Here is a 72089-nt window from a genome sequence, read left to right on the forward strand (position 1 = left end):
TACCACCGACAGAGAATTTATGTATTGATACATGATTATCATTGTAGAATTTGGCAACTACATGCACAAACTATTCGTGCATGTCGTATGATGCAACCAATAGAAATCTCAGTAATTGCTTGGGGCTTATTCCAACTTTCACGAACTTAAATAGACATATCTGCGTAGAATAAGGGAAATGTTTCTTAATTTTTCACTCCACTAATTTCTCCACCTAATGCTCTCCATGTGTTATTCCTACAAATCTAAGTGAGGCAATTCGTTAGGGGTGCTATTTGTCCACCGGCCTTCAACCGCACTAAAAGGGATAAGGATATTGAGATTATTCTTTTTTGTTTTTTTATAACACTTTCTATTTTGTAATAATCCCTCCATGCCATTTTACGTGAAGATATTTGATGGGCATCAAGTTTTAAAATGAAAAATATTTTGAACACTTGAAAGGATTGAAATACCCCGAAAAACAATTTAGGAACAAGCAAAAAATTCAACCAAGGTTATATAGAAGAAATTTATCAAACTAGGGAGAGAACGTAATATGAGGCTTTTCAGAACGCATAAAATCTTGAATTCTCTACATCGTAGTTACCTCTCTACAATAGAAAATATGTAGTAGCACCCCTATTTATAATACTACAATCCAAAATTGACTAGACTAACAAAACTTATTCCAATATGAACTTGGTAAATAAAACCTAATTATACATGAATTAAATAAACTAGTAAATATCAAATCCTAGACAACTTAGGAATACTAATTAATCTTGGTTTAATTTCCAACAAACTTTTGTTCCAGCGCAAGTCATATACATTTTTATTGACATTAGGCTTAAAAATCATATCACGAGGGATAAATATAAAGTTTAAAGTTAAATATTTCTAAATATAAAGTTATCTCATTCTTTTTTGCAAAAGATTAAAAAGGAAAGTCATGTACCACATAAAATGGAATAGATGGAGCACTTCAATACTATTAAACGGATCAAACTTCTCTCCATTTTCCCTTGTCTAGATTTTCCCAAGTTCTTATTTGGATGGATGACATGTGTCATATATTAGTATTAATTGAATGTTATCCTTATCATATAGTACCCTCACTTCCCAATTATTGCTTTATTGATAGGATTTTAGTTAGCAATAGGGATAATTTAGTAAAATCTACTATTAATAAAATCAACTATTAATAAGTGATGATTTCTTAAGAGGAATGTATAGTCAATAATGAACTAATAAAAGAGAACGGATTGAGTATATACTAAGTCGAATGAACATATTAAAACCCACATCTGATTCAAACACATTAAACGGAGTAGTTAGAAGCCAACTACACGTAATCGTTTATGCCATAAGTTGGTAACTTAGGTAACATTCTATAATGTTAAACTGGTCAAGAAAATTAGGTCTGTTAATAACGGTTCATGGAGCCCATTATTGAGTGGCAACTTGGAACTCTTCTCTCAACAATGGGGAAACTGAATGTCCAATTTGGGATTCAAAATTTATAGGGATGGCAGTGGGGCGGGGCGGGTTTGACAAAACCCACAAAAAATTCAACTCGCCCCGCTCTGTCTAGCTATTTTTTCAGTTTTCAACCTATCCGTCCCGCCCCACTTAAGGTTTTTTCCTTTTTCCTTTTATTTTTTTCTTAAACAAACTAGTTTGACATTTTATTATATTATAAAATGGAGAGTTTAATATTATTCAAGCAATTATATTTTTCTCTTTGTCGTAGTGCAAAATTACATACTTATACCAATTAATCTCATTTGTAGTAAAGTTCTCTAATTTTTTGGGTAATTGTTTTCTCTAATATAGTTGGTCTATTTCGGATTTCTTTATATGTCGCATCTCTAAGGTGGTATTATTTTTTCAAATGCACACTCTAATTATTTTTCTTCTTTCTATTTAGCCTCTACGATATATGTTTTTAACTAGTCCTTAATACATATACACTGATTTTCTTAATAACAATTTGTTTCATCTCTTTATTCTCTCTTTTCCGTATCTCTACTACTTTATTTCATTCAAAACACATTATCATTCAAAAATTATGTTTCTCCAAACAGTTAAAGAAAATTTAAAAGGAATAGCTAAAGCAGGAAAATACTCTCCGCGTACGATTAGAGCTTTTCTGCTAACGTGCACCTGAGATACCATCTTCCATGTTAGAATATCAAATATTGTACTTTAAGTGATTGCTTTGTTTCAGAAAAGATAAAATTCAAAGCTACCCCGCCTTAAACCCGCCCTCCCCATTGCCATCCCTAAAAATTTACCAACCAATAAGGGTTCCTTCCTAGCATGTGAGGCATATGCAAACATCGTAACAGGTGGCCCTTATACCTTACCTTGGCCAAGCCCCAACATGACATGGTTTTATTTTTATTTTTTGACCTCATGGTTCATTTTCATGGCCATACCACAGAATGCAACAGGAGTTATAGCGGATCGGAAGTTATTGATGCAAGGTTCTTTTATGATAAATAGGACTATAGAAGAGTTTGTTGCTCAACTTCTTTAAAAGGCATTCCAGCATTCATTTGACTCCCTTGCGCCTAGTTGAATACTTCGAATTCAATTCAAAAGCAAAATAAAGTCACTGAAAGTTTATCACACATTTTAAAGTGAACCCACTATTCTTGGTAATTGAAAGACACTGCACACTACCTGAGAGCCAAATCTCACTCTCCTAGGGGGATCTAATGATTCATTTACTAACAATAATTAAATCATACAGTACAAAATAATCTACTCTCACCAACCCAGAGGCGTATAAAATAATTAAACCGAGCCACTAACCGGCAGCCATAGTATTAACCACTCAGGGAAGGAAGGGAACTCTCTTTTTGAAGTTTGATTTGAGTTGTAGATTTGTTAGCCATGTTTATCAGGCTATCAAAAGTTGCAGTTAAAAACTGATTAAGCAAGCAAGAATAGCAAATGAAGGGTAATTTTTCATTACTTGCTACACTTGAGAACCCCACCAATCTTACTGTACAAGAGGAAAACTTCTGAGCATTAAACCCACCTTAGAGTTAGAAATAAACCCGACCCCAAAAAGACCCAAATTTTTTAAAAAAGGAACAAAAGCTAGCACAATTCATCATAGAACTAGAGAATCAAAGTAGAGAAAACACTCCTATTTTAAGAACATTGCGAATCAGATGCTGAGTAAGTCAGGTGGAGGTGATTGAGGTGTTGGCTGATGGTGGTCTTTTGTGTCCCCGGGAGCTGAGGTTGGAGACTCCAACGCAGAGGCTGATGGTGAGGGCGATTCAGTGACGGTTGAGTCACCTGATTTTGAACCTGGTGGCTTGGGAAGCTCGGTTAGTATTTGAACTACCTCTCGCATGGTGGGGCGTTCCACAGCCTGCTCTTCTACACACAGCATTGCAACATAGAACACATGCATCACCTCATTAAGAGGAACTGTTGAGAGTCTTGGGTCAAGGATCTTGAGAACTCCATCCTTTTTCCCGTCAGTCATTTTCCTAACCCATTGGACTATGTCAACACCGTCACCAAACTCTCCAACTGGCTTTTTGCCACTTACCAATTCTAATAGCACCACACCAAAGCTATATACATCACTCTTCTCATCAACCTTCAGCGTGTAAGCATATTCTGCAAAAATGAAAATAAGATGCTAATGAGAAGTATACGAATGAGTAGAACATATAATTGCTAGCAATCAGTAAGTTAGTAAGATAACTAAACAAGAAACCGGAGTTTCACATCTCCTTACCTGTTCTAAAAGTGTAAATAGTTCATCAAGTACCAGTACCACTTATTTCATGTTACTTTGCTTCAGGGGCATGCTACATTTGATTTACTTACCAAATTACACAAGTACTCATAAATTCCAACCTAACAAATACCGAAGTAGTTAGAGATCCTTCTCAAAGTAAGAAGATCTTATCCTCTAGTTTACTACCAGTCATGGACCGCCACTATCCATGTTCTCAGTAGTAAGAGAAAAGGAGACTGATCTTGTTATCATGTTGGAAAGGCAAGACTACAAACTAGAGCACACTCTATGATGTTTAGAAGACCTAATCCTGTTTGAACAAACTGGTAACTAGTCTCAGCTGCTTAATTTTATAACAGATTTGTGATTTCAGTACTGAACTAGTCTTGCATTAAGTAACAAGAGAAAATAAATTTGAACACACGTTAGAAACCAAGAATGTCATATGAAGGCTTATATAAATACCTGGAGCAATGTAACCATAAGAACCAGCAATGGCAGACATGCATTCTGATGTCCCTGAATCTTGCAAGAACTTAGCAAGTCCAAAATCAGCAACATGAGCTTCAAAGTTGGAGTCCAGCAGAATATTGTTTGATTTCACATCACGATGGAGGATCAAAGGAGAGCAATCGTGATGGAGATAGCAAAGACCCTTCGCGGCCTCCACTGCTATCTTATACCTGGTATCCCAATGTAAATGACCGCCTTTCTTGCCATGAAGCATTTCCCCAAGGCTCCCATTAGGCATGTACTCATAAACCAATAGATTTGTCTCATGATTCGAGCAAAATCCTAATAACCTAACAATGTGCCTGTGTCTGATCCTCCCAAGAGTCTGTATCTCTGCATTGAAACCATGATCGTGAGAGGAACCCCTGCTCATAGCAGGCAACCTTTTAACGGCAACATGTTCCCCACTCGGCATTACCCCCTTGTAGACTATACCAGCACCTCCTTTTCCAATAATGTTATCCTCCTTCAAGCTATCCAAAACATCATCACAAGTAAAATCTAAGCGCTGGAAAGCAGTGAGCTTCCAGGCACGAGCCTCGCTTGCCTTCTTTAAAGATCGGGCCTTTATAATAGCAGCAACAGCAAACACAATAGAGCAGACAAGCAAACCAATAACAAGTAAAAGCTTCATGGAAGGTGATAACGCTCCACGTTGGTGAGGTTGACTAACCCCATCAACAACACCCTCTTTGCAAGGCCCCAAATAGGGTCCGCAAAGATCTGGATTTCCCAGAAATGAGGTGTAATTGAAATAACTAAACTGTCCAGTTCCAGGAACTAAACCAGAAAAGTTGTTATATGAAAAATCAACAGAAGTTAAACTCTGCATACTGGAGATAGGGGTAGGAATACTCCCAACTAAGTGGTTCCTTGATAAGTTCAAGTAGTTGAGTATCCTCATACCTGTGATCTCAGTAGGAATCTCACCCGAAAGCTGGTTCCTGCTGAGATCAACATAAGTCAGCAACTTGCACTTGCTAATCTCCGGTGCAATGGGTCCAGAAAAATCGTTGTGACTGAAATCAATTTTGGATAGCTGTTGAAGCTTCCCTATTTCAACTGGAATTCGCCCCGAAAATTTGTTCCCATCGAGAAGCAATTTTTGAACTCCAGCAAAGTTTCCAATGCTCGTTGGCAAAGGCCCAGTTAGGTGATTATTGGAAAGGCTAATCTGTCCAAGACTTGTAGATATTGATTTAGTCTCAGGAAATGTTCCAGTGAGAAGATTATTCTGAAGTTCAACTTGTGAGAGCTGTGGCAAGCTTAAGAGCCCCTTTGGGATTGACCCATTCAGATAATTCTCCCCCATTCTAATCCGACTAAGTGATTCACATTGGCCCAAAGATTCAGGAATTGGACCAAACAAGAAGTTCCCAAGAGTGATTATTGTTTGCAGATTTTTACCGGCGCACATGTTTGGGGGTAAACTTCCAGTCAATTTATTGGAACTCAGATCAAGATTTTTGAGCTTACTGTTTGTGCCCAACCCATGTGGAATGCTCCCAGTAAAGTTGTTTTCCCAGAGTTGCAACACCTCTAGCTCAGGCAAGTCCCCAATGAACTCCGGTATTGACCCATGAAGCTTATTCCGGAAAAGATTCAAAAGAGTGAGATTCTTAAGATCCGCAAATGTCGGAGGCACTTCGCCGGAGAGCATGTTATTTGATAGATCTAAAGATTTTAAACTCTTAAGAGTACCTATTTCCGGAGTTAAAGACCCAGATAGAGAATTCACTTGTAAGAAAAGAGTATCCAGGTTCTGAAGCTTCTCTATCTCAGCCGGAATCTCCCCGGAAAGTCCACAGTTTGCAGCATCAAACCTTACGAGCTGCGATAAGTTCCCTATTTCAGGCGGGATTCCGCCGGAGAAGGTGTTGTAGTACCCTACGTACAACTCGTGAAGCGTGGTGATGTTTCCTATCTCCGGTGGTATTACTCCGACGAGCTCGTTGCCGGAAACGGCGAGGTATTCTAGGAACTGGAATCTTCCATACTCCGGCGGAATGCGGCCACCGAAAAAGTTCCCGCCGAGGTGGAGGTGTCTTAAGTTAGTCATCTGATACACGTCAACGGGAAGGTCACCAGTCATGTTGTTGTTGTAAAGGTCGAGGACTTTAAGGTTACGGAGACGGGTTAACTGAGGAGGGAATCCTAAGCTGAAGATGTTATTGGAGAGATTAAGGTAATGAAGATTCGGAATAAACGAGATTTCAACGGGAATGGGGCCGGAAAACTGGTTAAGGGCAACGGAGAGATTTTGTAAGAAACGAAAATTTCCAACTTCCGGCGGAAGAGTGCCGGTAACATTGAAGCCTGAGATGTCAAGAGAGGTCACGTGACGATATCTGTCGCACGTGACACCCTTCCACGTGCAGTGACTAGTGGAGTTGTTCCATGAGGCAAGTGCTAACTGTGGGTCGTCGATAATGGCAGTTTTCAGAGCAAGCAAAGCCTGGTATTCCGGTATACGGGGATGTTTACCGGCGGTAAAGTGAGTGAAATGCATAAGAACAAGAAAAAGGAGCAGAAGAAGACGCATTTTCAACTCAGTCTATTGCCCACCAACTGTTTGGTGTGTGGTTTCACTCAGTGAGAGTGAGAGAGCAATAAGGAGGAAGAAAAGGCTGGTGAGCTGTGAGGAGGGATTTGGTTTGGGGGTTGGGTTTGGTTTGGTGTATTCTTCTTGCTATGATTTTCTTCGTTTTGTTTTGAGTAAATAAATAAAGGAGGAGATATAAAGAACATTTTTTTTTGAATTATGAGATAAGTACTGAATACTGATGTCTGATTCAGCTGCAGACCAGAGGCCCCAACTCTTTCTGTAACGTGGGGAACAAACTTTTTTGTTCCTTAAAATTAAAAAGTTCCAAGCATTTACACTATTATCTTTTCATGGATAAAAGGTACAAAAGCAAGTTAGTAAAACAAGTTTTGGTCTTGCTTTTCTCGTGTTAACTAGTTGTCCTTAATAGAGGCTTCATAATTAGCAACAAAGCCAAAAAGAGAATTGAGAGGCTTTTGAATTCTTAAGATTCCCTTCAATTCGTTTGTCACATTATACAAAAGCAGTCACAGTCATGTCCCTATTAACCCCTTTAATTTAGGGTGTTAAAACATTTTTATTACTTCTTGTAGTTTTCTCTTCTTCAGATTAGTTCTCTAGTTGATAAAAAGGTGGTCCTAAAGGTAATCCCTTTCGTCCTTTTTGTAAATTTTTAAAATAGTAGGGTGGGCCTTGTATATATGGATATACGAAGAAGAGAACAGAGCTGGAATTTGAATCATGCACTTAAGTGATACATAATGACATTATTATCATTTAGTGCAATTCTAATTCCTCTTAAGAAAATCTTTTTCCCCTCAATTTTTGAAATGAATGGAATTTTGTTCACTGTTATCTACCTAGTGCAATTTTTGAAATGAATGGAATTTTGTTCACTGTTAAGTTTCTCTCATTATAGTGTGTTTTTCTTTAAGTAGCGCAGATGCGTCCTAGAGAGAAGTTTGATTTGGACGCAAATGGCTATTAATATTGTTGTCTATTTAATCAAGTAATTTAATCTTGAAAATCAAAACTTAGGTGACATTAAATATTAATCCTTATTTCTCAATTTATGTGGTATATTATTCTTTTTCATTTATCCCGAAAGTCATATTTTTATATTTAAAAATAATTTAACTTTAAAATTTATTTTATCTTTAATGAGATAATTTAAAGTCATACAAATGTCTAAAATTTGTTCTAGACCATAAATTTCAAAAAAAAAAACTTTTCTTTTTTAAATTTGATGTCCAAGCGCCATATAAATTGAGACGCATGAGTACTAATCAGAGCTATTAGGTGATAAATTATTATTTAAAATATAAATTATATTTATTGATTTGATACGAATATTCTTCATTTATAAGTTTTTCTCATGCAAGAATCATCACCTAAATGCTCCTTTACTCTTTTTTCTTCTTCTACAATATCTTTTTTCATAATTAGCAAACAAGTGGAAAAGAACAACTACAAATAACCATTATAATCAACTTCATGGCATTGTAGTTTGAAATGTGAGTTTTTAATAATTTGCTGTTTGCTTGGAACTTTCATTTTCCCTTTGGGGGTTTACTTATTTTTCAAATTAACGAATATTAAGGGTAAAGCAAACTCAAATGAAAACAAGAAGAAAAGGGATAGGAAAGTGGTACACTGTTTTTGTTTTATCGTGCTAATAATTCTGCTTGGTTGGACGTCTGTAATATATAATTATAAAGTTATGGAAGAACCTAAGAAGTGTCGTTCTCAGTCCCACTCTCCTCCTCACTATTCAAGTGCACAACTTCACGTTACGAAATTACCCCTCTGCTTAACCTAAATTTACAACAAGACAGCAAGTCGTATGACCAAAACGAGGAGATTCAAAAGTGCTTTGGAAAGTGATAGATAGGAAAAACCATACTTATATTTTATGCTCCTTTTACCCACTCCAAGGAATTTGTGGATATTGAGAGTTGTAGAGTTTTTTTGGTTTCTAGTTAGATATTCAGTATTTATATTGGGCTCGACTAAATCAGGAGTCTCACATTAAGATTAAAATACTCTTTAACAAAAGCGAATTCATACTCAGATGCTTGCACCCGAGACCTCTGATTAAAAATAAAGGAGTATTTACCACTCTATCGTAAAGTTTATCCTAAGAGATTACTTACATCAATGCATGGTGCATACATAGTAGTGCACTATTACTCCCTCCGTCACTTGCAGTTGTTAATTTTTAAATTCCCTTTCCCTTTAAGAAAAAATAAATAAAGTATATATTTATCATAATAATAATAGCATTTTCAGAAATCTTGAAAAATGATCTCAAGAATAAGTAGTTAATACTAAGTACTAAGGGTAAAACTGAAAAAAATTAATTTTCTCTTAATTTATAGTAGACAAGTAAAAATAAAAATATATTTTTAGTATTGTGGACAGGTAAAATTGAATGAAAAGAGTAATTTTTGATAACGAACTAGACTCAAAACTAAATATTTTTTAGGGATTAGATAATCTTTTAGTCTTGTAAAAAAATTATATACCAATAAAAAATGAAGAGAACTTTAGTGTTTTACAATATTGAACCTGAGACACACTAAAAAGAATATATGAACAGTAAAAATCCTTATAGTTTAAGTAATTTTAACTTAGAGATTGAAGCGTAATTATTGGCTAAGTTCCCAGGTTATTGTGGTCATTTCAAGATCTGGTTCCAGCTGTCTGTTACTTTCCTAACTTGGACTATTTTGAGTATTTTCAGTTGGGTGCGATAATTTATACTATCAACTAAAACTGGCATTGGGCTCAGTTAAATGCTACTTAGCCCGACGCTCTCTCCAACCCACAAAATACGTACTGTAATTTCAATCTCCTGCTTCTCCCTTGTCTTATTACCAAGTTTTTATAAGCTCTCGAAATTTGTTCACTTTGTCCCCTAGTCATTTGGCTTTGGACACATAAACATAAACAAAGGATTTTCACTTTGTTTTTTATACTATTATTTAAATTGGATCTTTATTATCTTAGGTTAATCATAATTAATGAACTAGGGGAAAGTAATTGTGTGATCTACACTTTGTTAGGTAGGTCATTATCATTAGATGTATCCTAAACTGTATCCTAAATTTTAGAAGCCGCAAATGCGTGCAATCTGTCATTAGCATCTGTCGTCCGAACCATTCTAGGTTAATCATCCTGTAATATAGTTTTATTAGTCAATTTTATGAAATAATGTACCATATAATAAGGTGATCGATACACCAAAAAAATATCATACTCAATTTTTTCTCAAAAGCCTAATAATATCTCATGATTAAGTGATAAATTGATGTGTTCTGTCTGCCAATGCACATCACAAATGCTCGGCTTGGGTAAAATTTTAAAAAACTTTGAAGAAGTGTTTAGTAGGCTGTCTATATAAATTTTCTTAAGTGCTTTAAAGTGAAGTATTTTTAAAAATAAATATTATTTATGGTTTAAGTAATTTGCTATGGAAAAAAAATATAAAACAAACAGCTTTGCATGGTCAAAGGCCCCTTAAAATTTTTCATAGAGGAGAATCTAGTTTATGTTAAAACTGCAGAACAGCACGCGGGTCTCTAGAAAGAGAACGTGTAAGAGAGACAGATAATTATACCTAATTAATTATGATGATTACTTTTATCTTTATCCTGTGGACCGACGAAATATTATGGAGGGGCAAACATCAAACTTTCTGGCATACACTGCCCTACATTTTCTTTTCCTTGGTCCTTCCCATGGTCCACGCAAATACAAACCAAAACTCAAAATTTAGTGTATTCCTACCTTAGATGGACTTGTTTATCTACATAAAATATTTAATTCAATTATATCGCTGGATCTCAAATTATTACTAACCACTCCAACGTTATAAACTTCAAAATACCTCTTGTCACTTTGAAAATTTTGATGGCCTTTCTTTAGTAGTCTGATTGTCACACTATCTTCCTCAATGCTAATATAAAAGTTTTTAGTGCAATAACTAATAAATTCAGTATAATCCACAAATAAAATCTGAAATAAATAGTATATACGCAAATCTTATCCCTAATAATTAAAAAAAATAAAAAAGAGGTTGAATCATTTGCTACAATCTTATGGAAAAGGGTCTAACGTGAATTGGAATAATTTAACATAAGTTGTGAAATCTCATAGAAGGATGCTAGTGAATTCATGGATGTATGTATCATGTACTATATGAAATAACTTGTGTCCTTGAATAAATAGTTTCTAAGAAGCAAGTAAATAATATTTTCATCCATGCCAAGTTGAAACCATTTCTAATGACTTGGGAAAATATTTACAAATTTTAGTTTGGATAAATTCACAAACTTGATTCTCAATTCACGTTTATTTTGTCAGTGTTCGTCCTTTCTCCATCTGCAATTCTGTTAAAGATGAAAACTGAATTTCAAAGGAAGAAGAAAGGTATAATAAAATTTCAAAGAAATCCAAAGTGGTCCTCCTACTGTAGTGGGGCAAGAAAACCATGTTCGTTTTTTCAGCTTAATGGTTATGGGCTTTGCATATCTTGTCTCTCCCAATCCAGAAAGTCTGACCAAAGGGCCCAACGTCCATTGGACAGCATTAGATGTTTGAAAGTAACAGTTGGTGTATATGGGCACATCAGGCAGCAGATTTCAAGTAAAGAGTCAGAAGTCTTGGGGGCGGGTGTAGAGGGTGCCCTTGTCTATATGCTCATTTTCTTTCATTTATTATAGAGAGGTTCCTACAGATATATAACATGCATGCTGGAATTCTCTTTGTAGTTCCTTTAATTCAAACCTTTTCCCACAAGTGAAGGTAACCGTCTATGTAAGACAACAAGCAAGACATTGTTTTAACAGATTGGTGTTTTACCTTAGCTGCTCTAGTCCTTTTCAATCTCTCTGTCACATTTTTTTTTATAATAGTGGGGACTGATCCTTGTGATTGCACCATCATTTCTATCTACAAAAAGTACATCTTACTAGCAATATGCAACTCTCGTAACACACTTTTGTTTGAATATCTAATTAACTTGGTTGAATAACAATGTACACCCGAAGTTCATGTTATTCGTGAATCTAGGAACAATCTATCATATACTACACTAATTTTCTTGAAAATCAACATTTGATACAAAGGAAACATAAAAGAGAATTCAGAAACAATGAGTAGCACTTGCCCTTGCCACTTGTTGCTTACTCAAACAGACAGTAAATCATGAAATGCAGATTCTTGGTTTAAGATACAATAAGATGCTAAAAACAATATCTCAATGGATCCGAGGATGTATAAGAATGCAAATAAATAAATAAATAAATAAGATGCTGCAAACATCATATGAATCATTTGATGTAACTATTTGTCACAGCTAAAAGAACCAAGTTACTATGACGTTTGAGGCTTATGGTTGTGAAGCTGCAATAAAGATGGAACTGGCTCCAGAACCACCATGAGAGTGCTCAATAATCACATTGTCTGAGAGTTCATTGCCGAGCATCTCCCACACACTGCTATGGAGATAGTTCCTGAAAACGCGATAATGCTCGTAGACACCACCTTCTACTGTAATAATGCTAATCCTATTAGAAAGTCTTCCCAGTTTCTTTACAATCCCCACGATGCCAGCTCCAACTAATCGAGCTCCACGTTCTGCTACAACATCACAGACCTCTGCAACTAGTTCTCTTGCCATGGTTGTAGAGTTAGTTATCTGCAATCAGCAGACTGCTAATTAACACGTACGCAGCAGAGAAAAAAACTTGTCCATATAATCTATGCACATTGAAACCACCTATAGATAGAAAAACACTTTAACTAGAGAAATCACATATTCAACCCTCTCCCTTACCACAAAAATGAAAAACTAGTAATGGAGAAACTGTAAAAACATTTCTCAGGAAGTTACTTAAATTTGACAATTCTGATGTAAAAGCCCTACCCCAAAAATTTCTGTCAGTTTCTCATCAATTACTTCATAGTCCTCCGATGTGTCTTGATGCATAGCAGCCATATCTGGGGACCTGCCATTAACTATAGTCAATAATACAAAAGATAATGTGACAGTAATTATGAAATATGGAGCTCCAAAATGGCAATTGTTTCAAGCTGATTTTACTGCCAATGCCTTATGACATTTACTAATTACTATACACTACCAAAAAAACATACGTAAATGATATCTGTCACAATTAAAATGGAGATGGAGAAATAGTTTCATATCCTGGCTACTCGGGTGGTAGGGCAATTTCCACACGGAAGGTGGACAAGTGCAACTTCTTAGTGCAGTTGATGGGGAGAATTAATTTCATTTTGAAAGAAAGAAAGAAAGAAAAGCTACTATTGAGTTGTTAATGAAAAGGAAAACTGTAAGATCCAATCAACCTGTATATCTGATTAGAAATAATCTACAATTTACCTCAACGAGTATGTAATTGCTAGCTTAGGTGGTACTCTATCTCCAAATAAAGATGATTCCTGAGCCATCTTTAGTAAGACTCTTCTAACAGTTTCTCCTAAATATGTACCCGAAATAAGCTTCTCAAATATCTGAAGACAAAATGAGATTAAGGAGTTAATGGAGATCACAGGGAACTTGAGGGGGGCAGAAAAGTTAAGTGTCCACCTGGCTACCAGGATATGAACTTTCGGCATCTAACGATGTATCAAATTCGGTAATTGGAAGATGGGAGGAACTAAAATTCCCCCACTTGATATTAATTGCCTGCACAAACAAGCACTATAGTGAAACATTGTAACATTTTATAAGTTGGTATACTTAGAACTGTTGTCACCAGAATTTACTATTTCTTCTGGTTTTGGAGCCTGATCAGGCCACTTTTCGACCGATTTTGCTGATTCTACATAAACAGCGTTAGTGCCCATCCCCAGAGTGACTGCAGCCACACTCTCTTTACTATAGTACCTTCCTCCAGCCAAAACTCCTATGGTGTCATCAACCTGCAGAATTGCAATTTGAATCACCTTCTATGCAAATAATTGTACCTTTTCTGCTATACGAGAAAGGGAAGATCCCTGAATTTTTACCAGGGCAAAAACTTGCTTATCAACACCATGCTTCTCCAAGGCGAGATTGATTTCATTCAACAACTTGTTCCCTTCCTGAGATTACGATGTAGTAACGTATTCATGTTCTATCTATATTCATGTAAAAACTGTGAATCAATAATTATTGCTCAAGCTTGGAAGGGAAAGTACAAAGACTTAATCATCAAACGAGCCATTTTGCTTGATAACCTCAATTTCCTTTCATGGAGCTGAATCTTTGAAAGATATTGTCAATTAAATCTGATTGTTTTTAATTAAGTCCAAAACGCATAGGAAACATATATATATTTGCTTCAGAGAATCTTTGTCCCTTAGAGATTTAAATCTAGTTAGGTATAGAAAGACTCAACTGCGTCTCCAAATAATGAATCCTTCCATTTAATGGCTGTTTCTTTGGAGGCAGCTACTTCTGCAATTGTAGGTGATACAGTAAATCCCACATTTTTCTCTCCTCCTTGCAGACCTTCACTATGCATGGAGATGAATTTTCCGAGCTCCACCGTTATCCAATCAAATAATTCCTGAAACAGGTTCAAAAGGAAGATATTTCATGAAACACTAAACCTGATAGTTTGACACTAATTGATGACTCGTGATATATACTACTAGTCAGAAGCTGCTTCGCACGACTTTATGTCACCTTAACAAAGCTTCAGCAGTAAAATTGTCTAACAAATTTCAATACAAAACTTCTTATACCTTTGAAGACCTTGATGAAATTAAAAGAACATATAAGAAACAGAGAAAGAGATACGTGACTACATTAAGCATTTAGGGACCTTAAGTGACTAAAGTGAAATGAAAATGATGTAATATAATAATTGCAATCTTAAATGCTTTACAAACTTTGGCTAGTACCATGCTTATTAGTTGTAGTTTCAACACATATCGAAAGATTTAAATACATAAAAGACATCAAAATCTTGTATTCAGTTTTCAGAATTCATCATTCTACTCCTAGCCTAAACAAAAAGAAAAAAAAATTGAAACAAGGAAAAGTTAATAATTCAACAAAATAAAACCAGTCATGGACAAATTTTGAATGAAATTATCATGTTTAACATGTTCCATGTTTCTTTTATCTGAAGGCAACCTATTCTATTGAAGGAACAGGTTGTTAGACGTTTCAACATTCTTCGTGGCTCTTCATTTAGACTGTAAGTTCTAAAATCTATGCAATGTGGTATACCCTGCTTTCCTTAGAAGCTTCTATAATGACTGGTAAAGAGTTAATCAAAGACCTTTAATAGAATCTGCGATCTATTCACATGAACTCAGATTATTACGCATGCAATCAATGAAATTGAGGAAGATCATAGAGAGAGAAAGTAGAGAGAAGGAAGAGGAATTCTTATTACCGTGTTAACTGATTCTAAGAATACACAATACTAACTAATATAAGCACTTCCAGTATTAGTTAGTGGAGGAGCAGTGTGAAATTACTAAACTATCCCTCACTGAGTACACTAAACTATACGCCTCACTCAATACCCCTCAAGTTGGTGGGTGAAAGACATCGAACACACCAAGCTTGCATAAGAGAAGTTGATGATGAGCAACAGGTAATCCCTTGGTTAATAAGTCTGCAAGCTGTTGAGAGGAGGAAACATGGTGAGAAAGAATAAGCCCAAACTTAATTTTTTTCTTGCACAAAATGATAATCAAGCTCAATGTGCTTGGTGCGCTCATGAAAAATGGGATTGCTAGCAATTTGGATAGCTGCCTTGTTGTCACAGAACAGGGACACATAATGAGAGATAGTGAGTCCTAACTCCTGTAACAAACCAACTACCCAAGTAACTTCAGCTACTGCTGCTGCCATGCTCCTGTATTTAGTCTCTGCAGAGCTTCTACTTACAGTGTGCTACTTCTTAGACTTCCATGAAATGAGAGCTTCCCCTAGTCTGACAACATATCCTGTGACTGACCTCATTGTGTTAGGGTAGGAGGCCAAGTCTGAGTCACAATAAGCAGACAAATTGGTGATAGGACCAACGTGCAGTAACACCCCTAAACCAGGAGACCCTTTGAGGTATTTTACCACTCTGAAGGCTGCCTCCAAGTGTGATTGTTTAGGCCTCTGCATGAACTGGCTTAAACTCTGAACTGCAAAGCTAATGTTTGGCTGGTGAGGTACAAGAGCTTCACAATCAATTGCTGGTAGGTTGTGACATCTTCAAGCTCTAAATCATCAGTCTTTCTTACATGAACATTATAATCAACAGTGGTCAATTTTTGATTGAGTTCCAAAGGTGTCTTAGCAGGTTTACATCCACTCAAGCCAACTTGTGAAATAAGCTCCAGAGCATACTTTCTCTGGTTAAGCAATGTCCCCCATTTTGATCTCAGCACTTCAATTCCAAGAAAGTATCTCAACTCACCAAGGTCTTTAACTTTAAATCGATTGTGCAGGGTCATTTTGGCATCTTCTATTAGAGTTGGATGACTGCCAGTAATCAGCAATTATCCACATAGATGAGGATGACAACTAAACCATCTTCTTGTCTTTTGGTAAATAAAGAGTGATCAAAAGCACTTTGATTATATCCACTCTCTGTCAAAGCTTCAGTAAGCTTGATATTCCATTGTTTGGAGGCTTGTTTAAGCCCATATAAGGACTTTAGAAGCCTACACACTTTGTTCTCCCCCTATTTGGTAAAGCCTTGGGGCAAATTCATGTAAACTTCTTCATATAAATCACTTGTAGAAATGCATTATTGACGTCCATTTGATACAAAGGCCAACCTTTGGAAGTGGCTATACTGATAACAAGTCTCACTGTGACCATCTTGGCCACAAGTGAAAGTATATTGATAATCAAAGTCTTCCTTTTGATTGTATCCTTTGGCAACTAAACGAGCCTTGAATCTTTCTACTTCTCCATTTTCTTTGTAGACCCACTTAGATCCAATGGCTTGCTTTCATATAGGTAAACCAACTAGTTCCCAAGTACCATTGTCTTCAAGTGCTTGTATCTCCTGATGCATGGCTTCAACCCATCTGTTATTCTGAACTGCCTCTTTGAAAGAGCTAGGTTCAATGCAAGCTGAAAAAGCCTTCAAATAGGACTGGTACCTTGTCGTCAGATTCCTATAGTATAATCCTTTGGACAAAGGATATAAGCATTGACCAACAATACTCTTTGTTGTCACATAATCTTTTAACCAAATGGGAGGTTTGGAGATTCTTCCTCCTTTTCTGATTTCATGGTTTATCTCCTGAACTTGTAGCCATTGAGTGAAAGGTTCTGGTGGTTGTGGTGACATTGTTATGTCACTCAAATTATCTTGTGGAGTGTTTGCTGCCGGTGTCAATGTTTCTGTTGAAACAACGTCAGTTGATATAGTAGTTTGATTCTCATGAGCTTCTAGCAAGCTTTTAGGATGTGACATTTGTTGCTGAGTATCATCATCATCATCATCTAGCTGAGATGTTGATTCACCTTGAATATTAAGCTGAGCTGGTTATGGTGGAACCAATTCCACCAACTCTGATTGTATGGGAAATAATTCAATAGAATCCAATTCAACATTCTTGAATAGGAACACATCCTCCCTAAACATCCCTTCGGACTAGAAAGATCTTTCTTTCTAGATCATAAAATTTGTACCCCTTCTGAGTTGTTGAGTACCCCACCAATACACTCATGTTTGCTCTTAGACTAAACTTATCTCATTTTGGGAGGTTACTAGCATAACATAGACAACCAAATACTCTAAGGTGATCTATGTCAGGTGGTTTATTGTATAGGAGTTCATGAGGTGAGTTCCATTTCAAGACAGAAGTGGGCCATTTGTTAAGCAAATACACAACAGTCTTTATACATTCTCCCCAAAACCTGTTAGAAATTAAACTTTGAAACTTCAATGCTCTAGCTACTTCCAGAACATATTTGTGCTTCCTCTCTACTACCCTATTATGTTGAGGTGTGTAGGGACAACTACTCTGGTGAATAATTCCTAATGAAGAAAACAGTTCATTGCAGCTAGAATTAAAGAACTCAGTGCCATTATCAGACCTCAATGTTTTAACAGTCACACCAAATTGATTTTAAACCATTGAAAAGAAATTCTTCAATATAATTATTACTTCACTCTTTGATTGCAACAAGTATACCCAAGTGAACCTACTGTAATCATCCACCACTGTAATGAAGTAGTGTTTCCTGTCATATGTAAGTATTCTATGAGGTCCCCATACATCTACATGAATAAGCTGAAAAATGCAAACATCATTATAACTACTAGATGGAAACTTCAGCCTGCTCTGCTTAGCCAAGGGGCATACATCACAGGTATGTTGTACTCTACTGTCCATTGAGTTTCTCAACTAGTGGATATGTTGCATTGATTTTATTGAAGGGTGCCCTAGTCTCATGTGCCAAACAATTGAGTTATTTGAACTATTGCTGACCATTGCTGTTGCAGGTGTCGATCTCCTCTATAGAAGGTACAATCCACACGATTTCTTACCAATCCCTATCACCTTCCCATTATAAAGACCCTGCAGCACACAGAAATCGGGGAATAACATTGCACAACAGCTCAGTTTCTTGATTAGTTTTGAAACAGACAATAAGTGGAACTTAAAGTCAGGAACATATAAAACATCCTTCAAAACTTGATTGTCCAATATAGAGACACTTCATGTATGGATTATGTTGCATTTATTCCCTGTTGGTACTTCCACTCCACTATTATTATGTAAGCTAAAATCCTTAATGCCATGCATGATCTCCTTATGAGAAGTAATGTGATGTGAAGCACCTGAGTCTAATATCCATTCAAAATCAAAGGCATTTGATAACAATGTAGTTATACCTACCATAAGAGAGTGATAGTCACAAGTGCCTTGTTTGTTCAGAAGACTTAACAACTGCTTGTATTGATCTTCTATGAAGAAATTCCCCTGTGTGAGTTAGGTGTCTGATGAATTCCCTGTCTCAGTGATGGTACGGTAGAAATACAAATACGAGTTTTTGGCTACTTTGTACCTTTTATTCGCTACACTTTAATTGTATTTGAACTAAAATATGGATAATTTATACTCATTACATGTTTTCTAATGTGTAGGTTGTGATTCCAAGTTAAGGTGTATTTTTGGAGCTAAAATAATTATTAAAGGACTTTGAAGTCTGAGTAAAAGTTCTAGGGTTAATTTTGGATTGTGTTCGGAGGTCGAAAACTGAGTATGTACAAGGAAAATGAAAGAAAATAAAGTTACATAGAGATGAAATAGTGTTGCCACGCTGGGCAGGTCAATGTAAGTCACCTGGTGACTATGCAATTCAATGTTGTAGCAGAAGGCAACAAAACCAAAGCCTTTGATAATGAGGCTTAATATCACATGCCTAATGACGTGAATGACTAGGAGTTGGACAAAATTCCATCAGGCAATAACTTTGCCAATGTTTCTAAAAACTCCTACTAACGCGACGCACTGTGCGATGCTCACCGCCACACGTCTGTACAAATTATGCATGCATCTTCAAGTGTTGAGTTCTCTGGAAATCTCCACTGCTTCCTCGCATGACGCGTCTCCCCATGCGGCGCGCCTGTGCATTTTTTACAAAGCCACTTCCTATTTTCGCTAAAAAAGGTATTTTCGTCTGGGATTTATTAGGGTTGGCTTAAATACACGGGAACACCATTTTTGGCACTTTTGACAGATTTTCGGCCTAAGGAGGCTAAGAAGGAGTTGGAAGAACACAAGCACAATGATTTCATCATTCCTTTCTCACTTAAGTTCCGGGTTTGGATTGAATTTATATTTTTCTATATTTTAGTAATATTTGTGACGAACTTCTCCATCTCTATGGAGTAGTTCATTTTGGGTTTTGATGTATTTGGTGTATTGATGATTGTTTGTGGATTATAACTCTATTTTTATGTATCTGAATCGTTTTGGAAGATTTAATTGTTGAATCTATATTCACTAGTTCATGTAATCGAGAGAGGCATAACTTTTGATATTTTTGCATTATATTGCCGGTTGAGTTCATAGATATTTCTAAGTGATCGAAAAAGGCTAGTTGAATTATTGATTAAACCTAGTTAGGAAAATAATTGAAAGAGATTTTTCTAAAGACTGATCCACTACGCATTCTTGCATATCTTCACAGTGCTTAAATTGGTTCATCTTATAAGGTTAAGACTTAATCGAGAGAGGAGTTTTTGCTAAATGTTTGAACAAATAATATAGTGAATTCGAGAGACTCTCTTGAACATTGGAAGTGAATTATATAGAGTTAGATCCTGAACAATTATCTTACACTTATTCCGTCAAACCCCTATCCTTTCCCATCGATAACCTTAATTGCTTATTCCTTGTTTCGATAGTCACTAGTCAATAGTTGTAGATTTTAGATTCTTAGTCATATAAATCTTAACTATTGATCCTCCTGGATAGCAATCAAGCTAGAAACTATGAGAATACTATTTAAATTCAATCCCCGTGGACACGATATTATACTATACTATAATATCTTTGATTAGCGAGCACAATTTAAGTATGTATTTTGCGCTCGTCAAATTTTAGCGTCATTATCGGGGATTGGCAATCAATAGTGTTTGAAATAGTTGTAGTGCTAATTCAAGAATTTATTTATTTGTTTATTTATTTATTACTTTTATTTTGTTCTTCACGGGTTTCTTCTCCGTGTGCAGGCAACAAGTTAAGTCCGTGGTGTATGACACGATCTTCTTGTAAAGAAGTAATACCCTACAAACTAGAATCGGAAAAGCACCTAAGGCAACTGAGGAAGGAGAAAGAGTTCACCGTAAGTTTCTTTTGGCAACCTTCAACCCAAGAACACATGGCTAATAACAATGACAATAAGGTAGAGGCAGCTGCAAGGATAGCTGCTTAGGAAAATATCGAAGACAATATGGGTCGAAGATTCAATATAAATCGACCCTTGATTGAAGATCAGTTCGGGAATGCGCTACCAAGGCATGGTAGAGCATTGGGTGACTATGCCAGACCAGTTTACAATCAAGGATTGTCAAGTGTTAGACCACCTCCAATTACAGCCAATAATTTTGAGTTAAAGCAAGGTTTGCTTCAAACCATTCAAAACAACTGCGTCTTCAGAGGAAAGATATACGAAGATCCAACCACGCATCTGATGGACTTCGAAGAGATTATGAACACCTTTCAATATAATAAGGTGTCACAAGATGCAGTGTATTTAAGGGCATTTCCCTTTTTCACTTAAAGATGATGCGAAGTAGTGGCTTCGAAACTTACCAAATAGATCAATTAGAACATGGGAGGAAATGACCAGAAAATTTCTTGATAAATATTTTTCCTCAGCTACGACGTGCAAGTTTAGAAGAGAAATCCATAACTTCTGCCAGAAAGAGAATGAAACGGTTTTTGAAGCATGGGAGAGGTTTAAGGAGATAGTTAGAAGGTGTCAACATAGCGGAATTGAACTATTGATGCAACTCCAAGATTTTTAGGATGGATTGACACCGACCTCGCGTAGAACATTAAGCAATGCAGTTGGAGAAACTTTTATGAAGAAGACTCCAAAGGAAATAGTTACAATTCTTGATGAGTTATTCGAAGATGCTAATCAGTGGCCCTCTGAGAGTGTGGAAAGAAGAAAATCAACTGGTGTTCACCAATTTGATGCTACTACATCTGTGCAAGTATAGCTGATGCTATGGATAAAGAAATACAAAAGCTGAATGTAGCTTCAATGCAAAATGTACACAACACAGTATGTGATATATGTGGAAGGGGACACCCTACTCGTGAGTGTCAAGCCTCAACTGAGGAAGTGATGCTGTAGGAAACTATAATGCAATGGGTCAGAGGCATCCCGACTTTTCAAGGATTTCACCTAGGGGTACTGCAAATGCATGGCAACAAAACAGCCCCAGATTCCAGGAACAAGGAGCTATAAGTTTTCAAAATCAGCAAAGGCAGCAGTATCATTGTCCACAGTCGAATCAATCCAGCATGGAAGATCTCATGAAGAACTTCATTATCAAGACATATAAGAGGCATGATGCCCATGATGCAGCTATCAAAGAATTGGGTAAATCTTTTCGAAGACTAGAAAAATAGGGCACTTAGCTACTCTAATGTCTGAGAGAGCCCCAAGAACACTTCCGGTTGATACAGAAAGAAATCTTAAAGATACAGTAAATATTGTAACTTTGAGAAGTAAGAAAGAGTTGAAAGATCTCACCCCAATCCAAAAAGATACGAGACATGAAAAAGAAAGCGGGGAGCAGCTGAAGAATGATGTCGAAAAGAAGAAAGAAGGAAATTCGAGAAGGGAGGATCCTCAGGCGAGCAAGCATATCCATGTGCTGCCTTTTCCCCAAAAGCTGGACAAGCAGTTCGAGAGATTTCTAGATGTGCTGAAATAGGTTCATGTAAACCTACCATTTAAAAAAGTGCTCTTACAAATGCCGGCTTATGCCAAGTTCTTGAAGGAGATCCTGTCAAAGAAGAGGAAAATAGAAGAGACCTTAGTGGTCAAGCTCACAGATCATTGTAGTGCAATATTGTAAAACAAACTCCCACAAAAGTATGGAGATCCAGGGAGTTTTAGCATACCTTGCTCTTTAGGCACTACTAATTTTGATAAGTCTCTATGTGATTTTGGTGCCTCAATTAATCTAATGCCTCTATCTATTTACAGGAAACTGGAGAAGGAGATTGGAGAGATAAGATCTGCACCAATATCTTTGCAGCTGGCAGACCAGACGACTCTAATACTCGAGGGAATAGTTGAAGATGTCTTAGTTAGGGTAGATAAGTTTGTATTTTCTGTAGATTTTATAGTGGCAAAGATACAGGAGAATAAGGAGGGCCCCCTCATCTTAGGGAGACCATTCTTAGTGATGAGCAGAGCAATATTGGACATACATGATAGAAAACTCATGCTTAGAATAGGTGAGGAGACTGTGACTTTCAAAATGAATGTAGAGACCGGAGTGAAAAAGGAGAAGCCAGCTGCGAGTGTTGAGTGGAAGGTGAAGAGTTCAAAAGAGAAGGTTGCAGTTAAGTGAACAAGATAAGTGTGGGGTGTACCCCAAGAAGGCTGAGAAGAAGTTGTATGCATGGATGTGCATTGGTTTGGGTGAGAAGAATGGAGCTAAACTTTGATTCAGACCCCGACTAGAGATTCAGGAAAGTTTCCTCTACCTTATGCTTTTAAATTATGTGTCATGGGGACATGCCACAACTTAAAGTGTCGGGTGGGGATATTTTTATGTATGTATATTAGTTCTACTAGTTTGTTAGTTTTAGCAGTTTGATAGAAAAAAATTTAATATTCTTTATTTTTCCCGACAATGGATGTCATTCGACATGTTTCTTAAGGGATTAAGTCGAAAGAAAAAGACAAAAGATTTTTTTTAGGTATCATCTGAATTCTCCCTTGGTTTTTCTTTGTATCGCTGTTCTTTCCAAGGATTTTGTTTGAACCGGGTGCAGTTAGTTTTTATTTTTTTAGGAGTTGGAAACCTTGTGCTGTGATTTGAAATGAAAGCAATATCTCTTGACTGTATTATGCCGTTAGAATAGTAAGTTCTTTAGTTGTGACGCTTAGACTCAGTTTTTGACTCTTGTATAAGCACCTTAAATTATATGATCTTAACTTTGCTTAACTACTTTGATTAGTGTGTCTTGATGAGTCCGATTCTAAGTGAGTTTTGTTCCATGTGTGTATGAGATTTTATGTATTCTATGCATTGCATTTGATGTCTAGAACTTGTCCCGTGTATTTGCAAAGCAAAATAGTAGTTTTATTCAGTATTAGAAGTGATATATGCATTTCTTTGTTGAGCCAGTTATATGTTGTTAACCACCTAATTGTTATGTATCCTAGTTGACCCCTTTGAGCCTGTAATCATGTTTCTTTGGCAACCACATTACAAGCATTACCCAATTATTTGAATTGACCATTTATTTAAACTTTCTGATCTTTTACGAGCACTAAAAATTATTATGAACTTTGTAAATGTTAAAGCGTGGAGTGTTAGTTTGGCTTTTGAGTGGAGGTACTGAATTAAGGAGAAATGTGCATTGTGTTGAAAAAAATAAGATCCACTTGAAATTTTGTGGTAATTCTTAATGTATTTGTGCCTAAAGAAGTGGGGAGTTGACATATACTGATGTGAAGGTGGAATTATGGTTTGACATAAGTATGAAATTTTAAATGGTTATACTGTTTGTATTAAAATGCTTAAGGAGGTGTAGTCAATATATCCAAATGTATCCTACCCGTCCCGCAGCCTACATTACAACCAAATAAAGTCCTACTTGATCCTTGATTGAATGAGCTCAAGTAGTAGAGTAATACATTACGGGCAAGCTTGTGATACGTCTTTTGTAGCACATGAATATTACTTCTGAGAGAGTGAATTCTTTATATCTTTAGTTCCTGATTGTTGTTAAATTTGATGGAGTGTGGAACAACTCTCTATTGTTGTGAGGGCACTTGATTCATGAAGGAGAGGTAATGTCGTTGACCTCTATGTTAGAGTAAGTGAGCGGGTTATGAAAAATGTGTGGTACTTATGAGCCAATTCTTGAGGCAAGGATGTTACGGTATTGTGCTTAATCTATTTTAAATGTTCTTGATATGATGAGGTAGGAGAGTTGTTTAAAAAGGTCGAGTCTTTATAAAGTATAGTTTGATTGCTCGAGGACGAGCAATGGTCTAAGTGTGGGGTATTGATGATACGCTAGAAATACGAGTTTTTGGCTACTTTGCACCTTTTATTTGTTACACTTTAATTGTATTTGAGCTAAAATATGGATAATATATACTCATTACGTGTTTTCTAATGTGTAGGTTGTTATTTCAAGTTAAGGTGTATTTTTGGAGCTAAAATAATTATTAAAGGACTTTGAAGTCTGAGTAAAAGTTCAAGGGTTAAATTGGGATTGCGTTCGGAGGTCGAAAACTGAGTATGTACAAGGAAAATGAAAGGAAAAAAAGTTACATAGAGATGAAACATTGCTTCCACGTTGGGCAGGTCAATGTAAGTCACCTGGTGACTATGCAATTCAATGTTGTAGCAGAAGGCAACAAAACCAAAGCCTTTGATAATGAGGCTTAATATCACATGCCTAATGACGTGAATGACTAGGAGTTGGACAAAATTCCATCAGGCAATAACTTTGCCAATGTTTCTAAAAACTCCTACTAACGCGACGCACTGTGCGACGCTCACCGCCACACGTCTGTACAAATTATGCATGCATCTTCAAGTGTTGAGTTCTTTGGAAATTTTCACTGCTGCCTCGCATGGCGCGTCACCCCAGTTTTTACAGAGCCACTTCTTATTTCCGCTAAAAAGGGTATTTTCGTCCGGGATTTATTGGGATTGGCTTAAATACACGAAAAAATACCATTTTCGGCACTTTTGACAGATTTTCGATCTAAGAAGGCTAAGGAGGAGTTTGAAGAACACAAGCACAAGAATTTCATCATTCCTTTCTCACTCAAGTTCCGGGTTTGGATTGAATTTTAGTTTTCCTATATTTTAGTTATATTTGTGAAGAACTTCTCCATGTCTATGGAGTAGATCCTTTTGGATTTTGATGGATTTTGTGTATTGATAATTGTTTGTGGATTATAACTCTATTTTTATGTATTTGAATTGTTTTTGAAGATTTAATTGTTGCATCTATATTCGCTAGTTCATGTAATCGAGAGAGACATAACTTGTGATATCTTTGCATTATATTGTTGGTTGAGTTCATAGATTCTTCTAAGTAATCGATAAAAGGCTAGTTGAATCATTGATTAAACTTAGTTAGGAAAATAATCAAAAGAGATTTTTCTAAAGACCGATCCACTACGCATTCTTGCATATCTTCACAATGCTTAAATTGGTTCATCTTGTGAGGTTAAGACTTAATCGAGAGAGGAGTTTTTGCTAAACGTCTGAACTAATAATAGAGTGAATTCAAGAGACTCACTTGAATATTGGAAGTGAATTATATAGAGTTAGATCCCGAACAATTATCTTGCACTTATTCTATCAAAACCCTATCCTCTCCCACCGATAACCTTAATTGCTTATTCCTTGTTTCGATAGTCACTAGCCAATAGCTGTAGATTTTAGATTATTAGCCATATAAATCTCAATTGTTGATCCTCTTCGATAGCAATCAAGCTAGAAACTACGAGAATACGATTTAAATCATATCCCCGTGGACACGATATTATACTATACTTTCTTTAACTAGCGAGCATAATTTAAGTGTGTGTTTTGCGTTCGTCACTCAGTAGCAACAACATTAGCATAGGATTTGACACCTTGTATCTGCACTTTCTTCTTACTTTTGAAATCCGGGGGTACCCTACGATCTTATAGCAGTTTTCCTTTAGATTACCTTTGTAGCCGCAAAAGTCACAAATCAACCCTCGTTTCTTTGCTTTGAATCCCTGAGTGAATGTTTGATTTTTTCCAGCTAGCATGGTCAAAGGCTTACTGTTAGATTCCCCAGTTCCAAGAATTCGTTGGCAATTTCTTCTTGTATGACCAAGGCATATGCTTGATTAACTATCAACACTGATGTCTTGAGTAACACCTGGCTCCTCACATAGCCATAGCTTTCATTTAGGCCAACAAGAAATTGTAAGAGTCTCAGATTTTTGAACTGTTCAATGAAAGGTCTTGTTTCCTCACAATCACACCCAGGCCCCGCCACTAACAAGTCCATTTCATCCCAAAGATCCTTCACCTTGGAGTAGTAAGCAGTGACTGAATCTGTACCTTGAGTCAACGATCCTATCATCTTCAACAGTCGATATGTTTGAGTCAAATTTAATTTGTCAAATCGCTCCTTAAACTCACTCCAAACTTTTGCCGCATTTGAGGCATAAATGATGCTAGGTTGCAATTCCACCGCCACTGTTTTTCCTATCCATGACAGCACCATTGCATTGCATCTTTCCCATTGATTTGCTAATTCGCCTTTGAATGAACCTTTTACACAGGTTCCCTTTATGAACCCTAATTTATTCTTCACCAATAGTGTTGTTCGCATAGCTCGACTCCGCAGACCATAATTTTTTGGACCTGTGAGTTTTATGGCGATCAATGCTACACTAGGTGTGTTTGATTCTCTCAAGTACAAAGGATGATTGTGGTCAATTCGAGGAATTTTTGCTTCTCACATGGCTGCCCAATCTCAACAATGGCTTCCTATTGAAATGATAGAATTTCGGTCCTAAATTCCGATCGATCGCTCTGATACCATGATAGAATCTGAGATCTATTCACATGAACTCAGATTATTACATATGCAATCAATGAAATTGAGGAAGATCGTAGAGAGAGTAAGTAGAGAGAAGGAAGAGGAATTCTTATTACTGTGTTAACTGATTCTAGGAATACACAGTACTAACTAATATAAACACTTCCGGTATTAGTCAGTGGAAGAGCAGTGTGAAATTACTAAACTACCCCTCACTTAGTATACTAAACTATAGGCTTCACTCAATAACTTGCAATTCAGAAAGTTTGATCATCCGACCTACTACTATATTTATTTCAGTTACTTGGTAATGTTGAATAAGTATTTTCCCTCTTATTGTTCAAGGTCAGTATCAAGATTGGTGGTAAGGTAGTCATAGCCCATAACGAGTAGTTAGAATCATTCATCAGTCAAAAATAATTAAAGAGGAAATCCCAATATAACTAAAATTTTAGACAAATTAGGAAATTCAACAAAAAATTACTTATTATTATAAAATATGTTTCGTGCAATAAACGAGACATATTGCTATGAGTTACTAGCAAATAACACTTCTATTTATTTATGTTTTCTTGTTACAGTACGAGGCAACGGACAAACCTGGGAGCTGCCCTCTATTATGTTGGGAGGAATTTGAATTTCTTGCCTATATAGATCCGAAATGGGTTCATTTCTTCCAGCAAGACGTGAAACGGGTGGTTCATTTCTTCCTCCAAGACGTGCTTGCACGATGATGAAGTTAGTTCCGCGAAGATTAATCCCATAGTATAGACCTTTCTCATCACTGACACCACATATATATGTAAACAATTAATGAGCCATGCAATTCAAAAATTTAAAAACTATTTTCTCTACTAAGAATAAAAACTAAGTAGTATATATAGTACCCTGTGGGGAGTGAAGCTAAGCAAGAAGGAAGCATTTGGAGGCTGGATTCACTTGAAGTTAGACCAGCCTGCATCTCAGTCACGAGATCATCAGCAATTTGCCATAATTTAGGAACAGGCGTTGCACATTCTCTTGCAAATTTTCGAAGGATACGCTGTGCATGCCTCCACCGTTGCTCGCTCCGTCGTTTCCACTGTCTCACCAACAGCGCCGCCGCTACCACGGTGGAAACTGTCGTCACTGCTGCCAACACCACCACCTCCTTCCTCATTCTCTACTTATACGTTATTTCAGATAACTACTTTCTGATTTTTTGTTAGAGTTGTAGTTTCTTTTACATCCATGCATCTGGTCATTAATTTTTCTAATTTATTTTTTATGTTATCAAAGATAACTGATCCACGATCCGTGGAATGAAGAACGAGTTTCATGGCAAAACTTGTTCAGTGAGTGTATTATCCAGCAAGGTCGGGTTAAACCCGAACTCACCATGGTGGGCTTTTGGGCCTAATAGCGTTTCTTCTGTCATAATAGCACGGACTAGCCAGTTTTCGGACTGATAATTGAAAAATAGTCAGCGTTTACAAAATCATTGAAAAATAGTCCCTATTTTGCTGCAACACGGAAAGTTTCAGCATAATATACTAGATATTGGAGCACCTGTGTATGAACTTTCAGCATATTATGTTGGGACTCCAGTACACGGAAAGTTCCAGCATAATATACTGAAGATTGGAGCACATGTGTATGGACTTCCAGTATATTATGTTGAAATTCCAACACACAGGGACGGCCCGATGGTACGACAATTCAAGCAACTGCTTGATGCCTCATATCTATAAGGCCCCCAAAATTTTCTAATATTATATAACTGCATGTGATAATTTTTTTAAAAACATATCTAGTATATCAAAGAAAAAGTGTATTTTTCATGAAGAAGGAAATAAGAGATAATTTAGTAATAGGAATAGTTACTTTTGGGATTGAGACATAAACTTTGCATGTAAATATGTTTCTTGCCTCATTTATACGCTATACGGCCCCATATTACTTTGATTACTTTCTCTTTCCTTACTTACAAGTCCATTATCTCATAAAATATTCCATCAATTAAGATAGCATAAAGCAATTGCAGCCTTTTTTTGTCAAGCTTTCCCCGCATTGCACCAAAACTATTGAAGCATCAAAAGTAATATTAAGTTATCTATGATTGTTTGTTAAACCAGGTTCAATTGTTCCATATTTTTTTTATTACTTTGCATCTAGAATTTGTTATTTTTTTTATATCTTTTGTTTGTAAGTATATGTATCATCTTTTTTTTTATTATTAAAATTTTAATATGTCAACAAGAAAATATGAATTTGCGTATTAAAAATGCCAAAAAATAGAAGAATTAAAACTTTAATACAATCCCAAAAAGGAGCGCTTGATAAATTTTTAGCGAACAATAAAAATTTTAAATCAAAAAATAGGAAAAAATTTATGGTAGATGAACAAATCACTAATATAGTTGAACTAGACGATAATGGAATCCAAGAAGAAGAAAAAGAAATTGGTGAGTCATAGATTATTTAGAAAATCAGGAAATCCTAAAAGAATTGAATAATAATCCTAGAAAATAGAAACATATATAATCCTAGTCAAGAAATCGATTATAAATAAATTATTAATAATTTTACATCTCAAAAAACTAGAAAAATAAACTTTAATAAAATTTTACTAAATGAATTTTTTAATACCGAAAAACTTAGGGCCCCTCATTGAAGTTTGACTTTAGGCCCAAAACACCGTTTAGCCGCCCCTGCCAGCACATTATGAAATTCCAGCATGTTATGTTGGAAGTACACATGTAAAAAATTCGAACTCCAGCATATTTTGATGGAATATTTTCTAGATTTTGAACAATGTTTTTGTTCAGATTTATCTTTTACATGAAAAGTGGCTAAATTTCAATTATTTTTGAAACTATGGCTATTTTTCAATTACCACTTGTAAATCTCGTTATTTTTGAATTTATCCCATTTTTTCTAGCTTTTATGTTGGGTTTGAAATTCCATTATAGCTCTGTTTGATCAACAAGTTTTTTCTTTTTGGGTTAACTAGCTCTGTTTTCTTAGTTATGTAAATTCGATAGAGGAATTCTTTTTGTGGGATCACTACAGAGATAAGCCACCAGTTTTTTAAAAAATAACACTGTATGGCCACTCAAAGATTTTATTAGCCCATGTTTTTATTACTGGCCTGAAATGGCCTTCCGACCCAATTTATTTGCAACTTGTAGTCATTTTCTATTTCCAATGCATTTATCTTTCCAAGACCACACAAATGATACACAGTGTATCAAACATATTTTTTTTTCTTGTTCATCTTCTATTTCGATTTTTCAATTTAAACCACCAAATTTATTCCCGGCCTTTTTATCTTACTTTCATTCTATTTAATTCCAATGCACAAAATTTTCTTCCCATTACCACTTTCATTCATATCCTCTTTCTTTCTTACCCTCTTTCTTTCTCTGTGTCTTCTTCGTCTTCCTTTTTTCTTTCTTTGGTTATTTTTTTTCATTTTTCTTTCCTTCTCTATCTCCCATTTCAAATCTATATTTTTTCTCTTTATTTTTTACTTCATACTGAAAAAGCTTGTTTGAGTATCTAGAAAGATTACAAATTTTTTAATTCAATTCTTAAAAAAATTTACTCAATTACGATGCATGATATAAGTGTGGCAGTAAAAGTCGTGGGGTTTTCTAGTCAAGCTTCTTCTTCTTCTTCGGGTCATAATAGTGTTTTGTGAGTGCAAAGCTTTTACAGTGAGTATCTGATAGAGAAAAATGATATTGTATAGCCACTATAAGAATTATAGCCAAAAATATATATATAAATCGTATATATTTTGTATATATATATATATATATACATTCTGTATGTTATATATAAAAATTATATAGTTTTATACACTTTTTGACTACCAGATGTAATTAATTTTTGGCGCGGGATAAAAGTGATAACAGCCTGATAGTGGGTCTGGATTTAATGGGGTAGTAGGATGTTATACACACACACACAATTATACAATGTATTAAATATTTTATATATACATATATAGAGTTGTACATATATACGATAATTTGTATTATAGTTTTATATAAAAGTTATATGTATATTATTATGCTATGTATAAAACTTGTATATACATTGTATCCTAAGTTTGGCAATGTACTTTGTGTATATTTAGTGTATTTCGAACGTGTTTGTGTATCCAAAGCGTATTTTGAATTTTTTTATACTTGATTATATAGTGTATATATACTACACAATATGTATATATACTATATAATAGTTTTATATAGTATATACAAATTATACATAATTTATACATATTGTGCAAGTGTACTTTTGTATATAAATTGTTATATGTGTATAAAAGATGTATATTTACAGTTAAAAGTTTTATATACAGTATTTTCCGAGTTTGATAATGTATTCTTAGTGTATTCCGAGCGTATTGTATATATATATATATATATATATATATATATATATATATATATATATATATATATATATATATATATATATATATATATTATGCAACAATGTATAAAAAAGTGTCTATACACACTATACTAGTGCATAATATGTATATACGTGTACAATCTATACATCACCTTCTTCGTCTTCTTCTTCTTATAGAATGAATATTTTTGCTTATGCAACATTATATTTTTGTAGATTGGATCACTAAAAATTTAATTCTTTTTTGTAAAAGATAAAAAGGGGATTGCAATTTGTGTATAATAGGAAGAAGATTGGTGGTTGTGGAGAAGAGAGTTGGGTTTCTTCTTCTTTTATGTAATAAATCTTTTGTATGAATTCTCAGTCTTTCACTTTTTTCTCTTTTAGTTAATTCTTAAAAGTTGTATAAAGTTGTAGTTTTATATAAAAATGATATATACACTCATATAAAGTTATATATACATGGTACTTGTATATTAATTTTTTATAGAAGTTGTAAAGACACTGTTATACAATGTTAAAACTATATATGCAATGTATACTAAGTTTGGCAGTGTGTTATTTGTGTATATTGAGTGTATCCAAGTGTGTTTGTGTATCTGAAGTATATCTTGTATACATTGTGAAATGTACATCTCTCTCTCACACATACATATAATCTCGTTATCTGTGTGTATCTTTTTTTTCTTGAGTTGAGTTTTTAAGTAAGTTTTTCTCTATTGAAAAATATTTTATTTTTTTGAATTCACTAGCTTTTTGGACTTTTGACCGAATTATTTTGTTTGTGTAATTGAAAACTTATTTGACTGAAATATTTTTATAAATTATATTGCTTTGGACTGAAGATATATTTTTTATTACTGTAAATGAGATTTCTAAGATAAAAAATCACTTGAAATACTTGACATGGGTTTAGAATGCGACTACTGAGATTTTTATTTCATTGGCTAGCTATTATAATTAGTTTTTGGCTTTAAATTGCATAATAGATTTATGGGTTAGAACTTGTCAAAAGTTTTAGCCGAGTGACTAAAAGTGAAATTGACTTACTAATAATTAGGTATTAAGTCATGTACCGATCATAGCCAAAATTTTACTAATAATATACAATATTTAAAAAACTTAGGCAAAAAAGATTTTTTTTAATGGGTGTAGTTGGAATTTATTGAAAAAACATACAAAGTTTGAGAAAGATTTGAGGTATTTGGGCTGGTTTGAAGTTAAAATACGGTTTTGATAATATACAACATTCGAGAAATCTAGGCACAAAAGGCTTTTTTCAATGGGTATGGTTGAAATTCGTTGAAAACACAAAGATGAGACAATATACAAAATTTGAGGATGATTGATAATTTGGATTGGTTTGGAATCAAAATTCGTAGTTGAGATCGAGTTTAAAATTTTCTCTGCGACACATGTATCTAACATGTATCTATGTGTGTGTGTGTGTGTGTGCGTATGCGCGCGCGTGTGTGCGTGTGATAAACAAATGATACACGAAGATACACATCTCATTTTCTTCCATATTCATCTTCTTCTTCGAATTTGCTTAAATTTTAATTCAACCCGCCTCAAATCTTCACAAAATTGTCCTAAAATTGAGATTCAAACTCCTTGAAATATACCCATTATATTCTAACAAGGAATTTTTACATACCTATACACTATTAGAAACTTTATTACCCTCCCTACTCAAGTTTTAATTTAATTACATCCTATATACAAATTTACCAATTATATACACTTTAGGAATTAAATGAGTATCCCTTTATATTAGGAATCAATTCTTTCCCATCCTTATTCTCTCTCCCTCATGCGCTCTCTCTCTCCGTCTCTCTCTCACTCTCTCTCCTGCACTCTCTCTCTCTCTCTCTCTCTCTCTCTCTCTCTCTCTACGTCTTTCTCTATCTCTCAATCCCTAATTCCAGTAATGTCACGACCCAAAATCTCACCCGTCGTGATGTCGCCTATCTCATACTAGGCAAGCCAAAAATCTTAACAAACCACAATTTCTCTCAAGATTGAAAATATAATATTTAAATACAATGCAAACACTTCCCAAAAATTAGTGTCACTGAGTACATGAGCATCTAATATGAATACAAGTCTGAAAAATACTCATACTATAATAGTCTGAGACCAAATACGGTAAACAAAGAGATAGAGAAGGAGAGATAAGGTCTGCGGAACACGGCAGCTACCTCAAAATCTTCTGAAAATCAACCACGCGAAATGATCAATACCCGCTATGTCCGGAAATACCTGGATCTGCATACAAATTGGAGGGTGTAGTATGAGTACAACCAACTCGGCAAGTAACAATAATAAATAAGGAACTGAAGATAATAACGAGCTATACAGTTATGGTTCATTTTCAGTAATCCCAACAAAGAATAGACATGCTATCAAATCTGGCAGTTTAATGTCAAATCAATATTTATACAGTTCATGTTCATGTAATCCGTATATCAACAATCTTTCAGAAATTTCACAACAATGACAGATAGCAACTAAGTGCAACAACAAATGAAAATCAAGTACAAACTCTCAGGACAATAACCACTCACTAGACTCCCAGCCCTCATCACTCCCTGGGCTCCCATCCCTCATCACTCACTCAATGGGTACCCGCGCTCACTGGGGGTGTACAGACTCCGGAGAGGCTCCTACAGCCCAAGCGCTATAATCTGCACGGACAACTCACGTGCCATAATATACATATCTGGATCCGCACGGCCAACTCACGTGCTATAGTATAATATAAGGATACGCACGGTCAACTCACGTGTTATAGTATAATATAAGGATACGCACGGCCAACTCACGTGCTATAGTATAATATAAGGATCTGCACGGCCAACTCACGTGATGCACGGACAACTCATGTGCTATATAATATCAATATCTCACAATCAGGCCCTCGGCCTCACTCAGTCATAAATCTCTCCAGTCTCTCGGGCTCTCAATAATCATGAAATCAGCCCAAACAACAATGATATGATGTATCAATAATAATAATAGAGACTGAGATAAAATGTGCAAGTAAAAACTGAGACTGAGTACATATAGCATTTAGCAGGCAATTCAACAAGTACGTGACCTCTGTGGGTCCCAACAGTACTATCGCATAGCCTAAACATGATGTCTAACATGATTTACAGTCAAATTTTATCAACACATAGAGAGCATATAGCTAACAATAAATTATTCAACTTTACAGTTTCCCGGGACGGACCAAGTCACAATCCCCTCGGTGCATTCCCACACGCCTGTCACCTAGCATGTGCGTCACCTCCAAAATAATCACATGATACCAAAATCTGGGGTTTAATATCCTCAAGACCAGATTTAAAACTGTTACTTACCTCAAGCCGTGAAATTCTTATTCCGCAATTTACTTTCCTCGTGAATTGGTCTCCAAACGCCTCGAATATGCTCATAAATAATTCGTTTCAGTCAATAAAATTCAGTGAAATTAATTCCATAAGAAAATAATAATTTTTCATAAAAATCCAAAAATTAGCTCAAAAATCGTCCGTAGGTCCCACGTCTCGGAACTCGACAAATATTACAAAATCCTTAAGCCCATTCAACCACGAGTCTAACCATACTAATTTTACCAAAATCCGACCCCAACTCGACCCTCAAATCTTCAATTTAAACCAAGAGGGTTTTCAAATTTTTCCAACTCAATTCACCAATTAAATGATAAAAACAACCATGGATTCGGGTAATTTAACTACTATTGAGTTAAGAACACTTACCCCATTGTTTTCTTTGAAAATCACCCAAAATCGCCTCAAATCCGAGCTCCAAATCGTCAAAAATCCCATTTTCAGGGCTTAAACTCACTACTCAGGCTTTTCTTCTTCGCGAACGCGGTTAGTGCCTCACATTCGCGAAGCACAAAATATCTCCCGTCCAAATTCCTCCTTCGCGAATGCGACATCACCCTCGCGTTTGCGAAGAACAAAATGCCTCTGCCTCAATGCCTTCTACGCGAACGCGTTCAACCCATCGCGAACGCGATGCTTCGTTTCCCCTCACTACGCGAATGCGACACCCCCTACGTGAACGCGTAAGCCAATTGCCTGGGGTCCTCAGCTGCTTGATCTCTTCTTCACGAACGTGTAACACCTCCCGCGTTCCCGATGCACACCCAGTCCACCCTTCACGAACGCGAAGAGAAAATATTGCCAGCCTCTCAATTCCTTTTCGCGAACGCGAGGCTCCACTCGCGAACGCGATGAAGGAAACCAGATGGTGCATCAGAAAAATTCCAGCAGAGTTCCAAGTCCAAAATCCAACCCGTTAACCATCCGAAACTCACCCGAGCCCCACGGGACCTCGACCAAATATACTAACAAGTCCTAAAACATCATACGGACTTAGTCAAATTCTCAAATCACCTCAAACAACGCTAAAACCATGAATTACACCCCAATTCAAGCCTAATGAACTTTGAAATTTCTAATTTCTATAAACGACTCTGAAACCTATCAAATCACATCCGATTGACCTCAAATGACATAACAGAGGTATTCCAATTTTCAGAATCGGATTCCGACCCCGATATCAAAAAGTTAACCCCCGGGTCAAACTTATCAAAAATTAAACTTTCGGCATTTCAAGCCTAATTCCTCTATGGACTTCCAAATAATATTCTGGACATGCTCCTAAGCCCAAAATCACCATATAGAGCTATTGGAATCATCAAAATTCAAATCCGAGGTCATTTATACATAGGTCCATATCCGGTCCACTTTTCTAACTTAAAATTTTTAATTATGAGACTAAGTGTCTCATTTCACTCCGAGTTCCTTCCGGACCCGAACCAACTAACCCGATAAGTCATAAATCAATTGCAAGACATAAATTGAGTAGTAAATGGGGGAACGGGGTTATATTATTCAAAACGATCGGCCGGATCATTACATTCTCCCCCTCTTAAATAAACGTTCATCCTCGAACGGGTTTAGAATAATACCTGGAGTCTCAAATAAGTGTGGATATTTATTCCGCATCTCCTGCTCAGTCTCCTAAGTAGCTTCTCCGACTGGCTGGCCTCTCCACTGCACCTTCACTGATTCTATGTTCTTTGACTTCAGCTTTCGAACGTGCTGGTCTAAAATAGCCACCGGCTCCACATCATAAGTCAAATTACCGTCCAACTATACTGTACTGAAATCCAGAATGTGAGACGGATCCCCGACATACTTTCGGAGCATGGATACATGGAATACTGGATGAACACCAGATAGACTAGGTGGCAAAGCAAGTTCATAAGCCATCTCCCCAATTTTCTTAAGTATCTCAAAAGGCCCAATATACCGAGGGCTCAACTTTTCATTTTTCCCGAACCTCAACTCACCCTTCATGGGTGAAATCTTGAGCAGAACCTTCTCCCCAACCATGTGAACAACATCACGAACCTTCTTGTCGGCATAACTCTTCTGTCTAGACTGTGCCGTGTGAAGCCGTTCCTGAATCATTTTGACCTTCTCTAAAGCATCCTGAACCAAGTCAACACCCAATAGCCTAACCTCACCGGGCTCAAACCAACCCACCGGAGACCAACACCGTCTCCCATATAAAGCTTCATACGGTGCCATCTGAATGCTTGACTGGTAACTATTATTGTAAGCAAACTCTGTGAGTGGCAGAAATTGATCCCAAGAACCCCAAAAATCAATGACACAAGCGCGTAGCATATCCTTCAATATCTGAATAGTGCGCTCGGACTGTCCGTCTGTCTGAGGGTGAAATGTTGTACTCAACTGAACCTGTGTGCCTAATTCTCGCTGCACTGCCCTCCAAAACTGTGAGGTAAACTGCGTACCCCGATCTGAAATAATGGACATCGGTACACCGTGTAGGCGAACAATCTTGCAAATATAAATCCCAGCCAACCGCTCCGAAGAATAATTAGTACCGATTGGAATAAAATGCACAGATTTGGTCAACCGATCTACTATCACCCAAACAATATCAAACTTTCTCAAAGTCCGTGGGAGTCCAACTACGAAGTCCATGGTAATACGTTCCCACTACCACTCCGGAATTTCAAGTCTCTGTAGCAATCCGCCCGGTCTCTGGTGCTCGTATTTTACCTGTTGACAATTTAAACACCGAGATACAAACCCAACTATATCTTTCTTCATCCGCCTCCACCAATAGTGCTGCCTCAAATCCTGATACATCTTTGCGGTGCCTGGATGAATAGAGTACCGCGAACTGTGAGCTTCCTGGAGGATCAACTCACGCAAACCACCTACATTAGGCACACATAGCATGCCATGCATCCGTAATACACCGTCGTCTCCAATAGTGACTTCCTTGGCATCACCGTACTAAACCGTGTCCTTAAGAACAAGCAGATGTGGATCATCACACTGACGCTCTCTGATGCGATCATATAAGGAAGACCGAGAAACCACATAGGCCAAAACTAGATCCGACTCAGAAATATCCAATCTAATAAACTGATAAGCCAAGGGCTGAACCTCCAAGGCTAAAGGCCTCTATTCTACCGGTAAGTATGCTAAGCTGCCCAAACTCTGTGCCTTACGACTCAAGGCATCGGCCACCACATTGGCCTTTCCGGGATGATAGAGAATGTTGATACCATAATCCTTAAGCAACTCCAACCACCTTCGTTGCCGCAAGTTAAGATCCTTCTGTTTAAACAAATGTTGTAGACTCCGATGATCGGTATACACCTCACACTGGACACCGTACAAGTAATGCCGCAAAATTTTCAAGGCACAAAATAATAGCTTGTAACTCAAGATCGTGGACTGGATAATTCTTCTCATGTACCTTTAGCTGTCTGGACGCATAGGAAATCACCCTATCGTCTTGCATAAGTACTGCGTCGAGACCAATTCGCGATGCGTCATAATACACAGTATAAGACTCTGAACCTATAGGCAACACCAATACTGGGGCTGTAGTCAAAGCTATCTTGAGCTTATGAAAGATTTCTTCACATTCATCTGACCACCTGAACGGAGCACCTTTCTGGGTCAATTTAGTCATAGGCGATGCAATAGATGAGAAACCCTCCACAAAATGACGATAATAACCGGCCAAGCCGAGAAAACTCCAAATCTCAGTAACTGAGGATGGTTTGGGCTAATTCTGAACTGCCTCTATTTTCTTTGAATCCACCTTAATACCTTTATTGGACACTATATGTCCCAAGAATGCCACCGAACTAAGCCAGAACTCACACTTAGAGAATTTGGCATAAAGTTTCTCCTCTCTTAGCCTCTGTAATACAATACCCAAGTATTGTGCATGCTCCTCCTGGCTATGTGAGTACACCAGAATATCATCAATGAATACCACGACAAATAAATCAAGATATGGCTGAAATACACTATTCATCAAATGCATAAATGCTGCAGGGGCATTGGTTAGCCCAAAAGACATCACAAGAAATTCATAGTGGCTATAACGAGTCCTGAATGTCATCTTTAGAATATTTGAATCTCGAATTTTTAATTAGTGATACCCAGACCTCAAATCAATTTTGGAGAACACTCTCGCTCCCTGAAGCTGGTCAAATAAATTATCAATACGCGGCAATGGATATTTATTCTTGATTGTAACTTTGTTCAGTTGCCTATAATCTATGCACATCCGCATAGTACCATCTTTCTTTTTCACAAACAGAACCGGTGCACCCCAAGGTGACACACTAGGCCTAATAAACCCTTTTTCAAGGAGTTCCTGAAGTTGCTCTTTCAATTCTTTTAACTCAGTTGGTGCCATATGATATGGAGGAATAGAAATGAGCTGAGTGCCCTGCACCAAGTCAATACTGAAATCAATATCCCTGTCGGGTGGATTACCCGGCAGGTCTGCAGGAAATACATCCAGAAAGTCTCGCACGACCGGTACTAAATCAATAATAGGAGCATCTGCATCAACATCTCACACAAAGGCCAAATATGACAAGCATCCCTTTCTAACCATACGATGGGCCTTCAAATAAGAAATTACCCTGCTAGGAACAAGATCTAGAGAACCCCTCCATTTAACCTTTGGCAACCCCGGCATCGTCAACGTCACGATTTTTGCGTGACAGTCCAAAATAGCATGAGACAGAGACAACCAATCCATACCCAGGATTACATCAAAATCAACCATACCGAGTAATAAGAGATCAACTCTAGTCTCCAGTTCCCGAATAGTTACCACACACTACCGATACACACGATCCACATTATCAATATCGTCCACCGGTATAGATACACAAACAGGTAAAACTAAGGACTCACAGGGCATATCCAGATAATGAGCAAAATATGATGATACATATGAAAAAGTGGAACCAGGGTCAAATAATATAGAAGCCTCCCTGTGGCACACTGAAACAATACATGTGATCACTGCGTCTGAGGCAACAATATCTGGCCTGGCAGGAAAAGCATAAAATCGAGCCTTCCGCCTCCTGATCGACCTTCCCCTCTTGGGCGACCCTTAGCTGCCTGACCCCCACCCCGCGATGGCAGGGCGGGTGGTGTAACTGCTGGTGCTGGTGCCGTCGGTTGAGAACTCTGCTGTGAAACCCCACTCAATAGCCTAGGACACTCTCTCTTGAAATGACCAAATTCTCCGCACTCGAAACAACCCTTCCTCTTACGGAACTGCTGCTCTTGATAACCCAAGGAATGAACTGCAGAAGCCTATGCGGACGAGGTATAATGAGAACTCTGCATTGGTAGTGCACTGAATGAAGACTGGCCTGAGTGACCACTGTAAGAACCATGGCTAGCTGATGCACCACGATGAGTTGGATGACCCGTCTGAGCGTGTCTGTAAGAACGACCCCTACCATGGTGAAACAGACCCCCTGAAGGAACACCGCTGTAATCACTCGGACCACGAGGCCTCTTAGCCTCTCTCTCTCTCCATGTTCCTAGCTACGAACCATCTCTATCTGCTGAGCAATGTTCACACCTCATCAAAAGTAGCACCAGATACTCTCTCCCAGGTCATAAGTAACCGCAGCTGATATGTGAGGCCATCAATGAACCTCCTAATCCTCTCCCTATCAGTAGGAACCAACCAGATTGCGTGATAGCCAACTCAGAAAATCTCATCTCGTACTGCATCACGGACATATCAACCTAGCAAAATTGCTCAAACTGTCTGGGCAACTCTTCTCTGCGGGACTGAGGTATGAACTTCTCCAAAAAGACCACGGAGAACTGATGCCAAGTAAGGGGAGCTACGCCAACAAGCCTACGTCTCTCCTAAGTCTCCCACCATCTGAGTGCAGACCCAGAAAACTGAAAAGTAGTGAATGAGACCCCACTGGTCTCCAGAATACCCGATGTCTGAAGCATCCGTTGACACCTATCTAGAAAATCCTGAGCATCATCTGACTCAATACCGCTAAATGGTGGAGGTCGAAGCCTCTCAAATCTCTCAAGTCTCCTCTACTCATCATCTGCCATAACAGGAACTATCGGGGCCTGAGCAGCTGCAACCGGCTGGGCTGGTAGTGCCCCCGATATCTGAAGTCCCTGTACTACCTGGTCTGGAGTACGGGCAATGGGGGCATGACTACCTCCCCCATCCTGAGAAGTGGGAGGTGTGGCCTGGGCTGAAACCACCCGAGCAAGACCAGTGCAGGTTGCCAATATCTGGGCCAAAGTCTCCTGAATGCCTGCAATCTCAATGGGAACAGCTGGTGCCTGAGCTGATCCTATCGGCTCAACTATATCTGGAATCTGCTCCTGTGCTGGAACAACTAGTTGTACTACAGGTGCTATTCCAACTATGGTACGAGATACACCTTGACCTCTACCTCGGCCCCGACCTCTACCACGGCCCCAACCTCTCGTGGCCCTAACTGGCGGCACTGGTGGCTGACCATCCGATCCGGTAGTACGTGTCCTCACCATCTATGAGAGAATAGAATAGCAGAAATTTAGTTTCCAAAATCAACAAATTCGTACAACAGAATACAAGAAAGTGAAATTTTCTTAAGGGTTCTGCAGCCTCTCGAAGATAAGTACAAACGTCTCTGTACCGATCCGCAAGACTCTACTAAACCTGCTTATGACTCGTGAGACTTATGTAACCTAGGCTCTGATACCAACTTGTCACGACCCAAAATCTCACCCATCGTGATGGCGCCTATCTCAATACTAGACAAGCTGAAAATATCAACAAACAACAATTTCTCTCAAGATTGAAAATATAATATTTAAATACAACACAAGCACTTCCCAAAACCTGGTGTCACTGAGTACATGAGCATCTAATATGAATACAAGTCTGGAAAATACTCATACTATAATAGTCTGAGACCAAATACGGTAAACAAAGAGATAGAGAAGGAGAGACAAGGTCTGCGGAACACGGCAGCTACCTAAAAATCTCCTGAAAATCAACCGCGCAAAATGATCAACATCCGCTATATCCGGGAATACCAGGATCTGCACACGAAGTGAAGGGTGTAGTATGAGTACAACCAACTCAGCAAGTAACAATAATAAATAAGGAACTGAAGATAGTAACAAGCTACACAGTTATGGTTCATTTCCAGTAATCCCAACAAAGAATAGACATGCTATCAAATCTGGCTGTTTAATGTCAAATCAATTTTTGTACAGTTCCTGTTCATGTAATCCGTATATCAACAATCTTTCAGAAATTTCACAACAATGACAGATTGCAACTAAGTGCAACAACAAATGGAAATTAGGTACAACTTCTCAGGACAACAATCACTCACTGGACTCACTCAATGGATACCCGTGCTCATTGGGGGTGTACAGACTCCGAAAGGGCTCCTACAGCACAAGCGCTATAATCTGCTCGGACAACTCACATGCTGCACGGATAATTCACGTGCCATAATATAAATATCTGGATCCGCACGGCCAACTCACGTGCCATAATATAAAATCTGGATTTGCACGGTCAACTCACGTGCTGCACGACCAACTTACGTGCTATAGTATAATATAAGGATACTCACGGCCAACTCACGTGCTATAGTATAATATAAGGATACGCACGGCTAACTCACATGCTATAGTATAATATAAGGATCTGCACGGCCAACTCACGTACTGCACGGACAACTCACGTGTTATATAGTATCAATATCTCACAATGAGGCCGAGGGCCTCACTCAGTCATAAATCTCTCCAGTCTCTCGGGCTCTCAATAATCATGAAATCAGCCCAAACAACAATGATATGATGTATCAATAATAATAACAGAGACTGAGATAAAATGTGCAAGTAAAAATTGAGATTGAGTACATACATCATTTAGCAGGCAATTCAACAAGTACGCGACCTCTGTGGATCCCAACAGTACTATCACATAGCCTAAGCATGATTTCTAACGTGATTTACAGTTAAATTTTATCAACATAGAGAGCATATAGCTAACAACAAATTATTCAACTTTACAGTTTTCCAGGACGGACCAAGTCACAATCCCCTCGGTGCATGCCCACACGCCCGTCACCTCCAAAATAATCACATGATACCAAAATCTGGGTTTAATACCCTCAGGACCAGATTTAAAACTGTTACTTACCTCAAGCCGTGAAATTCTTATTCCGCAATTTCCTTTCCTCGTGAATTGGTCTCCAAACGCCTCGAATCTGGTCATAAATAATTCATTTCAGTCAATAAAATTTATTGGAATTAATTCCATAAGAAAATAATGATTTTCCATAAAAATCCGAAAATTAGCTCAAAAATCGCCTGTGGGGCCCACATCTCGGAACTCGACAAAAGTTATAAAATACGGAAGCCCATTCAGCCACGAATCTAACCATATCAATTTTACCAAAATCCGACCCCAACTTGACCCTCAAATCTTCAATTTAAACTAAGAGAGTTTTCAAATTTTTCCAACTCAATTCACCAATTAAATGATAAAAACAACCATGTATTCGGGTAATTTAACCAATATTGAGTTAAGAATACTTACCCCGTTGTTTTCTCTGAAAATCATCCAAAATTGCCTCAAATCCGAGCTCCAAATCGTCAAAAATTAAAAATGGGACGAAGTCCCATTTTCAGGACTTAAACTCACTGCCCAGGCTTTTCTTCTTCGCGAACGCGGTCAGTGCCTCGCGTTCGCGAAGCACAAAATATCTCCCGTCCATATTCCTCATTCGCGAATGCGACATCGCCCTCGCGTTTGCGAAGCACAAAATACCTCTGCCTTAATGCCTTCTAGGAGAACGCGTTCAACTCATCGCGAACGCGATGCTTCGTTCCCCCTCACTACGCGAACGCGACACCCCCTATGAGAACGCGTAAACCAATTGCCTAGGGTCCTCAGCTGCTTGCTCTCTTCTTCACGAATGCGTAACACCTCTCGCGTTCGCGATGCACACCCAGTCCACCCTTCGCGAACGCGAAGAGCAAATATTGCTAGCCTCTCAGTTCCTCTTCGCGAACGCGAGGCTCCACTCGCGAACGCGATGAAGGAAACCAGATGGTGCATCAGAAAAATTCCAGCAGAGTTCCAAGTCCAAAATCCAACCCGTTAACCATCGGAAACTCACCCGAGCCCCTCGGGACCTCGACCAAATATACCAACAAGTCCTAAAACATCATACAGACTTAGTCGAATCCTCAAATCACCTCAAACAACGCTAAAACCATGAATTACACCCCAATTCAAGCCTAATGAACTTTGAAATTTCTAATTTCTACAAACGACTCCGGAACCTATCAAATCACGTCCGATTGACCTCATATTTTTCACACAAGTCATAAATGACATAACAAAGGTATTTTAATTTTCAGAATTAGATTCCGACCCCGATATCGAAAAGTCAACCCCCCCGATCAAACTTCTCAAAAATTAAACTTTCAGCATTTCAAGCCTAATTCCTCTACGGACTTCCAAATAATATTCCGGTCACGCACCATACGGAGCTATTGGAATTATCAAAATTTAAATTCGAGATCGTTTACATATAGGTCCATATCCGGTCCACTTTTCTAACTTAAAATTTTCAATTATGAGACTAAGTGTCTCATTTCACTCCGAGTTTCTTACGGACCCGAACTAACTAACCCGATGAGTCATAAATCAATTGCAAGACATAAATTGAGCAGTAAATAGGGGAACGAGGTTATAATATTCAAAATGACCGATCGGGTCATTACACGTAATGTAGAGCAAAAGAGAGCAGCAATTCCACCATTGACAACCATTAAAAAACTTTGAAGCTTTGAATTCGAATTTGGCTTTTCAAAAAATATTATTTGTTTGAATTGGGTGTTGTTGTAAATAATTGGGAATTCTTTCTACGTCTCTCTCTATCTCTCAATCCCTAATTCCAGTAATGTAAAGCAAAGGAAAAGAGAGCAGCAATTCCACCATTGACATCCATTAAAAAGTTTTGAAACTTTAAATTCGAATTTGGGTTTTCAAAAACCATTATTTGTTTGGATTGGGTGTTGTTGCAAATAATTGAGAATATGATTTGGAGTTTATATCTCAATTTTGAGGGTATTTTGGTAAAGATTAGACTTGATTTTGACTGAATTTCAGATTGAAACTCGAAGAAGAAGAAGAATAAGAAGAAGAAGAAGAAGAAGAAGAAGACATGACATACATTATACTTACGAAATTGTAGTAAAGTTGTAGAAAAATTGTATTATATTTTTATATATATATTTTTTATTTAACTATTGTATGAAAGTTGAACAATATTGTATAAAAATTGTATTTAAGTTGTGTGATATTGTAGTTGTATATAACTGAGTAGAAATAATGTATGAAAATGGTAGATAAGTTGTATAATATATAATTAGTTGTATGAAATTTATTTTTACTATGTATAAATTAGATACAAAATATACAAAAGACATATTGTATAAAAATTATATTTACGTGGTATGATATTGTAGTTGTATATAACTGGGTAGAAATAATGTATGAACGTTGTAGATAAGTTGTATAATATATAATTAATTGTATGAAATTTATTTTTAATATGTATAAATCAGATACAAAATATACAAAATACATATTGTATAAAATTTGTATACAAATTATATTTAAGTATAAGTATACTCTTAACTGCGTGAGTAAATATAAGCATTTACTTAATGTAAGGATAACTTAACTGACCAAAGTGTAAAGCCGCTTCCGTTTGTATTAAAAGAAGATTTGATTACACAAATTAATGCTTTGAAGTCTAAAGTTATTTCAATAGGACAAACACAACCCCCTTAGATTAAGAAGAGTAGTTTCTAATTGTTAGGAATAGTAATTTTTAAACTCTAAATCACATTGGAGATTGGTATTATGTTGTTAAATTTTCAACCACGTTTTTTATATAATATTCTTAATTTAAAGGATGGTTGGATTTTTTCCGGCTATTATCTCTATTATTTACATGTTTACGTATTTAGAAGCCCTATGAGCTACTGTACCGTATAAAGCTTCCAAATTGCAGGAGTGCCATTGAATAAATAACAGAATAACTTCACAAACACATGAAGATACTGAAAAACTGACAATTATTCAATAGACTACATCTCTCTCAATTATCATCACAAAAAAAACTCGAAGGGATTTGAATTTGTCAGGATTTTCAACACAAACATTTGAGTTTAATTGAAATCAGATGAAGCTTCAACTTGAGGAGAGAAAAAGGTATGACGGAAGATCTAGAGAGAAAAGGGGAAAGAGGAGAGAAAAAAAGAAAAAGGTATAACTAAATCCCTTGATTGAAGGCACAAATAATGGATTGAGGCCTTTTAAGGTGGATTGTATATATTTTGTAACTAAAATATGTTTAGGTCGGATAAATACTAATACATGGATATTTTTCGTAATAAGGTTTCAAATAGTATATAGGAATGAAAAAATCCCTTCTAATAGTATCCACTTGAAATAAATACCAATTTCAGAAATCCAAACCAAGCTTAAACAAGCTCACGACCACAAAAATATTTGCTCTCGTGAAAAAACCCAACATCCAAAACATGTTTTATTCTGATAAGAAGTGTGAGAATTTCATAAAACTGCTCAAACATAAATATGTACAGCTAAAGGACTTTGTACTCTTGGTTGCAGGCAAAGAAAGCCTACAAAGAAAAAAGTTATCACATTTACCAAAATAAAAATAAAGTACATAAATAAAAAGGCATAAGTGTCATTGTCTTTCGGTTTAAAGATGTTAGCTGGGGAAGGGTGCCAAATAAGGAGGGGGTATAAAGAATAAATACCAGTTTTCTGGTACTTGGCTAAGTGAGGAAGTAAGAGGGGAGAGGGAAGTTAGACTAAAGAAAGGGAGAAACATACAAAATATCCAATTAAACTAATATTGATAGCGTTCATGAATAATTGGCTAATATTAATATTATTGTATGAATTGACTAATATATTGATAATAATTTTTCTCTGAACATACTAGCTTTTGTCCAAACATTGTAAATGCGTTCAAAAAATTCATTAAATATCTATAAATATTTAAATGTGAACACAGTTAATTACTATTAAAAATTTACCCGAGGTCATTATAGGAACCCACAAATATTAAATCCTGGATCCGCCTATCATAGAGTATTAAATGAGAATTAGCGGAAAATTCAAACCATGACCTTCCTGAGACGTTTAATACTATCATACAGATGAAGCTCCGCCAATTTAGCCGAATTATTGATGACCGTATAAGATTTCCTTCAATTAATTTAAAAAATTGTTATCGTGACACTCAAATGTGTTCGGTAGTAATTTTGAAGACCAAACTTGTTAGGTTTTCGAATACATGAAGGACCATTCCTTTTTTTTTTTTTCTTCCAAAGATTCACCATGGGAGTTAATATTGAGAATAACTCAAAGGTATAAAGAGGGGTGCTCTAGTGGTGAGCACCCTCCACTCCCAACTAAGAGGTTGTGAGTTCGAGTCACTCCAAGAGCAAGGCGGGGAGTTTTTGGAGGGAGAGAGCCGAGGGTCTATTGGAAACAGCCTCTCTACCCCAGGGTAGGAGTAAGGTCTGCGTACACACTACCCTCCCCAGACCCCACTAGTGGGATCATACTGGGTTGTTGTTGTTGTACATAGAGGGAGACATAGTCCCGACCTCATCAAAATAAGATGAATAAAATTCATCTTTACCGTTTACCCTAAAAAACAGATAACAATTAAATTTGTAAATGGTTTTAAGAATACGCAGATTAATAAATTACGTTAGATTAAACAAATAAAGATATAGTAAATCCAAACCACGTGAGGAGGATAATTACAGCCTTGACGAAATTTCTACCCTCGATCCGGATTCACAATGGCCAGCACTGGTGAACGAGAATAAGAGCTATGAATAACAGTGAAAATAGTGGTATATTATTTTGGGATGCGTGTTACAACGTGTTTAATGAATAATCAAACCCCCTTTATATAGTAGGAGAATCCTACTCTAGGTACAATTCCATAAAAGGTAAAAATCTTCCGTTTAACTAATTACTGAATTTCCGTCGGTACATACTAAGACCTGCGCTGTGATACCCGGTTGGTCACGGATATTACGGCCTTCCGTTAATCATGTTTGATTGCCTTATAAGGCTCACTGAAGTCTTTAGGGATTCGGACCGATCCCGGGGTCATGCCCTCGATATATTTGAGGGCGGGCGTCGTGCCTCCGGTGCCTGACTCGATAAATCCTTTTTCTCGGTTCCGGTTCCTTGTCATCGCGTTTCCTTGCTCGATTTATTTTATCGGGAACCGGGCATGCTTATGGGTCCGGTTTCACCCGTATACAGATAGTCCCCTCGTTTCTCGGAGAGCAAGTTTTACGGAAACGACGAGGAATGACATGAGTTCTTCGATCTCTTCTTCAACATGCTGCGATACAAAATGACAAAGAAACCGAAACGTCCCGTCAGTCGTGTCGTAATAACTCCTAACGCGTGCCAGCCATCGGCAAGTCGTGCCTGAAAGTGAAACAGCACCAAGCCTCTATAAATACCCATTCCTTCGTTCATTTTTTTTACTTTGGACCAAGCTTCTACCTTCAATCCTTCAAGATATTACAGTTTTCTTTTATCCCTCAATATTCTTACCTTCGTTCTCCAAGTTACAACTTTTCTTTTACCCCTTGCTTAAGCCAGTGTGCTTGTTTTTATTAGCAAGTTCTCATCCCTCATTTCCTCATTCTCCTTCATAGTTTAAAACCCTTTTAACCAGATAAAAGAAATGGCAAAGACTTCCTAAACCGTTCCTTAAAAAAATGCTCCTTTTTCTTTGCGGCCTTCCACTGAGGTCGAGGAGACCGCCCCTGATGTGGTCGTCCTAGAGAAGTCCGTTCCGGTCGTGGCCACTGATGAACCGGTAGCCGAGCCCCCCTTGAAAATGTTCATCCCGGGGGGTGTTTGGTCAATGATGACTTCAAGGTTGAAAAGCTAGACCTCTTCGGTTCAAGGCCGATGCGAGGCGGTCTCACGGTACATCTGCTCTATTACAGAGGTCGTTCTTCATGCAATTTGAAAGGACTGCGGCTGGGCGGATAAGGATATAGTGATTCCCGAGCCCAATGACGATATCAACATGCATGTTGAGGGATATCTAAGTATTTACACTTATCCCTTTACATTGGGCCCGGTGGACCCGGTCATCTTGGACTTCTTCATGAGGTATGACGTATGCCTCGGTCAAATTCACCCATCACTGTGGAGGATCACGATCCTTCTCTGATTTTTCGTGAACAAAATTGATTCATACACGTTCACCATTGACCATCTGCTCCGCTTATACAGTCCCTGAATCTTCTGGGGGGACTGATAAAGCTTGTACGCCGGGCCATCAAAGCCCCATTTTCGAGTATCGACGAGGACAGAGATCGGAGTTGGCAAGGACGCTTTGTCCGAGTGAGGACCGCCGACCCGATACCTGCCGAGTGGAGGCCGTTCCCCGAGAAGTAGAACGTATCACGTAAGTATAACTCCTTTTAAACGTCGATTTTATGTTTTATCTTCCCTTTTCTCATCGTGTTTGCTGTGGCGCAACCCCCGCTCGAGTTCCAAACGTCATTCCTCGGCTCAAGGAGTGGATCAGAGGCATTTATTCGCAGATGCCTTATGCTGAGCGCTCGTGGCGCAAGATCTCGAAGGGCCGCTGGGAGTCCCGTTCTCACAGTAAGATTCCTTTCTCCGAGTAAGTAGCACTAAACTTTCTTTTTCAACACGATGCCTTCATTGCTTCTCTTATTTTATTTTTTGCAGGCTTGCCTAAGACCATCTAGCTTAGGCCCTTGGCAGGAGGTGAGGACCTGCCCACTGATCCTTCTGCTTCAGGGGAGCCCAGAATCACAGTAGGATAGAATAAAAGGAAGAGGGACCCGAGTTTCCCGAGCTCGGAGAAGAAGAAACCGAGGAGACGATTGGCTCGTAAGCTAAAGGAAAGTTCCAACTCCCGAGTGCCTGACTCGAATTCACTCTTCCGGCTGAGGGACGAGCTCGATGAGGATGACCTTTTTGTGGCCCACGAGCCGTCTGTTCCCGAGGAACAAATGGCACCCGCGGGGGGAACGACGAGGGATAATCCCCCCTCAAGTTATCGAGGCTCATATAGATGTGAGGATCGAGACCTCTGGAGTCGTCGTCTCCGCCCCGCCTAGTGTTATTGAAATTTCGGGATCGCCCTCGTTCACAAAGTCCATGTTCGATGAAGCCCGAGCGACGAAGGAGCGATCTAATGAAGGGGCTCATGGAACGGACGATCCTCTCTGATACTTCTTCGATGGTGTAGATTCTACTGCCCTGGAAGACTTCTTCGGGTTAGGTGACTTAGAGGCGCCGAGGAAATGTCCATCCACGGAGGTCGGTGGGTCGAACTCGAGCCCGAGGTTGATCAACTAATTCCCCGCTCCGAGCACGAATCCTGGCCGGAGATGATAAGTTGTTATCACCATCCCGGATATTGCCCGGGTTCTTTCTGCCCCCGTCGGGATATCTAGATACCTCCGGTGCCTGGTAACCGAAGAAGACCAGGAAAAAAATGAACGAGATGGATGTGCCATGCTTGTTTTACGAAGCACAACAGGCGTTGAATCGGGTAAAGTGTTATCACACTCTTTTACCTTCGAACTCAGTTTTTGATGACCCTAATGCCTTTTCTTTTTTGCATCCTACAGGCCTCGGTGCTACACCATGAAACCTTTCTTCGGTATCGAGATGAGCTTAGCCAACTTGAGGCCGAAGTCAAAGAGTTTGCTAAGAAGAGGGACATATATAAGCTTCTCAGCGAGCAACGTGAAGGAGAAGTCAAGAATCTCCTGGTTTAGTTGGACGCATCTCAGAAAGAACACGCCGCCTTGGTGGAATAGTTAAAGATCTTTGAAGTTAGTGGCGATGAGTTATGCATGGCAACTAACGGTCAAAACCCGCAGGTCTAGCAGAAGCTTGATCGGATAGACCAACTTTGAGCTGAGATGGACGAGGTCAAGGCCATGGCCGAAGAATGGAATGGCATAATGGACCGATTGGCTTCGAAAAAGGAGACTGCCCGGGTGCAGCTGGCCTCAGCGGAGGCCCAACTTCGAGTGGTGAGGGAGAAAGTTGAGGCCTGGTCCCAAAGAATTGAAGACCTCCAGTCTTAACTGGACTTGGCCGCTGCCGAACGGGATACCCTCGCCAAGGAACTTAAAGCAGCCAAGTCAGTGGCGGAAATAGCCAGAGCCGATGCTGAAGAGATGGTGGCCCAGTACAAAGCTGATGCTGAGGCATCCCAGAACTGCCTAAAAGTTATTGCCGATTACGTGAAGTGGTAGTCTCGAAGGGTGGCTCTCGAGAAAGTTAACGCCCGAGGTTTCGATTTAACGGTCGAGATCGAAAACGTTAAGAGGTTCGAGGCCGAGGTCAAGAAGTTGGCATATCCCGAGGATGAAGAAGGCTCCGAGGGCTCCGGCGGATTCGAGGGTGGAGAAGACTCCGATGGTCCCGGTGAAGAGGCGGGCTCCGACGAAGATCAGGCTTAGGTGCCTTGTAGATTTTTCTTTTGTATTTTGGTATGTTTTGTTGAGGCCGTTTGGCCTTTGTAAAGATCTTTATATATATACAAGGATTCTTTTTTTTTTCGCTTTGGATATTTACAAGTTTTGTTTCTTTTGGCTTTTTCTTTACGATTGCAAAGATTTCAAATGCCTTATTATGTAGTAATAAGGTCTTGTTTGGAGGTTCGAACACGGCTTGTTCTCTATGCAATTTTGTTTATAACTCATGGGGGATTGGTATGATTGGAAGCTTTCCCCAAAGTGCTTATTTAGAAATTTTTAGATTATAATTTTGCCTAGGGTAGCCTTTGGACCGGTTTGGAAATTTTGAAGGCGTTATGTTTTGGTTACGGGTTTCGGATATCTCCGAGCTGTTTCTACGATGGACATAGCCTTTTAAGTTCGGGTATTGCCCAATAGGCTTATTACCCCGGGCTTCGATGCCCGAGCCATCCGTGCTTGCCCAGGACGACAGTCCTAGAATAGGGGTGGCCGTAGCCTTTAAAGTTCGGGTACTACCTAATGGGTTTTTGTACCCCCGGGCTTTGATAGCCCGAGCCATTCGAGTTTGCCTTGGATGACAGTCCCCGGATGGGGTGATCTCTTGGATCCGGATAGAGGTGACACTTGGGCCCGATGTCCTTAAGGAACAAAATGTAGTAGTTTTTAAAATACAAAATATGTATCTGTAAGATAGAAACTTTCTTTCATTTCTGTGCGCAACATACAAGATGGCAAATGTGTACAACCTTCATGTTATGGCTTATGTGGTCTACGTGGGCACTGTTCATTAGACCGTTTGGCCCTTACAATAAATCCTATCCACCAAGCCCAGACTGTTCGAGCAAAAAGTTTCCTTCCTTTCTAAAATCATTATCAAGGGTAATAGCCCACAGTATTCGGGGCCAATTGTAGAGAGGGCTCGGATACTGTTGATGTGACCCTCGACTCGGGTTCATAACTGGTCTCCAATTCTAAGTTAGCATGATTTATTATTGCCTCGTTAAAAACCTTGCTGAAAAACCCATTTGGGACAAAACCGATTAAAGGGAAAAAGAGTGCAACGCGTGCTTTCAAGCTTAATAACTTCATCATTCTTTGGTCGTTGCCTGCAAATGTTAGTTCAATTTGTAATATAGGTAAAGAAAAGAATGAATGGGGTCGTACCTTAGAAGTAGTACCGTTTTAAGTGGGTCACGTTCCAGTTATTCGGTAGTCGCTCACTGTTCCTTGCTTTGAGTTTGTATGATCCTTTGCCGGTGATCTCGACAATTTGATATGGACCTTCCCAATTCGGTCCAAGCCTTCCTTCGTTCGGGTTCCGCGTGTTTAGTGTCACTTTTCTTAACACCAAGTCCCCGATATTGAAGTGTCGGAGGTTGGCTCTCCAGTTTTAATACCTTTTGACCCATTGTTTTTGGGCGGCCAGCCAGACGAGGGCGGCCTCGCGCCTCTCGTCCAGTAGTTCCAGGCTCGTGTTCATGGCCTCGTCGTTTGACTCTTCGGTCACGTATCGGTATCGGAGACTCGGTTCCCCTACTTCGACCAGTATCAGTGCTTCAACACTGTAAACCAACGAGAACAGGGTGGCCCCGGTACTAGACTTTGAGGTCATTTGATATGCCTACATGACTTCGGGCAAAATTTCCTTCCATTTTTCTTTGGCATCGGTCAACCTCTTCTTAAGATTTTGGAGTATGGTTTTGTTCGTAGACTCCTCCTGCCCGTTCCCACTAGGGTGATAGGGTGCTGATAGGATCCTTTTAATCTTATGGTCATCGAAAAATTTACTCACCTTACCGCCGATGAACTGCTTCCCATTATCGCACACGATCTCGGCCGGCATTCCAAACCGACATATTATATGGTCCCAAATGAAGTCAATAACTTCTTTCTCCCTGACTTTCTCAAATGCCTGGGCTTCCACCCATTTAGAAAAATAGTCAGTCATAAATAATATGAATTGAGCCTTACCAGGTGCCTATGGCAGGGGAAAAACGATGTCCATTCCCTATTTCATGAATAGCCACGGTGACAAGACCGAATGTAGCAGCTCCCCGGGTTGAAGAATTATCGGTGCATGTCTCTAACATCTGTCGCATTTTCACACGAACTCCTCTGCATATTTATCCATGTTGATCTAGTAGTATCTGGCCCTGATTATCTTACGAACCAACGATTTGGCACCCGAATGATTCCCGCAGGTCCTTCGTGAACTTCTCTCAAAACATACTCGGTAACTCCCGGTCCCAGACATATGGCAAGTGGGCCATCAAAAGTTCTCCTGAATAGGGTATTGTCTTCGGACAAGCTGAACCTGGCCGCCTTCGTGCGCAGAGCTCTCGATTCATTAGGATCCAAGGGCAGTTTTTCGATCTTCAGGTCATCTATATACATGTTTCTCTAGTCCCAGGTTAAGCTTGTCGGGTTTATCTTGGCGTGGCCTTCTTCCACTACTGATTTCATGAGTTGTACGACTGTTCCCGAGTTGAATTCATCGTCATCAACCAACGATCCTAAGTTAGCAAGAGCATCGGCTTCGCTGTTTTGATCTCGAGGCATATATTGCAAAGTCCATTCCTTGCACCGATGTAACGTTACCTGTAGTTTATTCGACTCCGAACGTTCCATTGACTTGGTTAATCACAAGGAGGGAATCACACTTAGCTTCAATCACCTCGGCCCCCAGGATTTTAGCCAGTTCGATACCTATAATCATGGCCTCATACTCGGCCTCGTTGTTAGTCAATGTTACAGTTCTAATAGATTGTCTAACTACATTACCCGTTGGTGGCTTCACGATGCCAACTCCAGATCCCTTTGCATTCGAGGCACCGTCCGTAAAGAGGGTCCATGTCACGACCCAAACCGATGGGACGCGACAGGCACCCAGTACCTTACTCAGCCGAGTATCAACGTAACGTATCTTTCTTATCATACTATTATAGGTAAATGAGACGGAGAGGCTGTCGTGAGATAAGTAGAATAAAACGTGAGGAAATACTCAATATAGGGTGACCCAACTTGATATGCCAACTTATACATATGACGTACTGGCCTATAAGGCCATACCAGTATCTGTGTACATGACATCTGTCTACAAGCCTCTAAGAGTACATAAATATCATAAAGGTCGGGACAGAGCCCCACCATACCAATCAATACATATTCAAATTATACTGACCAAATAGGAAACTCCGGAACAAGTTGAGTGCACAAACACCTTCTGCTGAGCTGATAGCCTACTAGGAGAACTCTCAACCTGTCTATCAGGACTTGCGAGCATGAAATGCAGCATCCCCAGGCAAAAGGGACGTCAGTACAAATAAAGTACCGAGTATGTAAGGCATGACAGTAGTATATAAAAGACATGAAAGAAACCTAGAGTAAAAAACTTAACCTGTAATTCTGAATAGCTCTGTGAATCATGAAAATTTATAATGTCATGCATGTGCGTATAAATGACATACCATGCATAGGTATATACGTACATAACATCATCAAGACTCTGAGGGCATCCCATCATATCATCTCAGCCACTATGGGCAAAATCATCAACGCATACCAGCTGATCAGGTGGTAGTGCGTATATAACGCCTTAACCTTTTCCCATATCCTATATATATATATATATATATATATATATATATATATATATATATATATATATAATATACGCGTATATAATGCCTTCTGGTCCTGGGTCAATGTACATGTATAAATGCATGAAATGCATAAGAAATACGTTGATAAGATTTCTCAAATATCATAAAATCAATATGCCTTTCGGACAAACTTTATCAAATACGTATTTTTCTGAGACCCATGAATAGAGGATATAATAATAATTCACATGGGGAATCAAAAATATAGATACCCCTAGTATTTCTTTGAATAGACTCATTTATGAAAGTTGCGTATTTTATTCGTTTCGTTTGTATCATTTGGATCATGCCAAAAGAAAAGAAGGGATAGCCTTAACATACCTGGACTGATTCTCTTGAAAATTCCTCTAACACACGTCTTTTGTGACGAACACGTAACGACAGATCGAAGTAGGGGAAAATCCGTATGATATTCTTGAGAAGGGTTGCACTGTACTCCCTTAGAATCACAAAATCACATTGCTATTACATAGTATAACTTTGAATGAAATCTCACGTTTTTGAATTCTTGAAGATCCATGAAAGGTCACGTTACTAATTTTTTTTGAAAGGTCACGTTACTGAATTTTTTTGAAAACTCACGTTACTGAATATGAAGCTCACGTCCAAAGCCTTGGAGTTCAAAGTGAATTCTTGAAGTTTCAAATGAGTACTTTTAATGTCTTGATTGGTAGGCCCCACTTGACTTTAATGCTTAGAAAGATCACTTATCTCAAAGTGTGATACCAATGTATAATACTTATTAGTCATACTAACCTTTAGTTGTCATGGTCCCACGTGTACAAGACAATTATTACTCTTACGCACTTTTGTCACTTTCCTTAGTTCTAATTCACTTTTCTTGTGAATTAGACTTGAAGATTGTGAATTGATCATTCTTGTACGAAATTAGTTGAATTTAAGAAGTCTTATTTTAGTGGGTGTGGGCCGTGTGAGTTAATACTCATCATCAAGGCCCCTTTGGGCAGCCACGTTAGGGGGGTTAGACTTATTCAAATGTTGTAATTAATTAGCTAATCTCCCACCAAAAATCATTAATTAATTAGGTAATGTCCCATTACTCAATAATTAACCAATTACCCATATAACTAAGAATTATCTCCACTTACTTAAAATACTACTCACTTTTAACATACCTTATACACTTTACTATCATGGCCATGTGGTACCTTGTATGGTAGTAGTCCATAAATATCGGGTATTTTAGTTCGGCCGTATTTTATCCCAAAATATCGAAATTTGACGAAATTTATTTTCTTCAATTTGCTTACCCTCTCACCTTCACGAATTTACTCATTACTTGTTTGAAATAGCATAAAATGCTTATAATCTTAAGATAATCTCATTCCCAAACTTACATCGATTAACTTACGATGAAACTTTAACGAACGAAAAATGCGGGATGTAATATCTCATTTTCGAGCTTTCATCAATTTACTTATGGCGTACTTTCACGTACGAAAATATGGGGTGTAACATTATTCCCCCTTTGGAACATTCGTCCTCGAATGTTGACTGGTGCACTTATGATTTTTATGTTTTCCGAATACTTTAGTACTCTCCTTACCATCTAGGCAATTGTTCTGTGAATAAATCCAAGCTCTAAGGTATTCCCACCTGTAGGTCTCTTTCTTACACCATGGCCTGTGGTCGGGATTCTTCCAATCTCGTAACTCTTGCTACCTTCTGTCATGCACCTTGTACGACTTTTTCCTTGTAAGTACGCCTATGCGACTCTTCTTTCTTTTTTTTTTCTCCAGCTTTTACCAAATCTCTAGGCTTCACTTCGTAAACATATACAAAGCTTGATAAGATGTCCCTCTGGGCATCTATGGGTATACCGAAATTCTTCGTTCGGTACTTTGTTGAACTCACAAATATTGCTATACCTTATTTTGTTTATCCATCCGTATGACTTTACCGTACCTAGGTAGGTCATACTATGCCATAACCATTACCTCGATTTATCGTTACTGAGGGCTGCTACCGAACTCTGGGTTACTTTTATTGCTTATCCCATATCTATAAATCTAATTTATTTAATGCTTCCTCATTATTGTTCATCTTAAGAATGGTGGCCTAATCTCATCTCATACTTTGTGACTTTTGTCCATCCATTGTTAATTCACCTCAATATTAATTTACAATATACCACTGATAACTTGAAACTTCTTATGTCATACCTTGCCACTAGGGCTTACGTTGCATCGAGGAATATTTGAAGTGATTTTCCTTATCCACTTAGGGGTGATACTATACTTCAATGACCGTATTTTATAGCATCCCAATGTGGTTCACTTATGCGGGTATTTTAATCTCGTACAATCCATGAAATCCTCTTCAAATCTTCACTCACTCGAAGGCCTAAACGTGATCCTTTATCCATCACAATTACGCACTCATTGTACTATCAGGGCAGCATTCCATCTCTTTCAAATGGTATTAGTATTAGACTCCCTTGAGTTTATTCAGACTATACTGAACTTGCTATAACTTAGAGAGATCATTATCTCTCTTGTTTTCACGGGCTTAATCCCGAGAACTTACCTGTTTCTCGTCACCTCCTCATTCGCCCTTTCTTATCCTTATTCCTGTCTTTCTAAAACCTTGTTTCTTTACCATACTTTATCTTGCGTCCTACGTATATCTATTTATACTACTCGCAACCTTCCTTCAACTTGCTTGCGTCATAGATTTCCTTATGTCATTCTGGAATATCAAGCGCGACATCACATCGTCTCTAACTCTTCTTTACTCTCTTAATTAGCCTCCTCGATACCTGGAAACCATAGGATGGAAGATATGCAACCAATGACGTCTCTATCATTCTTGGATATTGAATCCCAACGCTTCTAGCCATCTATCCGAGGTATGGATTATTCACAACCTTCTGCATTTGAGTATCTCGTACGTTGTTCACCTTTACCTTACTACTTTAAAATCTTGCATCGTATCTTCTATCTCTTTCATGACCTCCCTTTCACATAGGTATAATTCACGTCCATAACTTAAAGATCTATTATAATACTTGCAACTCTGGTGCATACACAACCCGATGGGAGCTTCATACTGACTTCTTATGAGGCTGGTACTTTTTTGACTGGCTTTATCATAGAGCCGTTATAGAATATGGCTAATGTACTATCTCTCTTGTATTTAAGAGCGATCCTGCAATGTTCTCAATCACGAGGTCTAAAATTTTCTTGGTCCAATAATCAAACTCCTGATTTACTGAGTTGATGTAACTCTTTAGTTTCCTCTTTCTTCTGATCAACCTTCATGTAGGCTTAAACTATATTTCGATATGCGGCTCCTGGGATTAGTTATTACTTTAGCCTTTCATAGACGCTATGGAATATCTGTGATACCATCATCTAAGAGTTCAATCCCTTGTCTATGACCTGGACTCAATTCTTTCTTTTAACTTATACCAGAGTCTTCTACAACTGTATGATTGTCAACATACATGCTGCATGGATAATGCTACGAAATCTTGAATGCGTTCATAACGTAACTAACTCTGGATTATTGATCGAATAATTCCTTTCGTTCTATCTCAGCTTTCTTTAAACGTAAGCAATTACTTTTCCTGGTCTTTCTGCCCCCTTGTTGCGTGCATACTTAACTTATCTTAGTTCCCATGCATGTCAGAATTTTGTGCAATTCATATGGTCTCGAATATTATTTTTGGTTTCATTTCCCGCTCATTAGCCACGCCAGATGCCACTTCCTTATGGAGTGCATACAATATTATTGTGAGACTGTTGTTACAAGATAATTTTCTCTTTTGGTCACTATGCTTAGGTTGATGCCTTCTTCCTTATTTCCTCAGCTAGTCTTTCGTTGTAGTATTTAGGGAGACCTTATGGCTCTTGTAAAGTTGTGAGCTTATCACATGGTATACCCGATAGAATTTTTGATGTCCTTCCTCGCCTATAATTACCCGTAGTTACTTATCTCCATGTCCTTGTGCTTGTAGGGTTGCTTATGAACTGATATTTTGACTGTCTTCCCAGTGGGACGCTCTTTTATTTCAGTAACACTCATACGGTACCTTTACTACCCCAACTCCTATCTGAATATTTCTCAAGGATCACGATGTCGTATCTGCGATACTGAATTCCCCATGTTGGGGTTCACTATGTTCATCTTGCACAATCTGTTGATTTATCTGTGTCCTCTTGTTTAGACATAACTAGGCTCTTCCTGGATCAACTACTAACTACTCGTTGGCCCATCCTCATATCAATATTCCGCGTAATCTTTCTTGGGTTATTTCCTTTGCATTAACTTACGTCTCGCACTGGCTCCTTATCTATCAATAACATCTCGGGTAGGAACCCTTACTTCCTCTCCTTGACGTCGTACTTACATAATGTTCTGGAATCATAACATATCTATAGGATTTGAATGAGTGCAATCTCATCCCTTTATCATTTTTATCGTATTCTTCCTTTACCATTCCATAGTTACTAGAATCATTTAATTCTGACTTAATGCCATATCACTCCATATTCCCCCCTTTAAGGGAGCACTAAGATTTAGTGTTAAGATGATCTACGTATAAATGTTTTACCTTCTCATTTGTGGCATAGTTTCACATCATCGATGATCCTTACTCACCTCGCGGTAATCTTTCTGTACCAAGGATTACAAAATTCCTCGCTCGCGAGGGTGACACTTAGTGTAACTGGCACATATAGTCCCTTAAGCTTAACTTTACTCACCTTGCTTACTTTGGGGAAGCGTCTTTCTGAATGACCTTTAAAGGGTATTCTTCTGTCCTCCATTCTATTATCGCCGGGACGCAATCTCTGAAATTCTCATGATGCCGACTACTACTCAGTCCCTAGTTCATGCTTAGTTTATCTTGTTCATCAGTCCATGCTGATTTCTTATTACTCTGGGGTCTAACCTTTTCTTTTGATAGTCGCGTAGAAGTCACGAACTTATTTCTCGAAATGAGAATATGACTTTATGGCCTATACTCTTTTGTTGTCTCAAGGCCTGTCACCTCTTGTATTTTCCTTCACTTGAGTATAGACTCAGTAATACTGTCATCTTTTTGATCTACCGTTGTCGTCCATGTATCATATCTTACTCATAATGCTTCATTAACTCTCTTTTTATTTCCCGCTAACATTTATGTCTATTACTTTATTCAGAAAACTTCAACAAGATATTATTTGCTTTTAGCTCCCCTTGCTCCATCCCCTGGCTCTTCGGGTTGCCTAACATTCCCGTTCTACTAGGGATGGGAGCCACACTAAGGTAATGTTTATCCCTTCAAGGCTTCCAGTGCCTATCTTTGTAGTACTCATATCTAGTTGTACTATTTTAGAGTGCACCATCTGGGTATCTCACAAGGAGATCTATTATCACATTTGCAATACCCTTCGAAAATGTCAACTAACACAAACAATCCATTTACCATTTTGGGTTACTCTAACCTCAACCGGATCCTGATATCCGGTCCTTCTCTTAAACTACACTTGTCAGCCCCCAGAGGGCATAACTGAAAAGGGTGTGATCAATTGTATATATCTCCGTTACTGTTGAAGGTAACTCAGAACGCTTATATTTCTCTGCTTGAATTGTAAATACTATTAACTTTCATTAACTGGGTACCTCGTACCCTTTTCACCTTGCTTCTTTACTTGCTGAAACTTGTGTGTACCTTCCGATTCTCTTAGTCCTTTTTACTGTAAGAGTGGATAGACATTCTAGTCTTAGGGATCCTTATCAAGAAGTTTACACATCTTAGTAAATACATGATCTGTTGAATACGTCATATTTATCCATCATAAGCATGATGCAAAAATTGAGTTCCTCTGACTCATCTCTTCCACAGCTACATCTCTTACCAACCATTTTTCTGGATGAAGGCATCATCGTATTATCAATAAGATAGAGTTTAGGAAATTGAGTTCTAACAACTGAGCTCTACCACATGATCTAATGTAAGAAGAAAGAGTGACAGTCCTAAATGCCTTGTAGCCTCCTGCTTATAAGTGTGGTGCACAACACACCCATAAACAAGACTCTACCAGACACGTCTTGTAGACTCCCTAGGATAGAACTGCTCTGATACCACTTTTGTCACGACCCAAACCGATGGGACGTGACGGGCACCCGGTACCTTACTCAACCGAGTACTAACGTAATGTATCTTTCGTATCATACTATCATAGGTAAATGAGATGAAGAGGCTGTCGTGAGATAAGTAGAAAACAAACGTGAGGAAATACTCAATATAGGGTGACCCAACTTGATATACCAACTTATACATATGACGTACTGGCCTATAAGGCCATACCAGTATCTGTATACATGACATCTGTCTACAAGCCTCTAAGAGTATATAAATATCATAAAGGTCGGGACAGAGCCCCGCCATACCAATCAATACATATTCAAATCATACTGACCAAATAGGAAACTTCGGAACAAGTTGAGTGCACAAACACCTTCTGCTGAGCTGATAGCCTATTATGAGAACTCTCAACCTTCTATCAGGACCTGCATGCATGAAACGCAGCATCCCCAGGCAAAAGAGACATCAGTACAAATAAAATACCGAGTATGTAAGGCATGACAGTAGTATTTAAAAGACATGAAAGAAACCTGGAGTAATAAACTCAACCTGTAATTCTAAATAGCTCTGTGAATCATGAAAATTTATAATGTCATGCATGTGCATATAAATGCCATACCATGCATAGGTATATACATACATAACATCATCAAGCCTCTGAGGGCATCCCATCATATCATCTCAGCCACTGTGGGCAAAATCATCAACGTATACCAGCTGATCAGGTGGTGGTGCGTATATAATGCCTTAACATTTTCTCATATCACATATACATATAATATACGCATATATAACGTTTTCTGGTCATGGGTCAATGTACATGTATAAATGCATGAAATGCATAAGAAATACATTGATAAGATTTCTCGAATATCATAAAATCAATATGCCTTCCGGACAAACTTTATCAAATACGTATTTTTCTGAGACCCATGAATAGAGGATATAGTAATAATAATTCACATGGGGAATCAAGAATATAGATACCCCTAGTATTTCTATGAATAGAGTCATTTATGAATTGCGTATTTTGTTCATTTCGTTTGTATCATTTGGATCATGCCAAAAGAAAAGAAGGGATAGCCTTAACATACCTGGACTGATTCTCTTGAAAATTCCTCTAACACCCGTCTTTTGTGACGAACACGTAACGGCGGATCGAAATAGGAAAAAATTCGTATGATATTCTTGAGAAGGATTGCACCGTACTCCCTTAGAATTGCAAAATCCCGTTGCTATTACATAGTATAACTTTGTATGAAATCTCACGTTTTTGAATTCTTGAAGATCCATGAAAGGTCACGTTACTATTTTGAAAGGTCACGTTACTGAATTTTTTTGAAAGCTCACGTTACTGAATATGAAGCTCACGTCCAAAGCCTTGGAGTTCAAAATGAATTCTTAAAGTTTCAAATGAGTTCTTTTAATGTCTTGATTTGTAGGCCCCACTTGACTTTAATGCTTAGAAAGATCACTTATCTCAAAGTGTGACACCAATGTATAATACTTCTTAGTCATACTAACCTTTAGTTGTCATGGTCCCACGTGTACAAGACAATTATTACTCTTACGCACTTTTGTCACTTTCCTTAGTTCTAATTCACGTTTCTTGTGAATTAGAATTGAAGATTGTGAATTGATTATTCTTGTATGAAATTAGTTGAATTTAAAAAGTTTTACCTTAGTGGGTGTGGCCCGTGTGAGTTAATACTCATCATCAAGGTCCCTTTGGGCAGCCACGTTTGGGGGGGGGGGGAGGGGGTAGACTTATCCAAATATTATAATTAATTAGCTAATCTCCCACCAAAAATTATTAATTAATTAGGTAATGTCCCATTACCCAATAATTAACTAATTATCCACATAACTAAGAATTATCTCCACTTACTTAAAATACTACTCACTTTTAACATACCTTATACACTTTACTATCATGGCCATGTGGTACCTTGTATGGTACTAGTCCATAAATACTGGGTATTTTAGCTCGGTCGTATTTTATCCCAAAATGTTGAACTTCGACGAAATTCATTTTCTTCGATTTGCTTACCCTCTCACCTTCATGAAATTACTCATTACTTGTTTGAAATAGCATAAAATGCTTATAATCTTAAAATAATCTCATTCCCAAATTTACGTCGATTAACTTACGATGAAACTTTAACGTACGAAAAATACGGGATGTAATATCTCATTTCCGAGCTTTCATCTTTTTTTACTTATGGCATACTTTCACGTACGAAAACATTGGGTGTAACAGTCCAGATTCCGAAGGAGGTCCCCTAAATTCAACAACAACTCCTTCTCGACCTCGGGTATTAGGGTTGGTGTGAAATCGGCCACGAAGCAAAGGCGGACTCAAAAAGTACCGCTTGAGGACCTTGAAATGAATCGGCCCAACACGGCTATGCGCTTGGTTAGCCTTTGAACAGAATTGACATTTTCCACTACGGTAATGTACTATATGGCTTTGATTTTATCGGGATTGATCTCGATTCCCCGATTAGACACCATGAATCCGAGAAATTTCCCGGACCCGACTCCGAATGCGTATTTCTCTAGGTTCACCTTCATATTGTATCTCTTCAATATGTTGAAGGTTTCTTGCAAATGTTTCAAATGGTCCTCTGACTTAACTAACATTTCATCAATGTAAACCTTCATTAATTTTCCTATTTGTCCTTCAAACATTCGATTTACTAGGTGTTGGTAAGTGGCACCGGCATTTTTTTTAGTTCGAATGGCATTACGTTATAGCATTAGGTGCCGTACTTAGTGATGAAGAACATTTTTTCTAGTCGCTCGGGTCCATCCGAATTTGGTTGTACCCGCAGTAGACATCGATAAAGCTGAGGATCTCGTGGCCGACCGTCACATCGATCATGCCATCAATGTTGGACAAAGGTAAAGAGTCCTTAGGGCAAGCCTTATTCAAGTCTTTGTAGTCTACACACATTTTTAATTTATTCTATTTTTAGGGACCACTACTACGTTTGCTAACCAATCCGAGTATCTAACCTCTCGGACATACCCTATTTTAAGGAGTTTGGATACCTCGTCTTTGATGAATGCATGCTTGACTTCGGATTGAGGCCTCATTTTCTGTTTGATCGGGTAAAACTTTGGATCCAGGATCAGCTTATGGGTAGCTATCTCCGGCGGGATCCCTGTCTTGTCGAGGTGCATGGGACCAAGCGAAACAATCTATGTTAGCCATAAGGAATTTAATGAGTTTTTTTTCTAAGCTCGGGATTTAACCCCGTGCATAGGTATACCTTACGATCGGGCAGGCGCTCGATCAATATGACTTGCTCTAGTTCTTCGACCGTTGATCTGGTAGTCGTCGTCCTCATCCGTCTCCTGCTTCTCCGGTTCGGGCGGGGCCAATATCGGTGATTGCTATTTGGTCCCTCCCTCGGCGACCGAACTCAGATCCTTTGGTGTAGAAAGTGCAGATATCGGGACCACCTCGTCGACCGCAAATATCTTGTTTATGGCCGGTTGTTCTCCGTAAATTATTTTAATACCTTGTAACGACCCAACCGGTCGTTTTAACTGTTAGAACCCCGTTCCCCTAAATAAAATTTTCCGTATGTGATTTTAATAATTTATGACTTGCGGGGATGGTTGGTTCGGGATTTGGAAGTGTGTGAGTTGAAATCGGAACACTTGGTTCCTTAAGTTAACTTTAAATGGACAAGTTTGACTTTGGTCAACATTTTGAGAAAACGACCCCGAAATCGGGATTTGACGGTTCCAATAGGTTCGTATGATGATTTTGGACGTGGGCGTATGTCCGAATAGGATTTTGGATAACCCGGGAGCATTTTGATGCTTAATATTAAAAATCAACTATTTGAAGGTTTAAAATTCTTTAAATATGGTTTGGAATAGGATTTTGAGTAATTGAAGTCTGTTTGGAATTTCGAGTTTGGGAATAGTTCCGTATAGTGATTTAAGACTTGCACTCAAATTTTCGTGTCATTCCGAGTAGTTTAAGTATGTTTTGGCGCATTGGAAGTAAATTGAAGAACTTGAAATTCTTAAGTTTAAATCAATTTGGTTTAGGGTATGATTCTTAGATTTGAGGTTGTTTTACGCGTTCCGAGAGTTCGAGCGAGTCTGTTTTATGATTTCAAACCTGTTGGTATGTTCGGGCAGGCCCCCGGGGGTCCTGAGTGTTAACCGGACGTGGCTCGGACCAATTTTGGACTTGGGAGAAAAATGCTGAAGCTTTCTGCTTCTGGTACGTTTGCAACTGTGCTTGGACAGCCGCAGGTGCGACCCTCGCAGATGCGAGCTTCAATCGTAGAAGCAGAAGGAGGAAAGAGGGCCTGCCATCGCAGGTGCAGAACATTGGGCGCACCTGCGAACGGGCAGGTGTGAGAATTTTTGTGCAGATGCGACCTTGGTCCAGGCGAGTGGAACTCGCACCTGCGAGGAATTTCCGTAGGTGCGAAAACTGCATGTGCGGTAACCCTCCGCAGGTGCGAAAAAGCTGTTCGGGCAGAATGTTAAAAAGGGGCGAGGCTGAGCCATTTTTGTCCGTGTTTCCTCCATTTTTGGGCGATTTTGGAGCTGTTCGAGAGAGGATTTCAACTAGCAACATGAAGGTAAGTTAATTCTACACACTTAGAATTAAATACATAGATTATGGGTATATTATAACTAGTAAATCTTAGTAATCAAAAGCTTAGATGAAAAACCTAGATTTTTATAAAAATAAGATTTTAACCACGAAAATAGTTATAAAATTGGGTAGAAATTATATATTCAAGTTCTTGAGATTATGGGTAACGTTTTCATCCAAAAATTTCCAAAATCCGAGCACGTGGGCCCGGGGTGAATTTTAGAAATTTTACCATTTTGTATAAGGTAATTTATTTAATAGATAAATTTATAATCATTTAGCATATATTAATTATTTTGTATAATATTTGGATAGTTTCGGATTTTTCGGCGTCGAATCGAGAATTCAACGCGACGTGATAATCGGAAAGTGGATTTTGAGACAAGGTAAGTCTCTTGTCTAATCTTGTGAGGGGGAAATTACCTCATAGAGATTAAATTGAATAATTATTGCTAATTGTAGGGGCTATGTACGCACGAGGTGACGAGAGTCCGTGCGTAGCTACTATTAATGCTAAAGTTCGGGTAGTTTAGGACTCAAAGCATAAATTACTTGTGTAAATTGTATTCTTTGTTTAATTAATATTAATTGATATGTATATATGAATATATTGTGAATTTTTAGATAAATATATTAAAGGATGGAAATCTCATATACTTGATTTTCTGTTTGAATTAATTAATTGTCAAAAGAAATTGTTCTTCCTCCCGAATTTATCCTATAATAAATATACTCTCCTTCTGAAGGTACATAAGAAAATGTCCTCCTTTCTTGTAAAGCGGGCCGAACGCCTCGGCGGGATAGATGCATCTATGGATCGTGCCGCACGTCCCTCGGCAGTGTACACAACACTCTGGATCGGGCCGTACGTCCTCGACAGAAATCGTGCTTAATAATAATAATCACACGTTACCTTAATAGTTTATTGCAGCTTGTGAGCTAATTGATAAATTGGAAATCATTGGAATTTACTAAATTATTATTCCTGCTTGTTAAGAATTATTGTTATTCCTGTAAATGAGACTAATTGATAAACTGAAAATCTTTGGAATTTATTGAATTATTATTCCTGCTTGTTAAGAATTATTGTTATTACTGTAAATGAGACTAATTGGTAGATTTGGAAATTTATTGGAATTGAAGGAATTTAATTAATATATTGAGAATTACTGCATTGAAGAAATTTAATTATTTCTACTGGTCAATAAAATTACTGTTAACTTCGTGAACCACATTGATATAAATATTTCTATCTCATGCTTATTTAAATATTATTGACCCATAGCGAGTGTCAAAGTCGGCCATCTCGTCTCTACCTCTTCGAGATTAGACTTGATACTTACTGGGTACACGTTGTTTTCGTACTCATACTGTACTTGCTGCATATTTTATTGTGCAGGTACATATATGTATAGAGGCCTTGTGGGCGCAGAGGTGTGGTTAATAATTGTGGGGACATAGGTGAGCTGCATTCTATATTACGATCCGCAGCTAACAGAGTCTCCTTCATAGTTATTATATTTTCCTGTCTAATTTGTATTATGGACAAATGCTGTATTTTATTTTTAATTCCCTAGTAAATGCTCATGCACTTGTGACACCGGATTTTGAGAATGGTTGTGAATTGTTTAAAAATTTAGTTGCTAAAAATATTTATCATTTACTCTATGAGTTTTATCTTTACAATTTCATTGAAGAAATTTTTATTTCAAAAATACTAAAATGGGTAATTAAGTTAATTGATTATGGTTGGCTTGCCTGAAAGTGGTGTCCCGCGCCATCACGGCCTTTTTGGATTTTGGGTTGTGACATACCTCCCGGCATTGAGAATTTTAACACCTGGTGCAGTGTCGAGGGCACTGCCCTCATGTTGTGAATCCACAGCCTCCCGAACAGAGCGTTGTATCTCATATCTTCTTCGATCATGTAGAACTTTGCTTTCTAAATGGTTCCGGCGGTGTTCACCGGTAGTGTTATCTCCCCTTTAGTGGTCTCACATGCCATATTGAATCTGTTTAGAACTCGGACTGCAGGCACAATTTGGTCTTGTAGACCCAGCTGCTCTACGACTCTCGATGTGATGATATTGGCCGAGCTACCTGGATCAATTAATACATACTTAACTCGAGATTTATTTATGATTACAAATATTACCAGTGCATCATTGTGTGGCTGCACGATGCCTTCAACGTCCTTGTCGTTGAAAGATAAGGTTCCTTCTGGCACGTACTCTTGAGTCCATTTTTCTCTAGTGATGGACACTTTGGTGCGCTTTAACATCGTCCCCTGGGGACGTCGACCCCACCGATGATCATGTTAATGACGTGCTGAGATTTCTCCTGCTCGATCTGCTTATTAGATTCCTTATTCCCGAAATGGGTTTTGGCTCGATCGCTCAGGAACTCTCGGAGATGTTCGTTGTTGAATAACCAGGCTACATCCTCTCTTAGTTGTCGGCAATCTTCCGTTCTGTAGTCGTGAGTGCCATGATATTTACAAATTAGGTTGGGGTCTCTTTGGACTGGATCGGACTATAGAGGTCGAGGCCACTTAGTGTATTTCATATGTCCGATTGCAGATACGATGGCAGCAACATCGCCGTTGAAGTTGTACTCCGATAACTTTGGCGCTTCCTTAGGCCTGAGGGGCCTGTCGAAATCGCTTTTGCTTATGAGTCCTCAGTTATTTTGACCTCGATTGCTTCTTCTTTCGCTTCTCACGGGGTTTCGTCCTGACCCATTATCTCTTCGGTCTTCGTTGTATAGTTGATACCGATCCCTATTTGATCGTGGTTCACGATCGATGTTTCTTTTGGATTTGTCAATAACTCTGATGGGGTAAACGGACCCAGAAGGGGCCCCGAGATAATCATCTTCGTCCTTAATTTTTGATTGATACCGATTATGTACATCGGCCCAAGTTACAGCCGGATATTTTATTAGATTTTGCTTCAACTGCTGTGAAGCTAACGGGCTTTGAGTATTGAGTCCCTGGGTGAAGGCCTGAACGGCCCAATCGTCCGCGACCGGAGGCAAGTCCATTTGTTCCATTTGAAACCGGGACACGAATTCCCTGAGCATCTCATTATCTCTCTGTTTCACTTTGAAAAGGTCCAACTTCCTGGTATCGACCTTGATAGCCCCGGCGTGTGCTTTCATGTAGGAGTCTACAAGCATAGCAAATGAGTCAATAGAATGAGGGGGCAAGTTGTGATACCATATCATAGCTCCCTTTGACAAAGTTTTCCCGAACTTTTTCAGTAGGACGAACTCGATCTCATCGTCCTCCAAGTCGTTCCCTTTGATGGCGCATGTGTAGGAGGTCACATGCTCATTTGGGTTGGTTGTTCCATTGTACTTAGGAATTTCGGGCATGCAGAACTTCTTTGGGATTGGCTTTGGAACTGCGCTCGGAGGGAAAGGTTTCTGAACAAACTTCCTAGAATCCAGGACCTTCAATATCGGTGGCGCTCCTGGGATTTGGTCGACCCTGGAATTGTAAGTTTCCACCTTTTTGTCATTGACTTCGATTTTCTTTTCTCCCGATTCTACCCGTTTGGTCAATTCATCGATCATTTTTATGATTTCGGGGTTAGTCCCAGGTTTAGCTTCACTCGGCTTTTCCGTGATTGGTTAGTTTCTGCAAGTGATTTCCCGGGACGTCTTTGGCTCAACTCTGTTGGGGGCACGACTTTGGTTCTGCAGTTGGGCTATCGCTGCTTGTTAGGCCTGTAGCATTTCAAAGATCACTCGCAAGGTGATCCTATCTCCTTCACTGTCGTGCGTATTTTGGGATGTCGATCGGACTCCCCCGCGGACGCTATTCTCAGGATCGGTAGACAGATTCCCATTGATAGACACATGTGAGTTAGCGTCGATCGGGTCCGCGACCAGAATTCTGATGGGATCGACAGGTGGCACTTCGCCACTAGGTACCATATTGTTGTTCTCGCCGTGGTGACCGGGCTCTGTATCCACATTTAGAGGTGCAGATTGGGAGTTCGACATTTTGAACTTTGACCTGAAATTAAAGACACTTCAAAGAACAAGTGTAAAATATGGTGCGTTATGGAAATTTGTATCAAATTGCCACTATTATCCTTAGCCCCACGGTGGGCGCCAAACTATTTACCCTAAAAATGGATAATAATTAAGTTTGTAAGTGGTTTTAAGGATACACGGATTAATTTGATACAAACGATAAATTACATTAGATTAAACAAATAATGATATAGTAAATCCAAACCACGTGAGGAGGATAATTTCAGCCTTGACGAAATTTTCACCCTCGATCCGGATTCACAATGGGCAGCACTGGTGAACGAGAATAAGAGTTATGAATCATAGTGAAAATGGTGGTATATTACTTTGGGATGCGTGCTACAACGTGTTTAATGAATAATCAGACCCGCTTTATATAGTAGTGGAATCTTACTCTAGGTACAATTCCATAAAAGGTAAAAATCTCCCGTTTAACTAATTACTGGATTCTCGTTAGTACGTGCCGAGATCTGCGCTATTGGTTACGGATATTACGGCCTTCCATTAATCGTTCGATTGCCTTATAAGGCTCACTGAAGTCTTTAGGGATTCGGACCGATCCCGGGGTCATGCCTTCGATATACTCGAGGGCGGGTGTCGTGCCCTCGATGCCTGACTCGACGAATCCTTTATTTCGGTTCTGGTTCCTTGTCATCGCGTTCCTTGCTCGATTTATTTTATCGGGAACCGGGCCGGTTTATGGGTCTGATTTTACCCGTATATATTTACAATTTGACTTATCCCTAGATAAGCTTAAGTAAAGAGGAGGATTGCTCCTTTAACAGTTGAGGTAACAAAAAGAAAGCTAAGGTAACAAATGAAGGACCATTCCTGTAAGATGCTATATATATCACGGACCAAGATGAACTAAAGCCCATGTATTAAGGACCATTTTTATCATTTTCTGTGTTTCTTTGCATAAAGTTTATTATTTAAACATGATTCATTAATTTGTGTTTTTACCTCAATTTGTCATTTAGCTATAGTAAATTAACATAATTTGGTACGTGAGTGACGTATGCGAGTAAATTTTCCGTCAATCCCCATCTCCCTCTTCTAGCAAATTTCTCTTCTTCCCCAATATTCCCCTTTATAGCTATCACTTTAATCCAAAGGAAATACTAAAACCATGTCAATAATAACTTTTGCAGAACACTACTATTTGAACATTTGCTGGCAGTTATTCTAATTTAATTAAGTTCGGAACCATGCTTTTGCTCCCATAATTTAGCTTGACTCAATTTCTTGGAAATTGCACTGCAATAGCTATTTTTTACAAGGGGAAGGGTCAGACCATAAGGGACGCAGCCTTACCCTGCATTTCTGCAAGATGCTGTTTCAACAGCTTGAACCCGTGACCTCCTGGTCACATGACAACAACTTTATCAGTTACGCCATGGCTCCCTTCATCCTTACTATAAATGAGTAGTAAAAATTAGGCAAAGAGTGGTAATCATAGGAAGCAGTGTTGAGATACAAGAACATGCTATTACTTAGCCACTTGGGCTACCTTTTCTTTCTTTTACCATTGGGCCCAGAAGCCCACCTTGTATTTATTGTATTTTGTAGTGTATTAGTGGGCCGACCCATTCTCATTATATAGATAGAGAAAGATACATTTGTAAGAGACAGATTATTCATTTTGTGTAAATGAAAAGTGAGAAAACCTAGAAGCTTCCATCTTTTCTCTCTAACCTCACCATAAACTCAGATAAAATCCTGAACGATTTTCGCTTAAATCAAGTTTTAACATGGTATCAGAGCCAAGATCTAGATAGAACGGGTAATTGTCTCTCGTCCGATGTTACCCTCACACATTTTCATCAGAGTTTTGAGGTTCCGCTGTTTCTTCGCATTTCAGAGCTTTTCCGGCGAGATTTTCCGGTATTGACGATGGAAATTAGTGCTTTTCTACTAGCACTTGAGTGTTTCTGGTAAATTGATCGAACCTATTTGGTATTATCTGAGACGTCTTCCCCAACCTAGGGTTTGGTGGTTTTTTAATTGCACATTCAGCTAGGGTTCGCTTGTCCTTGTCACTTTTTTTCTCAAGGCCGTTATTCCTACCGGTCGCGAAGGAAATTTGGTAACCCTAGTTATCTCTTCTCATTGTTTGATTGTGTGTGTGTATTTCTTCTGATTAATTGTGTACAAAATGCCG

At 38.3% G+C, this 72089-nt stretch overlaps 2 protein-coding genes and 1 non-coding gene across 3 annotated transcripts; all 3 read right to left on the reverse strand.

Moving 5' to 3' along the window:
- Nucleotides 1–2934: 2934 nt before the first annotated feature.
- LOC104100203 (leucine-rich repeat receptor-like serine/threonine-protein kinase BAM1) lies at nucleotides 2935–6948 on the reverse strand. Its single transcript, XM_009607381.4, has 2 exons — nucleotides 4214–6948; nucleotides 2935–3624 (listed from the first exon to the last, which is right to left on the reverse strand). The coding sequence occupies exons 1-2, from the start codon at nucleotides 6801–6803 to the stop codon at nucleotides 3161–3163; spliced, it is 3054 nt and encodes a 1017-aa protein (XP_009605676.1). The 5' UTR covers nucleotides 6804–6948; the 3' UTR covers nucleotides 2935–3160.
- A 5003-nt stretch (nucleotides 6949–11951) lies between these two features.
- On the reverse strand, nucleotides 11952–28394 carry LOC104100202 (probable hexokinase-like 2 protein). The gene is made up of 9 exons (XM_009607380.4): nucleotides 27986–28394; nucleotides 27699–27882; nucleotides 14213–14383; nucleotides 13842–13916; nucleotides 13599–13754; nucleotides 13420–13518; nucleotides 13213–13343; nucleotides 12736–12817; nucleotides 11952–12507 (listed from the first exon to the last, which is right to left on the reverse strand). The coding sequence occupies exons 1-9, from the start codon at nucleotides 28255–28257 to the stop codon at nucleotides 12199–12201; spliced, it is 1479 nt and encodes a 492-aa protein (XP_009605675.1). The 5' UTR covers nucleotides 28258–28394; the 3' UTR covers nucleotides 11952–12198.
- On the reverse strand, nucleotides 21188–21294 carry LOC117277719 (small nucleolar RNA R71). The gene has a single exon (XR_004508067.1). It is a non-coding gene; the product is annotated as a small nucleolar RNA R71 (small nucleolar RNA).
- Nucleotides 28395–72089: the final 43695 nt, after the last annotated feature.

Source organism: Nicotiana tomentosiformis, chromosome 2 (assembly GCF_000390325.3).
Source record: "Nicotiana tomentosiformis chromosome 2, ASM39032v3, whole genome shotgun sequence".
NCBI lineage: Eukaryota > Viridiplantae > Streptophyta > Magnoliopsida > Solanales > Solanaceae > Nicotiana > Nicotiana tomentosiformis.

What these genes read in the sequence shown, in the direction of transcription:
- LOC104100203 (XM_009607381.4), bottom strand. Translation starts at nt 6,803, where the DNA reads ATGCGTCTTCTTCTGCTCCTTTTTCTTGTTCTTATGCATTTCACTCAC. An exon ending in TTATGGTTACATTGCTCCAG is followed by an intron (nt 3,625 to 4,213) that starts GTATTTATATAA and finishes TCATTTTTGCAG; the next exon opens with AATATGCTTACACGCTGAAG.
- LOC104100202 (XM_009607380.4), bottom strand. Translation starts at nt 28,257, where the DNA reads ATGAGGAAGGAGGTGGTGGTGTTGGCAGCAGTGACGACAGTTTCCACC. An exon ending in TTAGCTTCACTCCCCACAGG is followed by an intron (nt 27,883 to 27,985) that starts GTACTATATATA and finishes ATGTGGTGTCAG; the next exon opens with TGATGAGAAAGGTCTATACT. An exon ending in ATAAGCAAGTTTTTGCCCTG is followed by an intron (nt 13,755 to 13,841) that starts GTAAAAATTCAG and finishes GCAATTCTGCAG; the next exon opens with GTTGATGACACCATAGGAGT.